General features: G+C 40.5%; 5 protein-coding genes across 8 annotated transcripts; 3 read left to right on the top strand and 2 right to left on the bottom strand.

Annotated features, from left to right (window-relative positions):
* Positions 1-2,515: 2,515 nt before the first annotated feature.
* Positions 2,516-9,777, top strand: LOC144522345 (interleukin-17 receptor A). Its single transcript, XM_078257347.1, is given in 13 exon segments — positions 2,516-2,771; positions 2,876-2,897; positions 3,190-3,333; positions 3,498-3,616; positions 3,703-3,823; positions 6,660-6,707; positions 6,812-6,969; positions 7,120-7,194; positions 7,299-7,368; positions 7,669-7,716; positions 7,810-7,905; positions 7,991-8,737; positions 8,740-9,777. Coding segments are annotated over 13 exon segments (1,986 nt in total). The 5' UTR covers positions 2,516-2,597; the 3' UTR covers positions 8,904-9,777.
* Positions 9,778-13,045: 3,268 nt separating this feature from the next.
* LOC144521555 (uncharacterized) lies at positions 13,046-18,964 on the top strand. Its single transcript, XM_078256109.1, has 18 exons — positions 13,046-13,124; positions 13,221-13,335; positions 13,431-13,605; positions 13,760-13,871; positions 14,249-14,355; positions 14,861-14,987; positions 15,105-15,225; positions 15,407-15,492; positions 15,662-15,783; positions 15,863-15,922; positions 16,008-16,071; positions 16,166-16,260; positions 16,662-16,790; positions 17,404-17,518; positions 17,605-17,742; positions 17,901-18,067; positions 18,154-18,236; positions 18,434-18,964. The coding sequence occupies exons 1-18, from the start codon at positions 13,046-13,048 to the stop codon at positions 18,627-18,629; spliced, it is 2,091 nt and encodes a 696-aa protein (XP_078112235.1). The 3' UTR covers positions 18,630-18,964.
* Positions 18,965-19,744: 780 nt separating this feature from the next.
* On the top strand, positions 19,745-30,662 carry cnot4a (CCR4-NOT transcription complex, subunit 4a). Of its 3 annotated transcripts, none has more exons than XM_078257346.1 (14): positions 19,745-19,983; positions 22,162-22,237; positions 22,590-22,812; positions 23,110-23,307; positions 23,634-23,720; positions 24,063-24,164; positions 24,392-24,517; positions 24,651-24,775; positions 24,868-25,074; positions 25,183-25,240; positions 25,352-25,607; positions 26,160-26,663; positions 26,915-27,148; positions 28,717-30,662. In XM_078257346.1, the coding sequence occupies exons 3-14, from the start codon at positions 22,639-22,641 to the stop codon at positions 29,046-29,048; spliced, it is 2,403 nt and encodes an 800-aa protein (XP_078113472.1). In that variant the 5' UTR covers positions 19,745-19,983; positions 22,162-22,237; positions 22,590-22,638; the 3' UTR covers positions 29,049-30,662. The 3 variants fall into 3 exon arrangements, with proteins under 3 accessions (XP_078113472.1, XP_078113470.1, XP_078113471.1); XM_078257344.1 differs by having other exon boundaries at positions 22,162-22,288; XM_078257345.1 differs by lacking the exon at positions 22,162-22,237.
* Positions 30,663-50,940: 20,278 nt separating this feature from the next.
* On the bottom strand, positions 50,941-52,416 carry LOC144521554 (potassium voltage-gated channel subfamily A member 1-like). Its single transcript, XM_078256108.1, has one exon. It carries the CDS (start codon positions 52,414-52,416, stop codon positions 50,941-50,943), a length of 1,476 nt encoding a protein of 491 aa, XP_078112234.1.
* Positions 52,417-56,434: 4,018 nt separating this feature from the next.
* Positions 56,435-58,881, bottom strand: LOC144521552 (shaker-related potassium channel tsha2-like). Of its 2 annotated transcripts, XM_078256107.1 has the most exons (2): positions 58,861-58,881; positions 56,435-57,865 (listed from the first exon to the last, which is right to left on the bottom strand). In XM_078256107.1, the coding sequence occupies exon 2, from the start codon at positions 57,863-57,865 to the stop codon at positions 56,435-56,437; it is 1,431 nt and encodes a 476-aa protein (XP_078112233.1). In that variant the 5' UTR covers positions 58,861-58,881. The 2 variants fall into 2 exon arrangements, with proteins under 2 accessions (XP_078112233.1, XP_078112232.1); XM_078256106.1 differs by lacking the exon at positions 58,861-58,881.
* Positions 58,882-60,976: the final 2,095 nt, after the last annotated feature.

Here is a 60,976-nt window from a genome sequence, read left to right as displayed (position 1 = left end):
ATTGCTGCATATTGGACAACATATATGCAGATACCAATAGAGACCGATATGTCTGTGATAGGCCAAAATCGCTAAATCGGCAGGGCTCTATTTAATACACTGATCTTGTAATCACAACATCCCAGGTTCAAGTCCGGCCGGGGACCCATTTTCTTGCACAGTACTAAACTGTAAATCTGTTCCCAGCCACCAAAGTGCAATTTATACTTTGTGAACAGGAAATGTAGGCCTACCTCTTGTAAATGTGGTCACTGCTGCCCTCTAGTGTGTAGAACTCTCTGTACAAAATGTCAGATTACAGTTTTTTTCGATTGCTAAACGACAGTGGGCACAACTGAAGCCCCATGTGCAAAACTCAAACTACAGTCTGCACTACCAACAGTCACCTGAGCTAAACAGTTCACCTGCAAAACTCATTCCAAGCAACACAACTCTTAATACACATCTCAAAACAGGCTCAGTGCAGCCAAACACTATGAACAATCCTCACTGAGATAACACACAGTCACTCAGAACACACTGAGAGTAAAAACACTAGCATCAAACACTAATACAGAAATTACAAACTTCTCATCTTTACAGTTTGAACAATTTGAGTGACTTCACTTTACTCAATAGTTTATTTAAAGAAAAGATATAGATTTTATAATATACCAATTGTACGTAAGGTAAACAAGAAGGAATGAAAAGCAGCAGTTTGCTTCAATATATTACAGTTTTTCTTGATTGCTTTGACACAGCAGTCAACTCAAACTCCACATTTTCAAAACAGTTAACACACAGGTCTAAATGACACATTTTGTTTGCAAAAGGCTCTAACCGTGTCAAAACATTTAAAATATGCAACAAAAACTATTTTTGCCTTCAAACAACGCAACTTGCAAACAAGTGTATGAGCTCTTCCAATCAACCATTACACAGTGGACAACAAAATGCAAAATACAGCACTCAGTGTGAATCAGTGCACCATTGCTTGTCACTGTAGCCTATTACTGTACGCAGCTTTCATGCCAGTGACATTTGTTGTCAAATTTGCCTTCTTGCAAAGAATTAGATCCAGAATCAGAAATGCTTTGATGCAAATTTTATTGATTCCATTGATTCTTATTTTCAAACTGTGGCTGAAAACTGAAATACTGTAAATATTACACATAATACATGTAAACCAAAATAATTTCTATTAGAGTATAAGAAATTAAGAAAATAAAAATAAAATATATTACAGTAAAGTATAAACATCTATTACTGTACAGTATAAGAAATAGCCACTATTGATACTCAGTCTCTTGTGTCTTGACGATGGGGCCACATGGCCTAACCCTGCAGACTGATTGCTAATTGAAGATTTGTGTGAAGGAGTGTCAAACAGGTGCTTCAGTGATTTCATACTGATGTAGGTAGTTTCTAATAGTTAGGAACAGATGCTTTCTCTTTGGTTACCATAGCTAAAACAATGGAGTTTGGACTGCTCGAATGACATCCGTGTTAACTGCTCTGCAAAGGGTGGGGGAAATGTTTCAATCCAATGAGAAAGGGTTAACACATTTGCAAGTGGTGTCTTCTGCTCTGCTGACAGTGATGATGAAAACCGAGTGGATCCCAGTTTCTTTAAGCAGGTCAAAGCAATCAAGAAAAACTGTATTTTGTCTCTAGTAATTTATGGAATTACTGGGGGGGAAAAAGCTAAAGGTACATAACAGTAACAAAGAATAGTGTGACTAATCCTGCCTCTCTCCAGCATCATGCGGCACGTTTTTTTCATCACATTGGATGTCTGCATTATCTCTAAATACAAATAAATGTGGTGTTTCCATTGCTTTCACCTCCATTACTTTCTGAAAAACAGTAAGAACGCAGTTTTACTATTTTAAAGATATAGTGTTTTTCACATTTTTGTATAGCTATGTATGTAACCTCAGACATCTTACCTGGACATATTGGTATCTTTGCTCTTTTACCTGTTTCTCTCAAACGGTACAGTGTATAATTGTTTCCTTCTTATTTGGTGTTTGTATACAAAAAAAGGCTTTCTGAGCTTTCTCTATATAAATTCCGTATATGTTCACTAACTAGTCTAAAACAAGACACCTGCTTAGGCTTTCAGCTAAAATTGCAATCAGCAGTGTTTGATAGGCACCAGACTGAAATCTATTGTTTTGAATGTGTGGTTAACAGTTTTGAAAGCAGTGTGTTAGCATTTGAACAAAGCGCTGTAAATCCAGAGTGTTGTGCACATTGTGGTTAAAGTCATGGGATAAGTGTGTAGAGTTTTGAAAACCGTGTTCAAGCAATGAAAAACGAACTAGAGATTGGTCCACATGAACTGCTGCTGTGCTGACTGTAGTTTGAGTTTTGCACGTGTCTCCAGTTGTGCCCACTGTCGTTTAGCAAACGAAAAAAACTGTAAGAGAGCAATATTTTCAGCTCATGCAATGTTCTGCAGGAGAAAGGAAACTGCAAACCCCATTTGATAAGAGCATCCTTTCTACATATTTAGATGACAGCGTCTGATAAACATGAAACAACTCACATTGGTTGAGTTTAGATCACAGTGTGCCTTCTCTGTGTTCGTTCAAGCAAACCAACCTTCTTTCTAAATGGAGTTGATTATTGTTCTCATTTACTTGATAGGTTTTAAATCTTTTCCACCTGTGTTGTGTAGCTACACCAGAATGATCCACGTTCCTTTTTTCTGTTTTTGTTTGCCTGCTGGACTCAGAGTGTCGTCTACTCTTAGGATTCTGGACAAGCGTCCGGACTGCAACCAACAGGTGAGGATTCAATCCATTAATAATTAATAAATTCAATGAAAGGTAACTGAGGGAAACTTGCAGTCCCAGATTCATCAAGTCAAACTTATCTTGTGTTTTTCCAGGGTCTTGACAACTGCAAAATTAGTAAGTATCTTATTTGTCAAATCAGTAGAATAAAGTTCAAACAGCCTACTTATATATAAAAAATCAACCAATATGTTGAGGGTGGCAATAGTTTGTGCAAATAGTTAAAATCTTTCCATTTTAATTCCAAAACTTAAATATAGATTTTGTGTTAAACTAAGCATGATGAAATGATTTGTGCAAGAAAATACATTTTTAATTTGGCATTCATGTAATTCAAATGTCCCCACACATAACTACACATAAGTTGAATATATTCACAACATTATATATACCATTCTCTAAATCTCAGATAACTGCTCAGACAAGTGCATGGTCGCACCTAGACTTCATGCTCCTAACGGCCCAGAATGGGATGGTGAGCATGTGGGAGTCTGGATGGACAAACACGGGCCTGTTTCTGTTATGAATGTGACATGGAAAATAAAGTCTGATGGTAAGTAATGCTAAAATTATGTATTTTAAAAGTATAGTATTGTTTATTGTAGCTCACATTTTAAAATGCATCAAATGCAAGTTGTAAACTAACCAGTCTTTAATCAAAGGTGAATTCAGACATTAGAGATAGCATTCATAATAAACATTCTCTTCTATTCACAGCAAATGTACTAGCCCTTACTGGATCAGAAATAAATATTCTGGATGAAAGTACAAATCAAAGTACGTGTGTGCAGTATTCTTACAAACTCAGCCGACAGCAGAATCCAAACTATAGTAAGGTAAGATTGTGACACACTTGTTTATTTATCCATTGATTTAACTGGTCAAGCAGTATAGACGTTACAGACATGTGTTTGTTTATCAGTGGACATTTTCCTTGGATGGAGTCGTGGTAGAGCCTGGGCATACGTATATGGTGTCACTTTTAAATCTGCCAGAACCTGATTTTGGGGACTACAGGTTTAGAAAGCAAATCACCATCCCAGGTAAGTTACCTCCAGATCCCTGAAATCTGCATGAAAAAGCAGGGAGGCATTTACAGTTTTTTCCAACTGTTTACACACGTTTTCAAAACTATGTCTCCTTTTTTCAAAACTCGACACACAATTCCCAAAACTGCACACACAAAATGCCTCACATATCCTTCAAAATGAAACGCTGCATTCAAAATACCATAAACACATCTCAAAATGAAGCATTTGCATCAAATGGCACAACTACAAAACAACAACAACAACAAACACTTTTTTCATAATAGTAAATTTTTGGATATACCATGTACACACTGTTGTTCTAAATCTAAAGCTCTTTTGTCTTTCATAGACCTATATCTACATTTACAATGTTCTAGAGTGAAAGTAATCTGCTGAGAGTGGTTGAAAAGTGCACTGTAAACAACAATGTAATGTTACATAAAGGTATTGTATGTACTTTGTGCAGATAGATGCATGCCTGTTCTCATTTCTGAAGGTTTGAAGTATGGAGGCCACTAATAAGCTACTCAAGATGGTCTTCTCTCATTGGTCAATCCGTGGTTGATCACATGATGAATAAGTGTGGCCCTGATCTCATCAGAGATGGCTCTCCTTTTTTCTCTCCTCCTCCTCCTCCTCCTCGTTGTTGTCGTCCCCTGTCTCTCCCTCCTCCTCCCATTGCTCACTGCCACCCATTGTTCAAAACAGGTAATTTGACCTTTGACCTCTGTATAGGCCTATACTAAAGCAGCGTTTGGTTAGTGTTCAGTTAAGCATAATGTGTTTGCACATGTGAGGAGTGTGTGTGTGTGTGTGCCCTGGTAAATAAGTGTAGAATTTTGATTGGTTGTGTTTGGAAAAGAAAAGCAAGTCACTTCCTGTTAGATTTTTGTGTCTTAGGTAGAGAATTGTGTGTAATGTTTTGAAAAAAGTGTTTTATGCAAATGAAAACTGAGTGAAAGACTGAGAAATATCTTATGGTTTTGGAGGTTTGGTGTGTAGTTTCTCACTTTGAGTGAGAGGTTTCAAAAAGCGTGTGACATGAAAAGATTTTGTGTGTAAGCAGTTGGAAAAAACTGTATTATCAATTATGCAAGTTTGCTGTACAAACAAGGTTATAGGGAATATTGATTCTGTGTTGTGTAACTACAATGTGGGCTTCTGACAGATGTCTCAGGTATCACGGTTAAAATAAACAATGTAAAAAGATTTGTGCTCTTGTATCAGGAAGTAGTAAGATTCAAGATTCAAAAAGCTTTATCGTCTAATATGTTGCCACGTTAGAACATTTTCTTTTGATTGAAGGCAGAGTGTGTGTGATGTGTCAGTGGCATGCATTTTGTACATGTATTGCATTGTGAATGAAGGATTTGTCGTATAATGACTTTTTAGCCAGAGGCACTCTGAACCTTCTTCCTGATGGTAATAGCTCAAAGCTATGGTGGAGGGGGTGGGAGGCATCCTGCATGATGAAGTTGGATTTTCTTTCCACTGCTTGTATATATAGATCAGATGTCTGTTTTTGTGGAATACCTATGATCTTAACGGCTTGCCTGGCTATCCTATCCAGCTTTCTCTTGCATTTGTTTGGTAGGAAGCATACCAAGATGTGATGTTGAAAGCAATGACAGACTCTATAAGTGACTGGTACACTCTGGATAGAATGTCCTGTCTCACTTCAAATCCTTTAAGCCTTCTGATGAGACACATGCACTGTTGGGACTTTTTGTAAATTGTGTCAAAATGCAGGGAGAAGGTGTGACGGTGGTCAATCAAAGTACCAAGGTACTTGAAACTTTCAACCTGTACCACTACTTGCCCTTCCAGTCTCAATGGTGTGGATAGTGGATGAGGAGTATCAAGCAGTTGGCCCCTATGGCAACACAGTTCCTTGGTCTTGGTGATGTTAAGCTCCAGTGAGCTTCTCTTGAACCAAAGTGCCATTGTGTTGACAAACTGCTTGTACATAAGTGGACAGGGAGTCGTCATCAGTGAATAAACCGTCCCAAAAAGGAATCCTTTTAATACATATTGTGACAATGGCGCTTAACAAAACTATAATTTTTCTTTTTCATTTATCACACTTTGTCAAGTGTAGAAAAAAAAATGTTGTTGCCTCTGAAGAGCTTCTTCATGTGTCTTGTCAGAGTGGGGCTGGGCCAAATAACGATATCAAAAAGTCAATTGTATTTTTTTTTTTTCTACATCATTTCTATCGCAATGTTGAAAAACCAGTGGCCAAACTGTTATGGCAATATTTACATCATTCGGGCAGCACTTTGAAGTTCTGATCCTTGCACAAAGCATTGCTTAAGCGAACCATAGAGCTGCTGTTTTGCTAACATGGTGTATACACAACATACAATACAATAGACTTTATGATGTAGTTTTTTCATGTAAACTATTTATTTATTGAATTGTCAGAAAACATGTTACAGTATATCATGAGAGATATATATAAAAAATTGTTTTGAAATATGAAATGACCTATATCAGATATTGGCCATAACGCCCAGACCTAGTTCATAATGATTACCACAATTCACTGAGTGATTTGATACATTACATGTCATTTAGCTGACGCTTTTATGCAAAGCGACTTACAATTACTATATATCAGCAGTCGCACACCTCTGGAGCAACTAGGGGTTAAGGGTCTGGCTCAGGGACACATTGGTTGATGTATCGCAGTGGGAATCGAATCCAGATCTCTCACACCGAAGGCATGTGTCATATCCACTGCGCCACCACCACCCTTCTCGTAACACATCTTCACAATACTTCTCGTAAATCCAATACAAAACCATCTTTAAAATGCTCTAATCATAATATTTACTGTCATGGCCAGGGTGCGGGGACAAGGAAATCAAAAAGGCCCAAATATGTCTGGAAAATGGTAAATATTACATTATTAACATCTGGTTTAACAGGTTTTAATGGACCGCTGTAAGTGCTCCAGGACCATCTAAGCATTGTACTCTGCATGTTTTGTTATTTCAGGAAGTCTATGGGATCCTCACATGACCACTGCTGTGACTCTTAATAAGGAACATAAAAGGTTTTCCATTGTTGTGGGTTTTGAGGCAGCACCATATTCTGAGAGATACCAAGTCTCCATCCGGAGTCATGGTTTCTATTACTCAACCAATGTCTTGAAGGTAATTACACTGAATACAACTACAACTCACTTATATTATCAATGATGACAAGAGATGTGTTGTGGGACTTCCATTGTATGATTTACAGCTTGTTTAGGATTAAATATTGAAGAGTGTGCACACATATCATTGTCATACCTTCCTCCATAGGAAAACAGATCATCACTGAATGTGACATTTGAGTTTGGTTGGTGGCAGCTCTCACAATGTGAAATATTTTTAATAGTGAGTTCAATTTTTATATTTAATATCCCATCCCTGACAGTTGATAAAGTGATCTTACGTGTAGAGATATAACATCAGCTCACCTTACTCTGCTTGTCTTTAAGATTCAGCCATTCTTTATTCGATGCAAGAATGACTGTAAGCACGAAAATAAAACAATCGATTTATGCCCAGGTAAGTACGATTTATGACATAAATATAGTATAATGTATTTTCAACAGCCATATGGCACAGAACATAAATCAGTGGTTCCCATCCTTTTTGGCTTGTGACCCCTTAAAATAAAGCAGGATTCACTTGCTGTCCCTTGTTGAAGGTGTCAGAAGCCTTTCAGTTTTGACCTCAGATTGTCTTATTTGAAAAAATGTTTGAGACCCAAAGAGGTAAAATAATCCCATAGTTTACAAAGAAGCAAAGATTAGAGAAAATACTAAAAGAAGGTTATTTATTTGTTCTTTTCTATCCCTTCGCAAGCCCTTCAGATTTATCTTGTGACCCACTGGAAGGGGTCCTGGCTCCCAGGTTGGGAATCACTGGCGTAATATTATTTGAATTTCTTTTTTGTATTTGTAGAGGTATTTAGCTAAATATATGCATTTGTTGTTTGTTTTTTAGATTATCCACCACGGACTTTCATTATAAAAGCAACTGTGGGGCTGCTTGTCATTGGTGGTTGTCTTGCTTGTTTACTGTGGAGTGCCTCTCAGAAAGGTTTGCCTTCTTGTAAATGCACAGTATTGAATAGAAAACGCAGCTTGAATTGATAATTAATCAACAGACTTCACTCTTCTCATAGATCCTGTGAACACAGCGCCATCTGCTGCCAACCAACAACCAGAAGGTTTTCAAGTTCAAGAGAGAAAAAAAGTCCTTGTCATCTACTCCCTCGATCACCCTTTATACAAAACCATTGTCCTGAAGCTGTGTGCCTTCCTGGTGACCAAATGTGGTACTGAAGTGGTCCTGGATCTGTTTGACTCCACAAGACTAGGAGTGTTGGGAAGCATCCAGTGGTTGGACTGGCACAGAGAACAAATAGAAAGCTCTTCAGATAAGATACTTATTCTCTGCTCACGAGGAGTGCAAGCCAAATGGAGAGCCATGTGTGGTGACAAACAGGTTTTTCTGAGAGAGGACGCCCGTTCACCTGTAGGTGACCTGCTCAGTCCAGCCCTTTTCCTCATGATTCCCCGTTTTATCCGATCTGCGTCATTTGAAAAGTACATAGTGGCTTACTTTGGTGATGTTTCTTCTGAAGAAGATGTTCCTTCACCTTTCAACATTACAGTAAGATACAAGCTGATGAAACAGTTTGAGGAGCTCTTTTTCAGAATCTTGGACACTGAGAAGCACGAGCCCGGCAAAGTAAATCACATTGAAGGGCTTTCAGAGGACGAGTACCATCATTGTCCCTCAGGTGGAGCCCTGCGGGATGCCATAGAGGCTTTTCATGCACACCAGCTGGAGAATCCACAGTGGTTTCAAGATGAATTACTGGAAAGCTCAAAGACCTCAGCTGAAATGTGTTATGATGCAGAAACCACAAACCTCATTACATATTCTGTACCCGACTCGACCCAAGTCATGTAAAGACACAAAGAAGCGATTTCAATGCAGACAAAACAGGACTTTACATGGCTGAAGAGTTTCAAATGTGCACCTCAGTTGAGTTCAACCCTCTTATAACAGAGAACATGCAGCCAGCTTGATAAGATTGCATTTTTGAGACATCAATGGAGATCCTCCCAACACTTTGATGAAACTTTCAAAAGCAGTCCATCAGTTATTCAATTTGATGTGATTCATGTTCTACAATCGTAGGAGCAACAGAAATCTGCTGAGAGAAATAACCGGTGGATACAAACGGATATTAAACTCATATCGGAGCAAGTAATCAACAGATATGTGGACAATGAATGTAGAAGAATTGGATGAATCTGTGTAACTTTTCTCCAACCAGTTATCAGATGTGAATAAAAAAAGAAAATATGTGGAGGTTTTGTGCAAATTTATCATGGTGATTTTTTTTAATATTTCATTTATTTTACCATGTATCTGCTTGTCTTCATATCAGTTCTGCAGTATTTTTGCATATTGTGTTAGTGTTGAATATCTCTTGATTTCACTCAGCCAAATGCAGAGTAGTTTAGACCACAGGGATCTGTGCTTTTGGTCTGTGTAAACAGACTTTGGGTCAAAGTTCAGCCTTCTGGGAAAAGTTTCTAGCATTTTGTTGCACTGGAGAAGGTAAGCAGTAAACCATGTTTGTGGGACGCGGTTTTGTATGATAATGAGCTGATTGAATGTAATGTGCTTTGGACATTAATATTGCAAAGTATTGGCGTTTGTTTTTTGATTAAACAATTGTACCACAGGTAGATGGTCTCCCTCCTACTGCAAAGATAGAGCTTGTGAGCAGAAATGAATATTTGTTGTCAACTCCTTTAGACTGATGAAGCTTTTCAGATATTTTCATTGTGATTTGAATTGTTTGTTGACGTGTCTGTGATCCTCTGTGTCATTGATGAGATATTAGATTAAATACAGTGTTCAATTTCAATAAACAAAATCAGTTGTAAAGTATTGACAAAAGTTTTTTTTTTGTCTCAGATAAGTTACTGACAATGTAGTACATTTCAGCCAACAATCTTTAGTGCAGAAATCATAAACTATGTATAAAGAATGGACACAGCATCGGTGACGTCACCCATTGGTTTTTAGACTGCTGTTTTGAAGCCATGTGGCGTTGGCCACTGCTGGAAATAAGATAGAATCCAGGTTTAAGGCACTTCCACATTGGCTTCACTTTTCAGGCAAGGAAGTTGCCGCTTGGCATAAATGTGGTATGGTAGGAAAAAAAGATAACGATACTGACCCCAGCTCTGGAATTTGTTTTTTTCGGTTTCTGAGAGTGGCCCCAAAGAGGGGGGATGGGGGTGGCAACTTGTCCCAATCAGTCCCAACTAACTGGAGCAAAGAAAATCCTCACAATGGTTGAGTTGGACTTGGAGTGACAGAGAACACACTGCAGGGTGTGATGCAACTGGGGAGCCTATTTGTTTTGTCGTTAAAGAAGGTGAGGTAATGTTCATTGGTTTGACATTGTGGGTTACTTCAACAGTTCTTTTTCTGAAGAGATTAGTCTACACATAATTTAAGTTAGACACACCGTATGGTTTACATCAAATAGTCTAAAGGAAGTAAATTTAGCAATAAAATCAATCCACCAGACATATGGTGATGTTTTGTAATTTAATGTGGATGTGGTGTACATTTTCATTCTCTTGATGCCCAGTCTCACTCTTAATCTTTTTAGACTAACACAGTCTCCTAAACTGTTGTTTAAGGCGAGACACGGCAGGCAAAAACTCAATTTTGAGATTTTGGGCTATTTGTCTTCAATAACATGTATGCTTTCAGAATTGTGTTGAAAAAAAGTCAAAAATACACATTTAGGTCTTTATTTTACTACACTTTGTCTGTTTGCGTCTGTAAATTTCTCCTACATTCAACAAAAGTTGGCGTTCTAAATCATCGCGTCTGCACCCTGTCATCACATATACCGTTGGAAAACTACCTCTCTCCTGTACAATGCTTTCGGATCCAAATATGGTCATTTCCTTTTTATCAGCAACCAATCGTGAAAGTAAAAGGGGGGATTTAACTCTAAATGCGCAATCTCATTGGCTGATGCCAATTTCTCAGGCTGTTCCCAAATCACCTCAGAGAAAACAACAACAGGTGTTATTAGCAAGAAGACACGGGGGATTACAAACTGAGACAGCAGATGATGAAATGCCTTCACATAGTACGTTGATGTTTAAACTGTCGTTCAGAAAACAGGAGTGTTCAGACAGTGGAGGTAATCAGACTGTCTCTCTCTCTCTCTCTGTCTCTCTCTCTCTCTGTGTCTCTCTCTCTCTGTCTCTGTCTCTCTCTCTCTCTGTAAGCAGTCTACAGAAATTCATAGCCTACATTTCATATATTAAATATGTAGGTGTCACATATATACTATTCTACTATAATTACTATACAATACTAAACAAATCTGTAATTTTGGGATCGTGGTTGTGAGTCCCTCAGGCTGTGGCAGGCAGATCCATGTTTAGCTGTAACTGGAGCTGCTGTCCCTACCAGCTTCTCTTCTGGTGTTAACTTTGGGAAGTTTTATTTTTTTGGCTATTTTTCCAAGGTGTAAATCTCTTAGTGAAGATAGTTTTTCCCAGTGGAGGAGGAAGTGTATCTCTGTCTGACCCAGTTGGTGGTCATTGAGCCTGTCTCTCTCTCTGACCTGTCTGACCCAGTTGGTGGTCACTGAGCCTGTATTTAGTCAGGATCCGTTTCTTCTTCGTATCTCTGACAGTGTGAAGATACTCTGTCGAATAACAATTTAGTCTACGTTGTTTGCTTTCTCCAATGTTCTAAATATTGGTCTTTTGAATGATTGATAAGAAGCTCATCCCTGTGTATCACCGGATGTCAAGCACATGCAGCATGGAGGCACTCAGAATGCCAACGCATGCCTCAACGCATGCCTATATGGGCCCGATGTCCAAAAACAGTCTTTGTGGTGAAAACCAGGGTGCAGCCAGTATGGCTATTTCTACATTCAGTGAGGGTGCCTCTGCCATGCTGTCTGTGATGGAGAAATTGTGGCTTCAGAGCACAGCCTGTCAATGCAATGAAGGATGACGACATGGTTAGGATCTCAAAAGCCGTAAAAGTGTAAGCACAGCCAAAAAGTGAAAAGACACCAGCAGGAGATGGAGGAGGGCCCTACATATGGTGCTGGCATGGATATGTAGACTGTAAACTAATTTGGGGGAACTAGGCTGTGTAATGGTTGTGTTATGTCAGTTTAAAGTTTGTGATGTAATGGTCTTCAGTTGAAGGCCATGTTGATGTGTTGTTTTGGATGTTATGATCAGTGATGGATGAAGCAATAATGAGTTTTGGATGTTAAACAGTGTGATACATGGATCTTACTTGGACCTAAAGGGATATGTGTCTGTAATTCATGGCTTTCAATAGAAATTAGTGGAATTTTGCTATAAAAATCTTTAAAGCCCGTTTTCTCAAAATGACTTTTCTCTCATACTCCAAGTCTGAAATCTCCACTTCAGTAGCATCTTTATACACCAAACTTTCCAGTCCTGTACCTAGTTATATTATGAAGACATTTACAGAGGGATTTGTAAATATATTATTCCTAGCCTGACTTATATAACATTTTATTCCAAAAAACATGGCGAAAATCGATTTTTTTAAGGCTATTGACAGTATATTCTGATTTACAGGATAACAAAAGTAGATATCCATAAATCCCTCTGTAATTTTTTCCCCATCTAATATGTGAACACAATGAAAAAAGAATTTTGAACTTGGCTTTATCCAATACTCAGATTTCGTTTTTTTTTTTTTAATTATATGCAAATTAGCGCATATTTAATTAGATAATGCCTAATTTGCATATTTAAACATTAAATTACAGAAAACCTGTAATACATTTTTTTCTCATATTAATGTAAGTAATCAACTGGGAGAGTTTCATGGTGATATCTGCTAGTTAAAAATGTTACCCTATTCACCTGTAGTGTCTCGCCTTAAACATAAAAATACTGAAGAAAATGACATCCCAAGTCCTAATATCAATGCAAATAACTACCAGTGCTTGCTCGAGGAGGAGGGGGAACCCTGTAGGGGAGACCGTAGCCTTTGGTACATCAGTCTGCAACAGTCAAAGAAACTTGAACGGCACGTTTATTGGGAGAAAAACATCAGCTGACACCATTGTTCTCGTTTTGATTTAAAAACTTCATGTTTTCAGGGTTTCCCTCAAACTCTGAACAGAATGTGGATGCTAAAGAGAGCCTCTGCACTCATGCTGAGAAGAGGGATCACAACTTATCAGAGCAGATTGTGCAAGAATGGTAAATGCATCCAAAAGTATAATGTAGGCTATGCACAGTTCATAACAGATTGATAATAATAAGGATGATTAATGTAAATGGCACTTCTTCTCTTAGACAGCCTCTTCAGAGTTCATCCATCTGTATCTCAGGCGCTGGCAGAAAACAAACCAGTGGTTGCACTTGAGAGTACTATTATCACACATGGCATGCCCTATCCACACAACCTGAGGTACTACCCTATTTTAAGTGTCAGTAAACTCTGATCCCAGCAGCTAAAAGTTGCTTTAATCCTTGATAATGAATGTCATTAATGTTTTAATGCAGCACAGCAAAGGAGGTGGAGGCAATAGTGAGAGCTGAAGGAGCCACCCCAGCCACGGTCGGAGTGATCGAGGGTGAAGTCCATGTTGGTCTGTCCTCAGAGGTGCTCGAGCACCTCGCCCGTTGCAAGAGCTCCCTGAAGGTGTCCCGTCGTGATCTGCCCTACGTCATCAGCAAAGTGAGACATATTTGTGTATTTGGATGTATGCACCAATCACCAAGGCACATTCTCATCTCAAAATAATCTGAACATGAATGCCGACCCGGTGGCATCCACTTTGATTACCTGAGTCTGTCACTTATGGTGGTGTTTTGTTATGTTCTTTTCTCAGGGGCTCTCTGGGGGAACAACAGTGTCAGCCACTATGATAGCAGCACACCGAGCTGGCATCCCTGTGTTTGTCACAGGGGGTATCGGAGGAGTTCACAGGGACGGAGAGAACAGTAAGTAGACTAATAAATACTTTACACATACTCACACTAACTTATAACATGAAAACAGACTCACTGACTGAATGGTTTTGGCTTCCTTTCACATGGAGACTGAACAATCGTGTCATCAGGTGAAATATATATATTTTATGTCAATCTGAATTTGATTACAAAGACAGTAAACAGAGATGAGGGTGCATATGGAGTCACAAATAGGACTCAGCGACATCCTGGTGACAGGATAGTTCACTCTGAGGAAGACCTCAATGTGTCACCAAGGAAACCAAAACTGTTGGGACAGTAAGTTTGTCTTCTTCGTATGTTACAGTAAGAAGAATAAGTTAGTGTCAAGCTGTGAAGACTTACTTATGTCATCATCATTCCTCCAGGTCTGGACATCAGTGCAGATCTGACAGAGCTCGGCAGGACTCCCATTGCAGTGGTCTCTGCTGGTGTTAAGTCTATTCTGGACATCGGTCGGACCCTGGAGTTCCTTGTAAGAATATTGAGATAATGTTGTCACTGTAAAAAAAAAAATCATTTGAGTGTGTACTTTAGTCAGCCAAATGTGTATTAGCAATCTTTTATGTATCATGTTCGCTTGTTGTGACTTTAGTTAAAATGTAATTTAACATACAGTAGATAGGGGGTGTTAGAAGATGCATACAATAAGACACGCTTTACATCACAAAGACTTAGACAGAGGTGCAAGGTGGGGTGGACATTGTGCAGAAAGTCCTTTCATTCTGTGTTTATTCATGTTTGTGTGTGTGTGTGAATGATGTAAATTTCCTTAAATAGAAATTAAAAAATATTAAACAATCAATATAATAAATAGAAGGAAAGAGAGAAGAAAGTGGATAAATAAATGCTGTGAGTGCAAAATGAATGAATTAAAATAAATAAAGCAGACAGATGTTGGGCGTAGCTGTGTTTAAAGGGCACTCACTGGGGACTGTTATTTATTTTTTATCTATTTCTGTTATTGTATCTTTTATTAGGAGACACAGGGTGTCTGTGTAGCCACTTATGGAGCGTCAAAGAATTTCCCAGCCTTCTTCTCTCCACAAAGTGGATTCACGTCTCCATACCAAGTCTGCAATCCTGAGGAAGCTGCAAAACTCATTGGTATATCAGCATTTTATATTCTTGACCTTTAACACACAGAGGTCAAGATTCAATATCTACCAACACTTGTTTTCTACTCAAACCTGTTATGAATGTGAATGTTTTTGCATCATTTAGCAAGCACTCTGTCACTGGGTCTCCAAAGTGGTGTACTGTTAGCGGTCCCCATCGCAGAGGAGCATGCAGCAACCGGTCAGCAGATAGAGGAAGCCATACAGGCCGCAGTAACAGAGGCAAGGTACAGAAAGACTCTGTGGCTTGTAATCTGTTGTCCTTACTTGAAATGCTAGTTCAATAACATCATAGGATTTTTGTTTTTGTCTGGATCTCTTTTATTGTCATGACAAAGCGAATCAAATGGACTGTTTATCTCAGCTGGAAAAATTATCACTTTCTGTTCTCTTTTTTTATTTACTCAGTGCTAAAGGTATAACAGGAAGAGACGTGACACCGTTCATTCTTCAAAAGGTCAATGAGCTGACTGAAGGAAAGTCCCTTCAAGCCAGTATCCTTCTGAAAATCTGAATCATTGAGATCTCAAGCAGAGATCATATCAAATTCTTTGGAAAGGAAAAGGCACAGAGAAGATTGATAAAGTTGTTTTCTCATAGGCCAGACAATGTTACAGTGCAGTATATTACAACTAAAATCTCCTTAGCCTGTTATGTTCTCAGACATTGCTCTCATTCATAACAATGCTAAAGTTGGCAGTCAGATAGCCTGTGCACTGTCAAAACAAATGACTGAAAGAAAGTTAAAAGAAAAGACTTATCATCATGGAAAACACTCAGATATTGTGAGTATAAACACTTCTGATTGCCTTGTTTAGTCAAAGATTGGCACAATACAGTACCAACAAGGCTGTTCTTTTACAGGTTGTCATCGGAGGAATAAATGTTGATTTTATTGCTAAAGGGAAGACGAAAACACTTCATGTAAGTATAATTTATCCACACTACTGCAGGCCATGTAAGGTCATATTATGTAGATTACTTCTGAGAAAAAACTTGTCTCTTTCAGTTTGGACAGACCAACCCAGGAAGTGTCTGTCAGTCATTTGGTGGTGTAGGACGGAACATTGCTGGTGTGTTTTTATCTGATTATGTACATGCACACGTTGTTATCAGTACTTCAAATCTGATTGTCTCACACTCACTTCTTCTGTGCTTTCATCTCAGACTCTCTGAGTCGATTAGGCATTAGCCTCCTGTTCATCTCAGCTACTGGAGCTGATTCACACAGCGAAGCAGTGTTGAACTATTGTAAACATATGGTATGTTGTTAGGATAATTAACTTATCAAAGAATAGACAGAAACCACTGAAGTTATATCAAAGTTCATTTTTACTTGCGAACAACAAGGAGCAATTTACAGCACTACTCATAGTACAGAAAATGTCTAACGGGAATCCCTCTACATCGGCTTATTTATACAATCATAATACAGAGTTGATGTCGTCAGTTGTTATCTGGTCAGAGTCGATGGCGTCTCCCTTATCTGGTCAGAGAGTGCATGTTCATTCCTCAGCATCACACCATGCTCAGACAAGATAGTCACAATTTTTCTAACATGTGAACATCAACAGTTGTTTCTTACATAAACAAGGTTATAATCTCTTTTACTCAAATATGTAAATGTGTGACATTCTTGACTTTTTTTTCTTATTTCTGTAAGAACACAAGTGGTGTGGCCAGGCTAGAAGAGCAAAGCACAGCAACTTACTGTGCTGTTATCACTGAGAGTGGAGAACTGAGTCTTGGATTGGGAGACATGGACATTCATCAGCAGATCACAGAGCAATATGTAAGAATTACTGGCAAAGTTATTAATTTTTAAAGCCCAGGATTTGTGTTCCAATACCATTTTCAGAACCAAATTCACTATTTAAAGATATAGTCCTGAAAGTTTTTCTCACATCAAACCCAAATCTTGATACTATTTATGGTTGGTATTGATTCTGCTGTAGCTATTAAATGTACATTACAACTAACTCTCACATTAGTGGTGACATCCACCATTCCCCCAGCTGGAATGGACATAAAATGACACATGCATGTAGGCCTACTGGACCAAATTCAAAAGACAAGAGCTGCCATGCAGCCATCGCAAATAATGTGCGTGCATACTCATATGTCACATAATGACGTAATGCCTTTATCATTCGTCCCCAATGATCACGTTTCAGGCTCAAGACAAATGGGGATCACCTTTTAGTGTTTCAGCTCCAACAAAAAGTATTTTTTCAAGTAACAATGCCAAATATTTTCCAGTTGCACCTTCTCAAATGTGTACATTTGCTGTTTCTATATTTGACCATTCCCGGACATTCTTGTTGCACCACTTGTTTTGAAAGGTGCTAGAGAAATATAAGTCCTTACTTAATTTCTTCATTCTATCTTTGAATATCTTTTTGTAGGTGTCACAGTTTGAGAAGCAGCTTTCATCAGCCACTCTTGTGTGTCTCGACGGAAACATTCCCGTCTCCACCATCGACTATGTTTGCTCTATTGCAAAAAAACACAACATAAATGGTAAGCATGGGGAGATAGTCACTATGAACCATTGTGGTCAGAAGGTTTCATTGATTTTGATACAATACAATCAATGTGTGTCACAGTTTGGTATGAGCCAACGGATTCAGAAAAGGCTTGTAAGCCTTTCCTGTCAGATGCCTGGAAGTCTCTGTCCTATTCATCTCCAAACCTGGCAGAGTTGTGCACCATGAACCAAACACTGGGTATCCCAACACCTGAAGGTAAACTGTATTCCTTAATGAGCATTTTGTGGTTCAACTGTTTTTTACCCCATTGTGCTCTCAAACACATATTCTCAATTCCCCAGTTAGAGTTTTTGTGAAAAATGAAAATAGTGTGACCTTCATTGAGGATGTGGTTTTGACTTGTGGGGTGGCAGTGCTGCCGTGCTCTCTGGAGGAGGTGCTGAGTGTTGCTGTGGCTCTCTCACGCCCCCTACTGGAGCATCTCCACTGCCTGGTGGTGACTCTGGGGGCTAATGGAGTGCTGGTGTGCGGAGAGCATGATGCAGGCTCGGTCAACCTGCAGCCAAGAAAACAGAAGAGGGTAGGGGCAACTTATATTTAAACTGATAATGATGATGAAGATTATAGCAGTGAAAGTGAAGATGTTTTCTGCATCGGTGTTTGCAGAGGAGGCAGCTTTGTGCTGTCCACTACCCAGCACTGACTGTGACAGCAGAGGAGACAGTGAATGTGTCTGGAGCAGGAGATAGGTGCTAAAATTTTACTTGACCTACTTTCTCTTCCTTATAGTTATTTAAATTCAAAACTTCCTATTCAGTTTCGTCCACTTTTCCTTTTCATTGACCTCTTTCTCTTCCTGTCGCTGTCACACTTTCTCTTACTTATAAAATATTTGTGACTCAACAACATTCAAACAAAAAGACACTCATCTCCGCTCTGTCTACAGTCTGGCAGGTGCTTTAATGGCTGGGATTCTCCAGCGGCGAGACACAGACAGCTGTGTTCGGATGGGGCTCCTGGCTGCACGGTTGTCCCTGACATCACCGCACCCCATCGCCCCCATACTCTCCTTAGACTCTGTTGATCCCAACAAAGTCCAGACTCACTGGCCTCACTGGCCCAGCTTCATGTGGATAGCTTAAACATATTTTCAAATAATTTTGAAGCATTGCTGAACAAATCTGTGAAGATTGGTTGTATTATGCATTGGTTTGTTTATTTTATCATTTTTAGCCTTAATATTTGTGATTGGATTCTTGAAAAAAAAGCATGTAAAAAAGTGAGTGAGTAAATGAATGTAAGCAGATGACATGGTTTTACTAAAATCATTTAATCCAAATTTTATTTCATAATGAAATCAATGTCCATAATAATTGATAAATAAATTAACTACCTTTTCTTAAACTTTGCTTGAGTTGATGATTGCAACTCCTTGATTGCAAGATGTTTTGATTTCTCATAATAAAAGAAGGTTATAACAGCAGATGGAGGAAGTACTCGGGTCCTTTTCTAGTAAAATACTGCATTACAAAATTATATAGGCTAATGTTGCTGCTTGTCAAGGTGGGGCTCAATTTAACTACTTATTGTTTCTTATTGCTACTTATTAATTACTAAACAATATTTCCCACTGACATGCAGTGGAGTAAGTGCATAGTCACTATTTATCACTAAAGGAGGTAACACGATGGAGATTGAGCCCATATGACCCACTGATGAAAGTATTGCAATATTTATATATTTGCAGTATTAGTAGTAGTGTATTATTATATGAACTGCGTCTCTGGCGTGACATCTCCTGGGGAAAAAATCCTGTATAGCAGTTTTTCTCCATTGTACACACACACACACACACACACACACACACACAAAATTGAACTATGCACGCAATTCTGAAAACCTGAAGCATATGTATCAACAACAAGACTCTGCTCTGGACCATAGAAAAATAAATAGATGCATTCTACTCCAGACTGCTATTAACTCTCAGCACATTCCATTGTTTACACTCAAATAGACATTCTAAATCAACTAGGACTGAAATCTTACGGCCTGCCACATTAGGTTAAATACAAGTATCTCAAATATTTACTTAAGTACGATACATTTTGATATTTTATTTTAAATGCACCATTACACGTCGTCTGTAAGTAATGTATCCCTGGTCCTAGCTTATAGTCGCCGAAAACTCCTTTTCCCACAAAGCATCTGTCTATCTGCGCAGACTCAGTCGCACTGAACACTTGCCCCACTCCCTCCTCCCTACTTTAATGCTAGCTAAGATGGTGGTTAGAGCGTAAATTGTCTCCACAATACCAAGAAAAGAAAGGGGCAAACCATCTTTATAGCCTTTTAATCACAACAGAACAACACAACTACGGTTATCTTAAGTGACCGGTTATAGAAATTTTGACATTTCAGATACATTAGCTCGCAGTCCCCGCCCAATTTGGTGTGACTCCCTCGGAGTGGAATCCTAAGCTAAATACGGACAGGGTAAGTAACGCTAACGTTAGCAAGTTTGCTAGTTGGGCTAGCCAGCTTCCATCCTCCCTTAATAAATAAAGGGCAGTTGTGTCTGTCACGATTTCACAGACTGACAGTAGAGTATTCTTGAGTTTATTTGATCACTGTCCTGGTAATCTCATTCTCGTGAAAACAATGTCAGTTGTTTATACTGACAACAACTTGCTCCCAGTTCAGCGTTAGCTTGTGTAGGCCGCATCGTAAGCTTGGCTCCTAAACCCCGTACATTTTGATGATAATGTAGCATGCTAGCTACACCGATGCTAGCGGTTAGCATAAAGCAAGCTGTCAGTTAATGTGAGAGAAGGCGTACCGTTGTGGCATAGCTACGTATTTTAAAACGTTTAATGTCAATATCAAGTTAATATTGACCTCAGTATGTTTTGTGATTTCACTTGCAATTGCTCCTGGATACTTGCTATTAGTTAGACCGGCTGCTAGTGTTAGCTTAGCCTAACGTTAGTCAACTAACATCTGTCATAATGTACGATCCAGTAGATAGAGCAGCTAAAGTTACCAGCCTGGCTAACTAGGTATCCTGGCTTCATACACGACTTTACCAATCAGCTGATATCTGTAACGTTATGTAAATCTCTAAAACGGTGACCCTCCTGTACGCGTTAAGTATAATTTAAGTACTTGCAATCTCGGCATTTCTCTGTAATCGTTTAATTCAACTTAACACTGTCAGGTTTTATCAACGAATTCGTCTTATGGCAACAGTGTTGTCACGTAGAAAGAAAGCAGGCCGGAGTTAAACTGCTAACAACAGAAGATTTCATTTGTAAATAAACGCAGTTTGTTCCATTTCCCTTTTAGCGTAAATCATGACGATGTGTATACTACTGTCAACCCCTGAAAGATGCCACAACATCCGCATTATCGCTGATGATGACAGCTGTTTATATATATATATATATATAATATATATATATAAAAAAAAAATACAGTCTAATACAATTAGTTGGTCTCTCCTAATATGTTCAATAAAGGGCCGCCAGATCTTAAGATACTTAGGCTGGGCATTGGAGCGAGTATACTGAATTTTTTCGAGGTATAAGCAAAAAAACATGTAATTCAGCCATTTTTTTTAAAGCAAGGAGGAGAAACTGAATTCCATTCTCTCAGGATGGCTCTTTTTGCAATGACCATACCAAACATGAGGGCTTATTGTAATGCGGGGGGAAGAGTGAAAGAGTAGTTGGAGCAACCCAATATCGCGGAGAGACTGTCAGGGATTAGCTGCCTGCTGTATATGTTGCTGTAAAAAATTGTATCCCAGAAACTCCTGAGCTTGGGACAAGACCAGAAAAGATGACCTAGGCTCCCGTCACCCCATTTACGCCTATTCCAGGTAGCAGAGAAAGAAGCACAGATTCAGCTCAGTTAGGTCTTGGATAAGTGCAGCTGATGGATGACTTTAAACTGAATGAGTTGAAGTCTAGCGTTGATAGAACATGTTTTTTATTCTAGCTAACCCTTTTGTCAACAAAGATGACAATGTTTTTTTTAAGATTTTTTTTGGGGGGCATTTTAGGCCTTTATTTCCACAGGACAGATGAAGACATGAAAGGGGAGAGAGAGGGGGAATGATATGCAGCAAAGGGCCGCGGGTCGGGGTCGAACCCGCGGCCGCTGCGTCGAGGAGTAAACCTCTATATATGACAAGATGACAATGTTTTTGACTCTTTTTCTAAAATACAAGTCTGTTGTCCTTTTATTATGTACATCTAGCTTAAACTAATGCACTCTAACACAAATTCCAGCAATAACTCAAACCGTGTTCAGAGGTGTTTAAGAGATGTGTTGATTCAACTTTATGATCATTTTTGGAGGCTGTAGTTTGCAACTCATCAGTTTCCCTGAACCCAAGGTGACTACTTCAAATTTTTTGTTGTGTCTGACCAACAGTCAATAACTCGAAAGATAATCAATTTACTGTCAAACGGGAAAAACACCAAATATTCCCATTTCAGAATGTCGAAACCAGTACATTTGTGAGACTGTTTTTTAAAATGTGTCTTTAATTCCTGTCAGTCTTCTAATTGTTTCAGTTCCAAAATGTACCGAAAGCAGTTTACGATATTTAATCTACCCTCAATGATATAAATACAGTAGATGACACATTAAAAACCTCTCTGCCTACAGCACAATGCAGCTCACCAGCACCACAAACCACAGCCTCCAAAAGGACAATACACTTGAGTCAACTCCTCCCTAAAAGGTTTATTGAAAAAATGAACATTATATTCATCATCATCATCATCATCATCAAGTAAGATGTATTGCATTAGATTGCAGTATTTTGTTAGGTGGACCTAAAAAAAACTGGCAACTGAGTGGAGTGTGTCCTTTTCTGCTAAATAAGTAAAACTCTGCATAAAAAATATTTATGTAAATACATTTTGATGTGCCCAGCCTCAGTTTGATATTGTGACCTTGGTAGTCAGAAATGAAGTTTCAGAGGCTGTACCATGCCACTATAAAGTGTGTGGGGAGAAACAAGTTCAGTTGATATTATTTTTTAATGATGTCAGGATGGAGCTCTAAAACGTAGCCTTTGTGTGTTTTCTTAGCCCTGTGCTCTGTGACCCGCCTCAACACTCACCTTCGCCGCGCCATAGGATGTCCAACAGCCCTGAAATGAAGGACGACCCCATGGAGTGCCCTCTGTGCATGGAGCCGCTGGAGATTGATGACGTCAACTTCTTCCCCTGCACTTGCGGCTATCAGATCTGCCGCTTCTGTTGGCATCGTATTCGCACAGACGAGAACGGCCTGTGCCCCGCCTGCAGAAAGGTGAGATGGACACGATAGCAGAGAAACTCCTCACAACTAGGGGGGCGATTTCTCCATCTTGACAAACAGAAGGGATGTTGGTGATGTTGAGTGTCCAAATAAGAATACAGGGTTAAATAAACTTTGATCCCCCTTCTAAAGTAGCCTGTTAGTTAAAACATCAGCTCATCATCATTTACAATGTACAGCTTCAGCAGTTTGAACTATTCACAACTAAAGCCCTCCGTTACCCACTGTCCTTTACAAAGCCAAATGGTGGATAATACTATCATAATTCTTTTGTGTTTTATTTTGTAGCCGTACCCAGAGGACCCTGCTGTGTACAAGCCTCTGTCACAGGAGGAGATCCAAAGGATAAAGAACGAAAAGAAGCAGAAACAGAATGAGAAGAAGCAGAAGGTGACAGAAAACCGAAAGCATCTGGCCAGTGTCAGAGTGGTCCAGAGAAACCTGGTGTTTGTGGTGGGGCTCTCACAGCGACTCGCCGACCCAGAGGTGAGTGTAGCGTCTACGCCAGAAAGCTCAGTGGCGTATGCTACCTGTGACATTGGAGCGCTGGAACTGTTTTAGCCTGATGTGAATAAGGCTGTGACTAACTGAAGGCACAAGCTCCTAGATTTATTTTGGACTTTTCTGACGGATGAAAATCATAAATTACTTTTGATAGGGATTTATTCTAAGGCACATTTTAAAGTTCTTACACTAAAACCTCTCTCTGAAGCCTCAAGTGTTAAGTTCATGAATATTATGTATAAGAGTTCACAGTTCACCCAAAACGTTGTGACAATTGATATAAATATGTTTTTATATTGTGCCCACAGGTCCTAAAACGACCAGAATATTTTGGGAGGTTTGGGAAAATCCATAAAGTGGTGATCAACAATAGCACATCCTACGCAGGTTCACAGGTGAGAGTTTTGGATGAAAGGAGGACAGGATGTCTTTGCAATTAATATATTTATAAACATTATCAGAACGTAATCTATTAAATTGTTCTAATAGAAGAACCATTTATCTCTTAACAGGCAACCATGTGAAACCTTGTGTTGTTTACAATTTTACAAATGCCAAGATTTGTTTTTCTTTTGAGTTACATCTATTATTTTCTCATCAAAATTGCAATGTAAGCAATCCATAATGGAAATAATTGTTTATTGCTGCCCTAGAACAACACTGTAAACTGTAAGATGTAAACCGCTACAGTAGATGTGTTTGACTTGTATGTTTATTTTAATTTTGTGGTTCTTCAGGGGCCCAGTGCCAGCGCTTATGTCACTTACATCCGCTCTGAAGATGCTTTAAGAGCAATACAGTGTGTGAACAATGTGGTTGTTGATGGAAGAACTCTCAAGGTGAGAAGTTGACAACTGCTGTTCTTGTATGTGTCTATGATTAGTTAAGTTGTATTTGCATAAAACCCACGTGATAACTTTTATTCTATATTTTCTTCCTGTCTGTAAAACCGAAACATCCTTTTTCTAAAACAACCTGCAATGTAAAGTAGTAGGATTAAACTAAAAGTGCTTGAAAGAATAGTCCTTAACTATCATTTTCTTCACTTTCTGTCTCTCTGTAACAGGCTTCTTTAGGCACAACAAAGTACTGCAGTTACTTTCTTAAAAGTATGCAGTGTCCCAAACCTGATTGTATGTATCTACATGAGCTGGGGGATGAAGCAGCTAGCTTTACTAAAGAGGAGATGCAGGTGAGATAGTTGTTTCTCTTTCTGAAATATAAATGAAATTGTCGCTCTTTGCTTTGTGTGTTGATCGGGGTTCATGCTTTGTGTATTAACAAAAGGATTAATGTTGACTCATGTTGTGTCCATTTCCTTTTAGGCGGGCAAACATCAAGAGTACGAGCAGAAACTCCTCCAAGACCTCTATAAAATTAACCCTAGCTTTCTACAACCTCCAACATGTGGAACAGAGAAGTTAAAGAGTAAATCCAACTCCACACAGAGGTTGGTGTTTTTATTTGTTTTCTTTTGTTCTTCCTTGTATTACTTCCACTTGTGCCAAACCAGCTAAGCTACGATTTTTCTGCTCCTTACAGAACCAACGGTAGCAACGGTAAAGATGGGTGGCCGACGCTGTCAGGACACAACAAACTGGCCAACGGGCTTTCAGAGGACCGCAAGTCTCCTCCGCTGCTAGACTATCTAGACCAAGAAGTTCTTACTTCAGATGGGCTAGAAACAGACCTGGGTCCTGGTCAGCATACTGTGCTGTCTCCTTTCTCCTCTAACTGTGACAGTAACAGGTACTAAACACTACTGTACTATAGCACCAACGTATCCTTAAAGAAAAATTTTTATTTCTTTTTCTGTAAGCATTTTAATGTTAATATGTATCTACATTCTATCTTCAGTCCCAGTGACAAACCTCCAGATTCAATTGGTATGGTGAATGGAGAGACTTTACAACAGGTGAAAAGACCTCAATGTTTTATTTCAGTTGCATGTAAGTGAAGGTGAATCAGGGCTGAGGACAATCTCACAAGTGGTTTCCCTTCTTCTCTCCCCTCTCTCTTCTTCCAGATGCCCACCAGTGACTCCCCTTCTCCCCCCCCGGGTTTAACCAAGCCCAGCTTGGTGGTGCCTATCAGCGTGTCAGACCTCACAGCCCGTTCACCCTTCGAGGGAGCGGCAGCTGAGTCCCAGTCGCTCTTTTCAGACAACAGTAACTTTAGACACCCTAACCCTCTCCCCGCTGGCCTGCCTCCCTTCCCCAGCTCCCCCCGCAGCAATTCTGACTGGCCCATGACCCCTGAACCACAGAGCCTCTTCACATCAGGTACAATGGAGATTTACTTACACATTTTGCATGTCTTCAGTGCTTGATTGGTTGTGCTTTTTGTCTAATAGTTCAAATAGTGGTTGACCTGCAAACCCACATTGTTTTTATAACACTGTGGCCACTGTGTAGCGTTGTACACCAAAACATTGATTGTAATAGTGGTGTCTCGCTAATTTAGTTTCTTTCTGCTGTTGCATTTCGCTGGATATTACAATCATCTTTAGAAAGAACAATCAGAGAGACAGTTTGAGTGTTTATTTAAATCAACTATATAATAATACATTTATTTGTATAGCACGTGTGTTGATGTTACAAAGTGCTTTACAGGGAAAAGAAAAAAGCAAATACAAATCAACAATGAGATAATCAAACACAGCAGAATGAAATCAAAGTTGAAAGGTGATGACAATTTATAATTGCAAGAATGGAAAGGTAAAACCATAAGAAACAAAGGCCCTTGTCAAAAAAAAACCCTCCTATGGCTAGTCGACTAAGAGTTTCTCACATGGAGGACAACTCCAGTAACGTATCTTTCTTCTTTCCTCACAGACACAATACCAGTGTCTTCTTCCACAGACTGGCAGGCGGCCTTTGGCTTCGGCTCGTCCAGCAAACAGCAGGACGACGATCTGGGCTTCGATCCTTTCGACGTCACTCGCAAGGCCTTGGCCGACCTGATAGAGAAGGAGCTGTCAGTGCAGGATCAGAGCCCCTTATCCCCGGGGCTCCTCTCCCATGGTGGGAGCAACCATGGTCCCGGCCTGCCTCCTCTCAACCCTAACCTCAGCTCCTCCCACCACTTCCCCAGCGGCCTGCCGCGCCTCCCCCAGCTCCACCACAGAGCTATCTACAGCTCCTTCAGTTTTCCCGGCAGTCAGAACAGCCAGGCCAATCAGCAGCAGCCATCCGCCAGACACCCCTGGATGGGCGTACCGACACGAAATAACCTCACACACTTGAACCACTCAGCCAGTGCTGCCTCACACAGTAATTTCCTGGACCTGAATCTGCCCCCTCAGCACAATACAGGGCTGGGAGGGATCCCCATCTCAGGTACCAGACACCTGCATCACTGTGGCACCTTTCTGTGTGTTGTGGAAGCAGTGCATGTTAAAACAGAGAGCAGATGTGTTGCACAGTGATGTTATTTAATATCTCAACGTATGTACACTGCCACATAGCATTGTGATACTTGTTTTGATTAGCGTTTTATTGACCTTGGTAGATGCAATTCTGCAGCTGATCACTAGTCTGTGATCAAAACACCTGAGGAACTGACGTACCTGTTTTCTTCTCTCCTGCAGAAAACAGTGGCTCTATAGATGGCTTAAATGTGAAAGAGTGGCAGGATGGCCTGAGAGCTCTCCTGCCCAACATCAATATCAACTTCGGGGGCCTCCCAAACTCCTCTTCCTCTTCATCCTCCTCATCCTCCAACAGTGTTAACCACATCGGTGGGCCGTTGGGGCCAGCAGGCCTCTCACACAGCCTGAGCTGGGACGGCACAGCCAGTTGGATGGACCCTGCTATCATCACAGGTAGAAATTGTTACTTAAATGGTTAAGCAATTAGTTAGGTGATCGAGAAAATCGATCAGCAATCTTTTTGATTTTCAATAAATTGCTTAATTCATTTATAAAGCATAAGTGCCAAACTTTTGCTTGTGTTTAATACCATTTTCAATTAAATTAGAGCTGCAACAATTTTCGTTTTCTATTATTCTCCTGCTTTCTCAATTAATCGTTTGGTCTATAAAGATTTAAGAAAATTTGTGAAAAATGGCCATCATTTCTTAAAGGACAATTCCGGCGCAAAACAAACCTAGGGGTTATTAACAGACGTGTACCCACTCTGTCGCTCTCTGGGACATGTTTTCATGCTAATCGAATGAGTTTGGAGCTTTAACGAGGCTACCGCGGCCCGCTGGTTAGCTTGAAATGCTAGTGTTTGGGGCATGAGGACACTCAAATTAAATCGCTATTTAATACCACTAAAAAGGCTCGAAATATCACCACACTTTAATGTTGGCATAATGAGGGTCCCTAAATGTGAACCGAAGCATTGACAACGTTGTAAGTGTACAGATAGTTTATTAAAAAGATAGATTATAAAGACAGTCGCGTTCATGTTTACTTGCGGGATCCATCTTGGAAACCAGTCATGACTAGTCGAACGCTGTGCAATGTGGAATTCCCATACTGTTGTCCACTTTGCACGGCGTTCGGTCCGCGGTAGCCTCGTTAAAGCTCCAAACTCATTCGATTAGCATGAAAACATGTCCCAGAGAGCGACAGAGTGGGTACACATCTGTTAATAACCCCTCGGTTCGTTTTGCGCCGGAATTGTCCTTTAAAGCCCTTTTTAAAGTTGGACATTCAGTATACTCAAATGTAAGACAAAGAGAAACTGATTGTCACACTGGAGGAGCTGGAATCATCAAATGTTTGACATCAGTGAAGAATGACTTAAACAATTAGTCAATTCTTTAAAATAGTTGTTAATCCTAATTAATAAATACAATGTTGTGTTTTGGACTTGATCGAACAAAACAAATAATTATAAAATGTCACTCTGGACTCTGGGTAGTTGTGATGAATATTTTCCCAATATTTTCTGACCCTTTTTATTGACTTTTATAGAACAATAAATCAAAACAAAATGGAGAGGAATTAAAAATAATTACTAGTTGCAGCTTAATTTACATAACAAAACGGCTTAGTGATTAATTAATGAGGATATTAGGAAGCTGATAGAGAAGGTGTTTTACCAGAAACATCATCCAATACAAAAGCAAAAATAATATCCACATCATTTCTGATGTTCTCCTCGTTGCTGCATTACATAAATGCAGTTTCTGCAAATAATGCTCCTTCAATCAAAGTACATAGTTTGATTCATTTTCTGTTGATTGAATATGTGAATCTCATCAAGATAAATATTGATTAATAGTATTTAACTGTTGTGACAATCACAGTTGTTTTTAATGATAATGTTTTTAACGACACAAAGTAACTTTTAGTACCAGGAGGCCTATTGTGAAACATGTTTATTTGTCCACCCTGCGTTTGTCATTACTCATCTGTTCTGTGACACCCCCCACCCCCAGGCATCCCGGCCTCAGCAGGCAACAGTTTAGACTGTCTCCAGGACGACAACCCACCCCACTGGCTCAAGTCCCTGCAGGCGCTCACAGAGATGGACGGCCCGGCCAGCTCAGCGGTGCCCACTCCTCCCCAGCCCCTCCACAGCGGCCTTCTCGACGCCCACCTCCCCCTCCACCACAGAGCCGCCGGCGGCTGGGCTCCCTACCTGCCCCCTCCCACAGCCAACCCCGCCAGCCAGTTCCACTCCCCTCCCCCAGGCTTCCAGACAGCCTTCAGACCCCCGGGACAGCCCGCCACAGAGCTGCTACAGAGTGCCGCTGTGGACCGCCACTGAACACAGACTACAGCAGACACCCATCCATTCCCCCACTACCACTCTATACCCACTCATCCTGTACCCCGCTCCCCCCTCCCCTCAATGCAATACACACCAGTCTGCAGAGTATGAAAAATTATTAACAAAGTAACAAACATGCTTTCTTCTTTTTCTCTTCCTCCTTCCTTTTTGTCTAATCCGAAGGCCTATTTGTTTTGTTTGTGGCACACAAGTTATCGGTACCCTTCATCTGCTACTATCACCACTCCTTAGAACTAGTTCTGGGCGTAATGTGGGATTCATCTGTGTTCTCACTGTTAGCGGAGAGCACAAGAAACAGAATAGCATTGAGCCCCCAGTGGTGACAGTAAGTAATAACTCCACAACTGGCGAAGAAACAAATTAGCTGAAGGGAGATCTTTTTTAAAAGTAACTAATGATTAAGCATGAACAACATTGTGTTTTTGAAAGTTGAAGTCACGATTAGTTTTGTCGAGGAATGAAGCAAGCTGTGAATCTGCTCTTGAAGCTTTGCCCCAAAGACCCTCATCCTCCCCACTTTAACAAGAGACTGTGAAGCGGTTAACCCTTACAGCTAAGTTGTGACTATGGCGAGCTGAGAGAGAGAGAGTGAAAAAGGGGTTGGCACTTAGCTTTTTTTGAGAGTGGTTTTAAAAAAAAAAAGAAGGGGGGGTGCGGGGGGCTGAGATTTGGTTATTAGCGAGTGAATGCAGATGACCCAGGGGAGTTGAGGGCACAGGCTATGCATGGGCTCCCTGTTAGGTAGGGACACAGATGGCCTGCTTGAGAGGCCGCTTGGCCCACATTCCCTTTAGTGGAGGGCTCCCTGGACTGGCCCCGTCCTGCTGGAGGGAAAATTTTGCTGAACCTCTGTATCAGAGGGTAGAGCACTGCCTAACCGCGCGGCGCCAGGGCTTTGGGAGATTGTGGCCAACATCCTGAGAACTAGGGTTAGACTCTTACTCACAGTGCCACTGTGTGGTACCTACAGTAGCTAGCCCTAACACGGACAGCCACCAAGTAGATACGACAATGACTGGATGGATGAGGATATGTCAAAAAACTAAAGAGGGTAGCAACAGGGTTAAAAGGTCCCTTTGTTCGACCCACGAGGGCTTAAACGAGGCCTTAACATGGACAGAAGAGAGAAAGGAGCTCAAGTGAGTGGAGGGGGAGTCTAGCATCAGTGATTGCTAAAAAATATGCAATATTGCATATGACTTGAACCACTGTATGTGATTGCGTGTCCCAAAGGAAGGTGCTGCAAGACAATACCAAGTACTGTAGTAGTGATTTAAGGGGCTCTCAGCCTTTAGGGTTTGAGATCGACCTCCAACCACCGCCTTTATTCTTTTTGAAGTCTTAATTCTGATCCATGTTCGCTCTGTCTTTCTCTCTCTCTTACCCATCCCACCCCTCCTGCTGTTCCCTATTTAACAGTATTTCACAAAAATGAACAAACTCATCCAGGAGAAACCAACACAGAGTCATACAGTGGGTTTTAACATGATGTTGCGCGAAAAAACAAAACAAAATTGAGGCGCTTAAAGGAAGTGAACTGTCCTCTGCAGGTCTGGAAAAATGAACCTTAAATAAAACTGAAAACTCAGAGCTGGTGTTTTGTCTGCTGTTGTGTTCTCAACACCCTAATTCAAACATGTGCACTTATGAATATTTAAACATTAAAGTACTCACCACCATACTGTGTATAACTCCTCAGGAAGGTCACTTTAAATCACTCTTGCGTGTCGTTCCAATGTCTTCCACTAGGTGGCAGATCACTTTGTCAGTGATGAAGCTCTGCAGTCAAACGTCAGTTGAGCACACACAAGGTTACACAAAAGGACTCTGTTACTACAGTTTTTTCACATATACCATGGTTATTATCACTAAATAATTTTAACATTTCGGTAACACTTTACTTGAAGGTATCTACATAACCCTGTGTATGTTACACAACTAACCCTAACTTGTCATGACAAAAACCGCATGACACTAAAAGAAGCATTATGTCAAACGTTTATGACACGTTCATGACAGTGTCATGTCACTCTTATGTAGATACCTTTAAGTATAGTGTAACCAACATTTCTAAGCATTTACTAGGCACAGACGATTAAATACAACTATAATGCAGATAAGAATGAGGCATTATATTCTTTAGTGCCATGTTTGTCTTTTCAGTGGGAGCAGAGCATGTGTGCATATCGCAGCCTTTCAGTTTGTAGCTCTGCTCTCTCCCCGGCCAATGCAGCAGTAGATACCTGCAGCAGACACTGCTTTTTTCCGTCCTGTAGGTCTTCTGACAGACACAGGGAGGAGCACTGTCGATACTCAAACAGTGGCTTCACTATTTTTGCTGTTAATCGGAATCAGGTGACTCAATATACACATGATTTAAAATGTAATTATTTTGGTTTTTGCAGTCCCCAGGAAGCAAGCCCAAAGTTATTCCTGTTTAGAGATGCAATTTAAGATGATTTTCAAATAAACCTTGAGGTTATATTTCTGATTAATAATTTAGTCAAGTCTGAGACTGTGCCAGACCAAATTGAAACTGCCAACAATTATAACTTATCCTGTGAAGAAACATGTTATATCAAGATAATATCTCCACCTATGGGTGCCCAGCTGTTGACAAATACATTAATAAACACTTAAACTGCTTACAACTACATTGTAGTGTGTTATAAACATTTATTAAAAGTTTATATACTGATTATAAATGCTTAATAGGGGTGCTTAAGGTGGTGTTAACTAAAAAACAATGATATAAAAGAGCAAATCCTCGCATTGGAGAAGCTGCAACCAAACATTTTTGGGCCTGCCTTCACTATTTTTGCTTATCAACCACTGAGACCAGGATCATTTTTGGAATATTCTTGCTGACTTTTTTTTTTTTTTTCAATTTAACAAAGTGTAAAGCTGCCAGGAACCCAAAATACAAGAAAAACGACACAAGTTTATACTTCTTTATATACATATTATTATAGAACAGTTTTAGGTTATACAAATATTGTTTAAGTATTTATAAACACAATACAGCAGACAAATCTAAGAAATAAAACTATGAACCAGTATACTTATATACACTATATCCCAAATCATTTTGGGACTTTTTCAGCAGAAGTATGTATGCCTGTTAATCATTGAAAATATTAACAATTCACAGTTTTAATTTTTTTTTATTTTTATTTCAGACATAAATGATACTGTGTTAAAAACTCCACATTAGCACTTTCAACTCAGCATGTCTCAACATTATATATAAATAAATATGTTACTATGAATAAAACATGTTCGCTGATAAATAGACTCCAAACAATTATTCAATTCTTAAAATAATCAAAAAAATAGTTTTTAATTTTTTCTGTTGATCGACTAATCAGTTAATTGTTAAAGGTCCTATGACATGCTGCTTTTTGGATGCTTTTATATAGACCTTAGTGGTCCCCTAAGTCTCTTTCTCAAAATTCAGCCTTGGTGCAGAATTACAGCCACTAGAGCCAGTCCCACAATGAGCTTTACTTAGGATGTGCCATTTCTGTGTCTGTAGCTTTAAATGCTATTGAGGAGGAGAGAGGGGGGGCAAGGTGGAGGGTGGGGGTGTGGCCTTGACCAACTGCCATGCTTCGCTTGTTTGTAAGCCATGATGTCGCTCTCTTTCTCATGGGCGGGCCAAATTCTCTGGGCGGGCAAAGCAGAGAAAGGGTAGGTAACCTTTCCCCTTATGATGTCATAAAGGGAAGATTCCAGATCGGCCCATCTGAGCTTTCATTTTCTCAAAGGCAGAGCAGGATACCCAGAGCTTGATTTACATCTATCGTCATTTCTAGCCACTGGTGTACCATAGGCAGGCTAGGGGAACTCACATCAATGTTAAAAAAAATAATAAAGTGAAAGTGAAATTTTCATGCTATGGGACCTTTAATGGTTTCTTTGGTTCTGGTGTAACTGGGCATGTGGGTAAAACAGACACCCCGGAACGGCTGGAGCAGCGCCTTCTGGTTTCAGCCCTTCTAGTGTTTAGGTCCTCTAGTTTGAGCCCCCTCTTTTTTAAGCCCCCTCTAGTTTCAGGCCCTGTTGTTTCAGGCTCCAGGTGCTGAGGGAGAAGGAGAAAGGTGAGTGTGAATAATGCAAGCAGGCAGCAGATTCAGAAGCTGTGACAATGAGTCAGCAGCAACACAGATGGTGAGGAAAGCTCTGCTGAGAGTGTTCCCGGTCAACACACACTCATGCAGACACTGCACTGAAACATAATGGAGGTGTCTTTGTGATGATGCATACCTGACAAGAATAGCATCTGTTTATTTTCTACAGCTACAGAAAATAACTCATGTTTGGGCCTTATTTTTTTTTTGCTCCAGTGCAAAAAGACCGGCACAGAATTTGCCTAAAAGCGTTCCAGACTTAATTATTAAGTGCTCTGTGACTGACAGTGTTGCCGAAAACGAATAATTACTTTATTGATTTGCATGCTGAAACTGCGTATTCATGCTCATTGTCTTAAGGGGAAGGGGAGGATTGGGGAGTGAGGATGAATGATTAAGCAAAAGAGGTTAGAGGTAATTCATTTAGATGAATCACCTTTTAGTTGCATATTGCAGTGTTGTAGTGTTGTTAATTTGAAAGCACCAGAATTGGGATTTTTACATCACTGGGACTTCAAATTCCAGCCTGTGTGTGCCTGTAAATGTCTAACTGAGGTTTTGCAAATAAATGTGTGCAAACAGCATTTAACTATGGCCAGGTGTTTCATCAGGACCAGCAGGAAAAGCCCTGATTTTTCACTCTGTCCTCTGCGGGGGTTCAGTCTGTTAAACTGCTGAAATCTCGCTTTCCTTGAGGACTGCAGCTATGAGGGCATGTAGAGAGGGCATAGTAGCTGCAGTGGCTGGCGGTAAGAGAGAGCTGCCTGTGCTGAGAGGCATCGATGGATTAGGAGACAATATACAATAACACGTTGTTTGTAGTTTTTTGCCTCTCTTTCAGTAACATTTTACAGGTGAATCAGAACTCTCAGGTGCTACTATTGTATCTGTACTTAAGTATTTTGTTCAAACTGGAGGTGAAGAAAGGCTACGTTAAGCTTTCTGGTACAACACATCCACACTGACACTCCTCTGCACAGATATCATACTGAATACTGCAGCATAGGCTACTATATTTTCCTAAGTGAGTGTATGAAAATTATTTCGGGAGGGGGGTGAACACACAAAGTACAGCTGCGCACGGGATCATCAAAAATATTACGAATTATCCTGAGGGGAACATGAATGTCTGTACCAACTATTAATGCAATCCATCCAATATTTGTCAAGACATTTCACTAAAAAACACAAATATCAACCTCATGGTGGCGCAAGAGGAAAAGCTGTATTGACTTTGTGATCACAAAAGTCAATTGGATTCATCCTCTGGGGGACATGAATGTTGCTACAATTGTATGCCAGTCCATCCAGTACTTGTTGAGATATTTAAGTCTGGACCAAAGTGGTGGACTGATCGTTGTTGCATCCTTGGAGCCACATTACTAGCATGGCTCAGTACTTTTAACTATGCTCTGTGACTTTACAACAAGTAATGTTTACAACAAGTAATGTTAACAGTCACTTCAAACAAAGGCAGAGAGGCCTAAGGCCCCCTGACCTTTTGGGCTCCTGGGCCTCTGCCTGATACAATTCATCCATTAAGATCTGTACAGCTGTTTTGCTTTGTCTTACCTATAGACTGTAAAAAAAAAAAAAAACCTTCATGTGTGTCACAACCTGAACTTACATTTAGAGGTTATGTGGTTTTCATATGACATTATGATGGTCGATGATATGTATAAATAATTTCCTGATCCTGGTCTGGCTGCCTGCATGGGAAACCTGTACGGACGGCTCTCATCAGAAAGCACTCTCTCTATTTGTCAGCCTTTGACAGGCTCTCTCTCGTGCACTGCAAGAAATGACCATTTTGACAGGTTACAGTATGTAGTCTTATATAAAGCTATTAAAACTACAGCTGAACGTTTCGTCATTTAATTGATTAGTTGGTCAACAGAAAATGTATCTGCAACTATTTTGTCTATTATCTAAGTCATATTTAAAGAAAAAAATTAGTATTCTGTAGTTTCATCTTCTACAGTTTGAGAATGTTACCACCTTTTATCCTCTTGCGCTCTTTTTAAGTTTTCTTATGTTTTATAAACCCAACTATTCAATCAATAACTAATTGATTAATCAATAAAATAATCAGTGGTTTAATGCATAATAAAATATGTTAGTTAAGTTAGTTGTAGCCTTAATTAAAACACTGAAAACCATTATTTACAAATGCTAGTAGGAGTAAATAATTCCACTTCTTTGCAGGGCTTTACGTTTACATTTTCTTGTGAGAACAAAATAAATAAAGAAAAAGGCAGATACTATAATTGACATAATCACATTTTTTCATCTTAGTTGTCTTTTTCTTGCTTTCCAAAAAAAAATAAAGTTAGAGAGACTCAGAAGATTAAATGACTCAATAAGCTGGATATTTTTTGCAGTGTGCACACAAGCCTTTACTGTAAACTCCACCAGCAGTCCAGTTAGTGTGTCATGGCCAGGAAAACCGACTCTCTGCTGTATGGGGGTCTGTATGTTGTGCAACATGGACAGTGGTTCATGTCCAACAATGTCTCTGTGTCCCCTCCTGTAACTTCAGGGAAAAGACACATTGAATGCATGTTTTATTTTCCTCTTTTGGCTTTTTCTCTTAAAGACATGACAGCTATTTATGGGTCATCAATATTTGACCTGAACATCAAAATGCCTCAATACCGAATATAAGGTTAAGATCTGTTTTCAAAAGAGGTTTAAGAAGTGATAACAAATCAATAGAGTACAGTAATGTGTTGCAGGAGATGAATGACTTTCAGACTGTAGTTGAGACGTCCAGTTAAATGAATGAGACTAATAAATGGGCTACGAGGCAGAGATGGTAGTGGAGGCGTCTTAGTCCATTGACTTAAAGCAGTGGTTCCTAAACTTTTTCACACCAAGGACCCCTAAACTAACACAAATTAGACCATGGGCCCCCATTTGTCCCAGGGTCCCCCATCTGATAGGATTTTTAGATGTTTTATTACAGAAAGTGCATGAAACCCATCATCAAAAAAAGTCTTACATCCTGTCATTGTGTTACTTATGGATGGCATCTAAAGATTTAGCGTAACTTTTATTCTTGTAGTTTATACCTGTCTTATTCTATTTTAGCTGTTTTTATATTCTCTTTAAATAATGTTTTTACTAGTTCTTTTAATGTTTTGTGTAAAGCACTTTGAATTGCCTTGTTGCTGATATGTGCTATGTAAATAAGGCTGCCTTGCCTTATAGGGAAAATAGATTATTTGGAACCCCCTCAAGGACTCCTGGGGGTCCCCGTCCCCCACTTTGGGAACCTCTGACTTAAAGGATAAGTTCAAAATTTGGGGAAATATGTTTTCTTGCCAAGAGTTAGATGAGAAGATTCATACCACAAATATAAGATGGAGCCATAGCAGGTCTGGTTATTTAAGCTTAGCTTAAGGTGACCAGATTTCAGAGACGGGAACACTGAGACGGGGCCCTGGGGGCGTCACTAGACCTAGAGCTGCACTGGGGCACAAGCCCCCCTAGGGGCATGCTACCCTGTAAGAAAAGGTTGTCTATTTTAACGTTTAAATGCATCAATCTGGTGCACTTTGAAAAGAAATCCAGATGTTAGACTTGATTATTCTTATCTATGGATGGAAATATTTGTGCTGTAGCCTGAACTATTTTGCACTTCAGAATTTTAACCATGCACACACAGGTGGAATAGTTTTTTCTTCATATTTTTGCATTAATGTCACTAGGAAGCATACCAGTAGAAATATGTATTCATACGTATATAAGTAAGTGGGATTGTCTGGAATCTGGCAATATAATAACCATTATGGTGGGATACACTGGCTAAGCAATTTACAAAAATGTCTGTGCTGACATAAATAGTTTACATGAGAATACATTATAATTTTGGCCCAAAGTTGGAGACCATGTATAATTTTTTTTTACAATTTCAAAACCGGATTACCCGGGAACCGCTTGTTGTACCGATGCATGTGTTGAGTGAAGAGTTTGTGAGATATTTCACAGAGAGTAATGGTATGCAGAGATTTATGCAGAACGCAAATATGATAACATTTCATGTAAGTTCAATGTTAATTTCCTCGCAAACCTGGCACTAATATCATTGGAAAGCTTAGATTCTGGTTGAGGTGGTTGTGCCAGACTCACACCTTTGGCTGAGTCTCTATCTGTCAGAGGGAGAGCAGGTGTGCGGTTGTGAAGAAGTTGGTAATTTCATGGCGCAGATTAACACTTGCATGCACTATATCCGTGTCACGTTCTCATTAGGGGCTGAGCCCCCCTAAAGGTCTGATCCTAGAATCGCCCCTGCTGCTACTTCATAAGTACTCCACTACACCTCAGAGGGAAATGTTGTCATGTTTACTGCACTACATTTATCTGACAGCTTTTGCTTTATTGCTTCACGCTGGGCTTGTTTCTGCAACAGCTCATTGAGTATCGGATACAATTAAAACTATTGAGATAATATTTTCCTTTTACATTGGTCCAGTATTAAACAAGATCGTTGCAGTCGGCAACGGCTCAATGTAATATAATAGGACAATTGTCCAGCTTGTATTTACGTTCATAAAAGTGCTCGTTTTGCCGTAGATAGGCTCAGATTAATATTCTAAGTGCCTGACAACATTATGGAAAGGATTTCTAAGGAGGTCGACCTTTCTGTTAAAGGTAAGATCCTTTTTTTTAAACATAAAAAGTCAGCGAAACCCACCAGACTCCATGTAAATAAACAGTAATTTTAGCATCATAAAATGGGCATTCTAAAACATCTCTGAGCTCTGAGCAGCGCTTGCTCTGGCTGTCAGCCTGCGCGTGTAGGGTGCACGACTATACGTTTGGTCAATGTTTTCTTTCTTTCATTCCAATTTTGGGTCTGTCAGTTACAGTGAAAAGTGAAATTTCCGGGGACAGCTCCAGCCAGGGATAGGTCACCGAAACCCGGGGACTGTCCCCGGAAACCGGGGACGTCTGGTCACCCTAGCTTAGCTTGAAGACTGAAACATGGGGAAACAGCTAGCCTGGCTCTGTCCAAAGATAACAAAAGCAGCCGTACCAGCACCTCTAAAGATCAATAATTAACACATTATATATTGTTTATTTAATCCATACAAAAACTACATTGAAGCTGTTCATAGAGAGCTAGGCTAGCTGTCTCCCCTTGTTTCCAGTCTTTATAAACAAACATGAGTGGTATTAATCTTTCCATATACAGAAACTCTTGCCAAGAAATACAAATTTCCCAAAATGTCAAACTATTCCTTTAAAAGATCATAACCCTGACAGTATCAATAACTAAACACCCTTTACAGTGACCTTTGGTGCTGCTTCAGACTCCACTCAGCATGTGTGCCTCGGCACAGCCCTTGTGCTTCATGGTGATATCCTTTTGTGGTTTTGTATTTTCCAGCCTCCTTAGCGCTGTGCTGTGATGTAATTGAAGCGGGAAGGTCACAGCACCAGTTTTCGTTGATGTTAAGTTTTGAATTTTCTCCCCCAGACAAGTACGCTGACACTGCACACTGGGCAAGAGGAGCAGGTAAACTGAGATCCATATCGCCTGATACCACAAGGACACATCCAGACAGTTTCTACCCAAGCTGGAGAGATGGCTGGAAAGAAAATGTCCATTAACAAGTAATTAAGTGTCAGTACTTTAATCTTAAACTAACTGAACAAATCTGCCATTAGGGTGAGATAGTTCTGCTTTTTTAGCTATGCTAGTGGCGGGACTCCAGAGATGCGGGTCGATCGATTTACCTCTTTGGCTGACTGGAATATCTTAACAACTATTGGATGCATTGCTGTGACATTTTGTACAAACTTTACTGGTCCCCAGAGGATGAATCCTGATGACTTTGTTGATCCACTGACTTTTCCTCTAGCTCCTCCATGTGGTTGACATTTGTGTTTTTTAGTGTGTCTCAACAGCTATTGGATGGATGGCAATGCAATTTTGGTTGAGATATTCATGTTTCCCTCAGGATGAATTGTAATTACTTTGGTCATTACTTAAACATTAGTTGAAACTTTTAATTTGTCCAATATTTTGGTTTATGACCAAAAATCTGCAAAACTAATGGCAATTTCATCAACCTCAGCTGTAGTTTGTTTAGTGCTAATTAACTAATGTTAGCTTTCTAACACTAAGATGCTGAACATGGTAAACATACCTACTTAACATATTAGCATTGTCATTATGAACATGGTACCATACTGATGTTAGCATTGAGGCCCAGCTGTGCCAAAGTAAAGCCTCACAGAGCTAGTAGCATGGCTGTAGACTCTTATTCCAGCACTGCTTCTTTTCATGGATGAGTGGATGAATAGATGGACTCATCAGTTTATAGATTGATTGTTTTATGGGCACACTGAGGGACGACGGACAATCAGACATATTGATGCATCTTTATAGTTAATGTACTCCGTCATGCATTATTCCTAGAACACGGTGTGATGGCAGACACCACCACATGTGTGAGTGTGTCTACGTCAATGGAAATTGGATAAACCGATAAAAGGATGAGTGGGTAATTCTTGATGAACTCATTCCTCCTGATTGTCACACCTTCACTGGATTGTATCATCTCCTACGTAGCATTACATTACATTACATTATATATGATGATCTATATATGATATAGGGCTGTCAGTGGCCCGAGGTAAAGAGATACATTTAACTGGCCTGAGTTTCACAGAGACCATTTGTGGACTTCCACAAGAATGAGGATATTATGGACGTGCCCTTAATTATTAAACAAGTGTGTCAGCAGCTCGGCCTGATGGAAGTAATGCAAAGAGGAAGTGGGCCAGAGAGAGGACCTCTGGGATTGGGGTAAGAGAGGCTGGTGGGCTTGGACCTGGGGGTGGGGTAGTGTTAGGCCCAAGGGCTTTGGCTCAAGCATGGGAGATCCAATAATGCTGTCAAAGCTATTTTGCACATTGTTGCCATTCAGAACCTACTGTATATGAGGCTGTTAGAGGCGGACCACTGTGCATTTAGTTTTACACAGCGATAAAGCCAACACCAGTGGACACTTGTGATTTGATATAGAGTGATCATATGGTACTGTTATGGGGCCACAATGAAAAGGCCCTTGAGAAACGTTTTGGATGATGTCAACAGGAATGGCATGGCATTTTTGTACAAGGGATATGGGATGAGAGTCTGTCTTCAAAGAAATCGATCAGGGAATAACAAGTGAGCCAGAGGCCTGACTCAGGCAAATCGGCCATCCTGTGTGTGTGTGTGTGTGTGTGTGTGTGTGTGTGTGTGTGTGTGTGTGACAGCGAGGGAGGGCACATGCAGCCACAGTACATTTGCATGAAGGCATGGTTGTAAACACTTATTCCTTGATAAGAACACATTTTCCTAACAGCTGACGAACGTTGGGTTCAGGCAGTTGTAAGATAGAGCGTAGAAGAAGAAGGAGGAGTACGGAGGAGGAGGAGGGCGTTAATCTCGATGGAGGCCTACTGCACCACTGAACGACAGCAACTCAATTAGTTCTACATGCTGATCAGGGATTACCAAGACAGAGGCTTATACCACAGTTTCAATTACATGTTTCTCATTTGCAAGTGGAGGCTGACACCTGGGTGCATGTGTTGACCTGAAACGTCCAATAAACACCAACCAGGAAGTGTATAAAGTTAACTTTTTAGAAAAAAAGTCTGTTGATATTCTGTATTTTTCTTGACAACAAATCCATTAAAAGAACAAAATCATCAATTAAGTGATCCTGTTTAATCGTTGATGTGACATATTACCATAAACACGAGCACTGTTAATCCTGCATACATCATCATGTTGCTGTAAATATTCAGAGCACCAAATCCGCAGCTGAAAATAATCCCCAACAAATGCACAATGTACCCATTTTAGTATTGTATGCTAAAATCTACAGTGCTCAGCTGTTTTAGGAAAATATTCAGTCTTTTATGGAGATTAAACTACAGATTTGTAACTCTTTTTATTACATCCTCAGTAGGAACCAGTGTGTCACGCCCCGGTGACAGTCTGGTGTGTGTATGAATTTGTTTTGTTTTATTTCCTCATTTTGTTATGCCTGCAGTGTGGTTGGTGTGTTTTGTTTTCTGTTTGTCACCTTCATTCTCCACAGTGTGTGGACACGCCCACTCCTGCTGTTCTCTCCCCACACCTGACCAACTCCTCTTCAGCGCACCTGCAACTCATCTGCTCATCATCCGCCTATAAAGACCAGTCTGACTTTCCTCTCCCTGCTGGATCGTTGCTTACCACCAGTATGCGATTTCATCAGCCTACGTTAATTATTGCCAGTCTAGTTCTCATTGTGTATCTAATCTGTCTGTTCTGTGTTCCTAGAAATACTCACCTTCAGAATCTTCTGCCAGCTCAGCCTTCCCTCGGACCCAGCACCTCCTCTGCCAACCCAGCTTTCTCCAGACCCAGTACCTTTACTGCCTGCTCAGCCATCATCGGACCCATCACCTCAACTGCCAGTCCCAGCCTGCTTCGGACCCAGAACCCCCCACTGCCAACTTACTCTCACTGTCTAATAAACAGATTATTTTGTGCCAACTCCAGTCTGCGTCTGAGTTCTGTCCCCAAGCCTGACGCAGTGGGCTTGTGTCTCAAAAAGTATTGAAAGATGGACTACACCATTTCTTGGTTTTGTGGAATTTGTTGACAATAAAAAACAGAATATCACCAGATTAAAAAAGAGAAAGTTCTCTGTGCTTCTGCAGACCACAACAATCCGGTGCAACCAAGGCAGGACAAAAACCGGTATAAAGTAACAAAAAATAGCCGGTGCAACACAGATGTCTTCTTCCTTGATGGTTTTATTACTTAAGGTGCAAAACAGTGACTAACGTTTTGATGTAGAGTTACATCTTCATCAGAGTCCTTGGAGAGAATGGGCAATGAAGCCCTTAATAAGGATCAACAGGTGCGTAAGGGGGCGTGTTAGCTGCCTGAAGATACACCCATCTCAACCAAGGTGTTACACTCAATCAGTCATTAAAAGGCGAATGCCCACACACAGTTCAAAAGTGATTAAAAAAAACAAAAAACAAGGTTCTAAAGTGCTGAGTGTATGTATCCAGAACGCTTCCCTGCATAGAAGTTTATTAATGATATCACCATTGGCCTGCTTATAATGCCTCGCCATGGCGAGGCATTATAAGCAGGCCAATCATGGCTCCCCTGCATCGCTGAGGTTTTGGGGAATTGAGAAAATCATACCCCCATCCAGGGGTGGTGATATAATTAATAAACTTCTATGCAGGGAAGCGTTCTGGATACATACACTCAGCACTTTAGAACATCTAGGTTTAAATGAAGAATTTAATTTAACTTGCTTTCTCTAAAGTCAAAATATGTTAAAGTATAGTATGTAAGATGAATATACTTTTATTTCCATTGTATTGTGAACATTTTATATTTGCTACGTATCAACATTGTTACTTATCAACATTGTTTTTTTTAACACCTTGGTTGAGATGCGTGTATCTTCAGGCAGCTAACGCGCTTGCCAAATCTTCTCTGCCAATGCCAAACGGCTTATTCTGCCATTGACTCGTTTGGTGTTTGGTGTTTGGATGATTCTGCCTATGGCAGATGGATCGTAGGGTCAAAGTGTGGAGAAGACGCGGAGAACGCTATGCTGATTGCTGCACTGATAGAGTAAGACCTTTTGGTGGAGGCAGTGTGATGGTGTGGGGCGGCATCTCCCTCACTGGAAAAACGAGGCTTGTCATCATTGGAGGCAGTCTCAATGCAGAGAGATATAGAGATGAGATTCTGCAACTAGTGGCAATCCCATATCTCCAAAGTCTGGGACCAAACTCTATCCTCCAAAATGACAACGCTCGCCCCCACAGGGGGCGGGGGTTATCAGAGACTACCTCCAGAATGTGGGAGTGGAGAGGATGGAATGGCCTGCCAGCAGTCCTGACCTTAACCCCATTGAACACTTGTGGGATCAGCTTGGGCGTGCTGTTCGTGCCAGAGTGACCAACACAACCACGTTGACTTGCGACAAATGCTGGTTGAAGAATGGGATGCCATCCCACAGCAGTGTGTGACCAGGCTGGTGACCAGCATGAGGAGGAGGTGCCAGGCTGTTGTGGCTGTGTATGGTTCTTCCACACGCTACTGAGGCTCCTGTTTGTGAAATGAATAAATTGTTAAATTGCCAATATGTCTTGTTTCTTCAAACTTCAATCATTCAATCCACCAAACACCAAACGAGTCAATGGCAGAATAAGCTGTCTGGCATTGGCAGAGAAGATTTGGCACATTTTTCATGGCTGCAACCCACATACTCAGCGCTGCTGCTCATCCCACAAATGCATGTTCCTTACAAATAGGGCACAATTTGAAAGGAACTAAACAGGCTTTCCAACGGTATAAGATTAATTGCCAAAAATCATTGTTACCACAGAAAAAAAATCAAACATAAAACTTTATATTAAATTCTAGTGGAGATCCCAAAGGTTTCAGAGATACCAAATAACAGGTTGACTATTAGGAAAAATGATTCTAAAATGATGCACAATATATTTACAATATTCCTTTTGATGGAGTGGTGTGTCTTAGGTTTTAATGTCCACGGAGAGTTGGCCAGTACAGAATATACTGTGTATGTGAAAGTATCACAGAATATGGAATAAGACAAGCTGTAAACCTTACAGTCTAAGCTGTTAACACAACACTGACATATTATGTTGCTATGCAAAAAGTTGCCGGCTTATACATCCAGCAGTTACAGAGAAACATTAGCATTCAGTTGTAGTCGTGTTTCTGGTCACCTGGCAAATCAAAGTCCAATAATCACTCTCCTGTTAGCTCTATTTGGTCTCCACTAACTCCAGATGGAAATATCTGGCTCTTTAGCTGCTCCATTATGTTCTCCAGCTAGTCGCTAACTGTGTCTGCTGTTTGGTGCTGGGCAGGTAGCATACAGTGGATTTAAATCAGAGCTTGTTTTTTTCTTTTCTTTTTACTGAAAACAGCTGCCTGCTGCTGCTGGGGACAGGGTTGGTGACAGCAGTGAGACTGAACCAAAACAGTAAAGTTGAAACCAAAACAATGAACTGAAAGACGATTAAATGCTTTTCAGAGCTAAATCAGTTGGTAATTCTTTGTTGGTTTGTCTTTTACATTACACATAGTCATTTATGCCTTTGCTGATATGGGAATATTGATTAGACAAATGGTAATGGAGGACATGGAAAAAGTAAAAATGAGCATGTAGAAACATAGTTTTCTGACAGTAATGGTTGGATGTTTGAATCCCTATGTGTGTGAGCACGTAACTAGGTGAAAGATAAGATAAGGAAGAGAGAGAGAAAACTAAGAAAAGCAGGTGTGATTTCCTCTACTATGACTGAGCTCCTCTTTTGTACTATGCTCTGTCCTATTACAGTCCAGTGGAGCTTCACGGCACTCAGGAGAGAGCAAGAGAGAGAGAGAGAGACAGACAGGGAGAGAGAAAAAGTGTGTGTATGCAAGAAGAGTGGGACCAGCGCCAGCTTACCCCACCCTTACTGCTGCTGCCTGCAGAGTGAGGAGTGCTGCATTTCCTGAGGGCAATGCAGAGGACAAGGAAGCAGAAGAGGCTCACTTCTGTTAAGGTCACCAAACAGCAAGCACAGAGCCGGGCTGCAGACAACAGAGAGCCTGCGGCGGACAGAGAAACTGAGAGGGACAGAGACACAGAGAGACACAGATGGACAGATAGAGAGAGAGACGATGAGCTGCAGCATTCAGTGTGATGCCTCCGCTGTCCAATGTTCTCCACAAAGATTCCGCTTCACGCCATCACAGGACAGAAGTGGGAATTAATCATTTTCACACCCCAAAAATTGCGCCCATTTCTTTCAGTTTCATCGCTTTATATGATTGGATGTGTTTGTTTGTTCACTGTTTTAGGGTTACTGCCCTCGACAGCTGCATGTATTTAACACTGTATATGATGTAATATGATATAATAAATCATTTCATAAATCACCCTTTTAGAAACAATATGTTTAAGAATATGCTTGAAAAGGTTAGATTTTAAGTAGATGGATTATAAAAACTTAACTCAGCATTTAAAATCTACTCTGAAACAACTATTTTTATACTCAACTATTCAATTACTTTTAAAGCAAAAATACTAAACATTCCCTTGTACAAGCTTCTTAAATGTGATATTCACAGCAGTTATTTGTCTTATGTGATAGTACACTGAATATCTTTAGGTTTTAGACCAAACAAGCAGTTTGAAGACCTCACCTTGGGCTTTAGGTATTGTGATGGGCATGTTTCACTATTTTTATAGATCATTAATGAAATAATTGTAAGTTGCAGCTGTAATAACTTTAAATCCCCTCAGAGTCACGCTCTGATGGATTTAAGAATGTGGAAGAAGCAGAGAATGGAGGGGAGCTCTTAAGGCCCCTGAGGTGTGTAACAACTCACAGGTAATGACAAAGGTAAGTGGGCCTCCCCTGGGACAGGAGGATTAGTGTGTAACCATTACCTTAGCCCCGTGAATCACTGCTAATGGCTTCAGTCAGAGGGTATTGTAATACAATGGTAGGACACGTTTAGATTGAGACCTCGAGCTCTCGCAGACTGCAGCATATTTATGCAGGTGGCTTGATTTATGTAGGTTTTTTGTGCAGGTCCGTAGTGCAGATATACACACCCATCCTGAGCCGAAATGAGAATACACCAGCAGATCCTTAAAAATTTATTGAAGTTAATGTAAGATGAAATTATAAGTGATATAAGAAAAAACAAAAACAAATAACCCTTGCATAGATCACAGACCATGCCTTTGTCATCATCTGACAAACTGAACACATTGTAGCATAATCCTTGGTAAACACAACATGACAATGAAGGCTAGATTAGATAACACAATCAGAGTTTGGTTTGCTTGTGGATGAAAAGAAGAGCAGAATAATTCAACAGTCCTTTTTGCACTTTGCTCCAATGCTTCCCTACAAGCGATTAAGTGTGCATTCTTGACAGGAAAGACAAACTCATAGCCATCACACTTCGAACACAAACAAGATCTTCTCATCAATATTCACCTTTGGCAAGTGAGGTACACAGCATCCCAACATTTGATCCTGTTAAGTGCCTCCTCAGCAGGCAGAAAGCAGTCCAACATCAACACCTTTAGCAAACAAGAATGCCTTAAAACCATTGTAGTACAGAGGAGGGTGTGTGGCACAGGCCCTGTTTAGACATGATGGGCACGTTTCCAAAAACACAGTATCACTACAGTCTAGACTGAGATAATGGGAAAGATGTCACTTGAAAAAGCGTTTCAGTCCTAGAATAGAGATAAAGTTTGAGAAACTAGCCCTTAATGCCTCACCTCACATTCAGAGCCTAGCGAGCACAATCTGAAAATCACAAACACACTGCGCACGGCTCGGATACCCAACGCAGTCTTAGTGATGAGGTCAGCACTAAGGTGCTTTTTGAGAAATCCAGCGGAGCAGAGGACACATTTCACAACAACTTCTGAACAGGGCCTTACAAGAAGCCTTGGTGCAGATGAAAGCAAGGGTTTCTTTTTTTAAATGATGCAACTGTATTATAGTTGATCCATAGTTTGAAAGGCAAAACTCATGCAGTCTTCCATCGACCATGCAGTTTTTTGCGATTAGTAGGTTTCTGTAGAGATACATTGTAGCATTGTAGATTGGAAGAATGTGAACATGGTGTTTGAATGAATCCTGTTTTTTTTTGTTTTTTTACTTAAAACCAAAAAGACAAACCACACTGTTTTTTTTTCATAATAGTACACTTCTTGTCCATATCAATTCATTTATAGCAATTGATCATAATACAGTAGTTTCCTTATCATGGCTTGCCAGAGGAACATATTGTCTTTGATATTTCAGTATATGGCATGTTCTACCTAAATCAGTCATGTTACAGTGCCACCAAAAAAAATAAAAATAAAAACACATTTTTAAAAAAAATCATGCGTAATTGCAGTATATAGTGGTTACTTTTCTCTCTTATTGTAGCTAAATTGCATTTTGTTCTCATGACATTTCATGTTTTTTCTTATAGTTTAATTATGTTAATGTCGTCATTTTTTTAGATCTTCTCACTTGTGTTTGTTTGCAGAAGCATTAACATCTAACAGTAAGCTAAACAAATTAATATGTAAAAAAAAATGTAGGCACCTTCTCTGACTTTCTGCCACACAGCTGATCAGTCTAGTGAACTAACGATAGAGCCATAGATCCTCTCTAAGTGCATTATGGGCTGTTCCTTTGGGGCTGTGTTATAGGTTCAACTGAACCCTTTAGCATGCTTTGATTCTGACTGCAAAACAACTCCAGTCTGACCTGGGTGGTAAATGGGGACTGCCACTATTGCAAAGCCTATATTTGGACTTTTCACAGGTTTCTTTCAATAAAATGTCAGCCTCTATATTTGACTCTACTGACCTTACAAAATCACAGAACAGAGGGTAAGAGATTGGTACATAAACAGCCCTGTTGTGAGTTATCTGTCAAGTGATCGCAGTTTCTCCGACATTCAAAATAGATTTATTTTCCTATTTTTTACAAAAAGCATTTAAGAAACAGGTTATCTGTCTTTCTATTGCTGTTAAGAATGCATGTTTCTGTTGGGTTCTGTTGGGTAATTGAATGCATAGCACCATCCAAACATGCCCTCGCAGCACTGCTAATGTGAGGAGTATCATTTGTATTTTCTTCACCTCACTTACAGCTGTGTCCTGCAGTGCATGTTACACACACCACTACTTTCAAGCATCAGTCGTACAAGAAACTCATTAACAAAGCGAACAATTTCCTGATAGCTGCATTAATGAGACTACTAGAATTTCCTTGTATCTATATATAGCGTTATAATATATGGTATTGGGTATTATTGATGTCCTTCTGTATGAGAAACCCTAATTGAAGATCCCTAACACAAATGTGTATCTTTTTTGCTCTCATGAGAAGTTACTGACATCTAGCAAGGCTCTTGAATTTTTACCTCGCCTGAGGCAGACACTCTTCAGTGGTACAGTACAAAGATCATCCAAATAAAATGACAGATAGTGCCCAAAACTAACCAACCAGCCACCAATAACAAAACAGTAACAAGAATTAGAGAATGAAAAAAGTCTTGTCCAAAATAAAATGTGATGGTAACAAGACAACAATGGTACTCCTGTACTAGCACCACAAAGGATAGCCATTGCACCACCAGAAACAACTATATGACATTCAAGTAGCACTGCAGTGTAGCTTCTTTTTTACAGGACCTTGTCAGGAGAGTGCTAAATTAATAAAAAGAGCGTACCGTACATTACAAAATCTTACTATTATTTGGGTGATTTCATCTCAATACTAAGTGTATTGATGTACAGTAGCTGGAGATTTTCAAGTAGTCATTACAATTTGTCCAATATGCAGTTAGTCTGTCTGGAACAATATGCCAAGAAACATTAGACTACGTATGATCAAGGGTAAAAAAGAAGAAAAAGAATCTCACTATCAAAAAATCTTTTCAAGCAACAGAACAAAATGATTGTGCAAAAAAACAGGCTGCACTTTGCTGTGCATCATAATGCCCAAAGATATTAGGATGACGGATTTAAAAACTATAACAAATGTTTACACCGTATTATACACGTGTGTGTGTGTGTGTGTGTGTGTGTGTGTGTGTGTGTGTGTGTGTGTGTGTTGAAACACATTCAAGCGGCACAACAGTAACTTTAGATACCATTGTTTCAAAGAAACCAACATATAACAGTCAATCTCATCCCGTTAGGGGAGTCAAGCAATCTCTACAAATGAATGTTCTGATTGTGCGTAGCTTTAAGTGAACAAAAGGAGCGGCGTTAGTGGTACACTATTTGTCCTAAGTGCTTGTGTAAAGGCTATACTTTGGGACTCTCACATTCAATGTTGCATGACTGCAGTTTACACTTAAGGTTCCATTTTGCATTATGGTATAGGAAGCCCTGCATTGAAGCTTGCAGCTCTGCAGCAAGTTTGCAATGACCTCACTGAGGTAGAGACCCTGAAAGGATGCATGGTGCACAAACAAAAACAATAGACATAAATACAATATGTTTAAAATGGAGATTCCCTTTTGAATTGGATTGGTAAACATGCAGAGTACAATACATTGCTGCTTAAGGGCATAATTAAGTGCATGACAGCATGAAAACTGGGTTGTGCATAACAGCCATGGATCATCTTTTGTTTGTTTTTTGACCACAATCACCTGCTGTTTTAACCTTGTTCATCTGGCATCATTAACATCATGACCAACAGTGTATCAACACTAGAACACAAGGTAAACCATCTCTGCTCAACCTCACAAATCCCACTGTGCACAGAGGCACTTTCACTGGTCCTGTTGGTGAAAGGGATAAAGGCACTAGCAAATAATGTCTGAATAATTCTCTGGAATATGAAGTGTAATTTGGTATTGATCCTTTTTTTACTGGATTCCAAACCAATATGTACTCAAATGTGACGTGGAAATGGAAGCATGACTAATGATATGTTAACTTTTCTTGTTAAAAGAAGGTCCATGCACTGCACTATTGACATAATACTGTAATTGGTGCTTATTATAATTATATGCATTTTTGATAATATTTATTTGGTATCTTTGACTACTTGTAAATTAGAAACTCTGCATCCTCGAGGTGGGTTTGGATATATTTGATCGCAATTCGGAAACATCCAGAATTTGATTTCCTTAGCTTCCCTGACAATAGGGCACTGCAGAGTGCCTGAATTGCAACAAGCTGAATACTCATGTCATGCATTAAATATACCAGGTTACAAAAGTACCTTCGTCGATAGACCATAATGCAGGTAACTTTTTTCATGCTAAGATCTCATTTATGTACTGTTCCCTTAAGATTGAACATTCGATTTCTATACTTCTAAATTATTAGCATTTCAAATTAAAAACTCATCCAGTGCACTCGTATGAAAACAGATGAGAAGAGGGGGATGGAGCCAGGTATCCGAAAGAACATCCTTTCCATTATGTGAGATATGTCTTGTGCATGCTGATATCAAAATGGAAAGTCTCTAATCATGCTCATGTGAAGCTCACTTTAACATTGTGCTGTGTTGCATCTAAAGGGCATGGCATTGAATCACTTGGTGATATCATAATTACAGCATCTGCTGGAAAACAGCAGCATTGCGGATGTCCGTGAAGCGAGTAGATCACCATCTGTTTACATCCAAACAAGAAAGATCAGTCTTCCTCCCATAAGGTGCTTTGCTGAATAGTAGATCTCATTTGTAGGGAGAGAGGAGAGAGGAGCGAGGAGGAGGGAGCAGGGGTCACCTAACTTCTTGGTGCTTACCACTTGGCTGCAGGTGCTTGCATGTCTCTGCAGACTTTTCTGGTGCATTGTGCAACTTGCTGAAATGTTATCTGTACTCCATGCATAAGATTTTAATGTCACACCTTCATCTGATAGGACAGTGTGTTCTCCTCCAGGGAGCCGTGTATATGCGTAATAGTTGATGTTTTCTTTTTGATGTACCTTTATATTTGTAGGATCAGAAGAATTAATTATTCTATCTACCTGTCATATACTCTAAGAGCTTTGATTTTTCTGTTTCCTTTCTATAAAGCTGAGCATAGTTGTAGGCCTAATGCCATAGAGCGCTTTGGGGAGGTAAATGAAGCATTCCTAACTGATGGTCTACTCCACATATGACAGTCCCATAGAGATCCCAAAGTTACTAACTAAACATGTCTAAACATCTGTAAGCAGCTTGCTTTTATTTACACAGTTTTGGTTGGCTATAGTGCAATTGCCAGTTCTGAGGTTTGCCTCCCTAAAGTTGTCGATGCTATTGTTTATGTCTCCATCAATCTCCATGTACTCTGACTTGCTGACAGTGGATGAACTACGGCGGCTGGAGTTGGTTTCAGAGGGGATGTTGGGATTGCTGACATTGAGCAGCTGGGCCTGCTCTTCTCCCTCGGTCTCCCTGTGGTAGAAGTAGTTGAAGTTGGACACAATGACAGGCACAGGGAGTGCAATTGTCAACACTCCAGCGATGGCGCACAGAGATCCTACAATCTTGCCTCCTATACTGATGGGGACCATGTCCCCATAGCCCACAGTTGTCATAGACACAACAGCCCACCAAAATGCATCCGGGATGCTGCCAAAGCAGGATCCTTCCTCCTCTGCCTCAGCAAAGTAGACAGCGCTGGAGAACAAGATGACTCCAATGAACAGAAAGAAGATCAGCAATCCAAGCTCTCGCATGCTGGCCTTGAGGGTCTGCCCCAAAATCTGCAGTCCTTTGGAGTGTCGTGACAGCTTGAAGATCCTAAACACCCTGACCAGACGGATTACCCTGAGTATGGCCAGAGATGTTGCCTGCTCCCCCACCCCCTCTTTTTCTGGGTCTTCGGCCAGCTCGGTGCCGAGTGTAATGAAGTAAGGGATGATAGCCACTATGTCGATCATGTTCATCATGTTCTTGAAGAAGGCCGGTTTGCTGGGGCACGCCAGAAAGCGTACAATCAACTCAAAGGAGAACCAGATTATACAGAGTGTCTCAATAAGGAAGAAGGGGTCAGTGAGGATATTTGGCTTATAATAAACAGTAGTGTTCCCAACTGCTATCATTCGACCCCTTGGGTCTTCTTTCAGCTGTGGTAAAGTCTCTAAACAAAATATGACTATTGAAATCAGGATTACCATCACAGACACTATGGCAATCCCTCTCGCAGGGCCTGAGCTTTCCGGGTGCTCGAAGAGAAGCCAAATTTGACGCTGGAACTCCTTCTCAGGTAAAGGACGCTCTTCCTCCCTGATGAAACCCTCGTCCTCACGAAACTTCTCCATCGCATCCACTCCCAGCTCGTAAAATTTTATTTCTTCTGAGAACATATCCAAAGGGACATTCACTGGTCTTCTCAGCCGACCGCCAGACTGATAGTAATAGAGGATGGCATCAAAGCTGGGGCGGTTTCTGTCGAAGAAGTACTCATTTCTCAGAGGGTCAAAGTACCGCATCCGCTTTTTCGGGTTGCCAAGCAACGTCTCTGGAAACTGGGAGAGAGTTTTCAACTGTGTCTCAAACCGAAGCCCGGCTATGTTGATGACCACCCTCTCGCAGCATTCATGGTCATTGTGGTCTGGGGGGTAGGTGTCCTGAGGGTGGCCCGGGACAGCCGAGGTATCGTCCATGTTATCTCCTGCTACCACAGTCATTTTGGGAGGAGGTGGAGGGGGATGAGTAGGAGGAGTTTTGTTGGGATCCCGGTTAGTCTGACTGAGCAGGCATTCAGGTTTGGGGCAAATTTTCCACTCCTCAGCTTCCCACACCCCTTAAATTGTTGGAGACGTCCCCAGATATGAGAGGGCTGGTTGGCTGCTTTGCCTTAGTGCGGCTCCACTGCGGCTCTCGCTGACTTGACCATTGCTGCTATCCAGTGCATCTGCTGCTGTTGTTACTGCTGCCTCTGTCACTTAGAGAGAGAGAGAGAGAGAGAGAGAGACAGAGAGAGAGAGAGAGAGAGAGAGAGAGAGAGAGAGAGAGAGAGAGAGAGAGAGAAAATAATGGGATCAAACTGCCAAGATATTGCTGGCTCAGCATTTTTTGCAGTTATTTATTTATTTACTTCTCTCAACCTGCAATTAGTGCTGTTAACCAGTAGTAAAGCAAAAAAAAAAAACACTACCAAAATGATGAATTTGTATGACATTTCTATAATATAGACACTTATAACCTTTCAGATTTTCTTCCACTACACAGTATTTTCTACATTCTTATATAGGTGATTCTATAGGTATTTTTTATCCTGTTTTTTTCTGATACACTCGTATGATATTTCTATACGGATGTTCATTTAAGTTTAACACAAATGCTGTGATTCTATGTCTTAAACGATGTATCCTACGCTATTCTAAGCATCCTGAATAACATCTTCTGGCATAACATCTGATACTTATATCACACCAACTGATGTTTTTACATGCTTACATCAGGCCTACTGCAGGGCAAAAAAATGCATCTGCAAGATTGAAAAACAATACAGTAGTTGTCTATTATCTCTGCATCAACAGCTGTTGAGAAGAAAATTATCTAACCGATATCATTATTGTATAAGTCAGCAGTTTCGAGGCTTACGTGGGCTGATCTTGAAAGGTCTTGAATGCTCTTATCCTCGAGTAAAATCATCCAACGGCAGGGCAGCAGTGGGCGTCATGTGGCAACTTTACATTGCACCTACCAAAAAAAAAAAGCCTAGAGCCTTACTGTGCTCATCGCCATCCTAACTGTGTCCGCCACAAAGTGCCTTACGATGTCTTTAGACGATAAAGCAAGATAAGATAAGACAAAATGAAAATCAGGTGAGTCTAACAAGGAAAGACAGAGATGAAAAATGAGCGAAAAGAGAGAAAGGCAAAGCTGCAGCGTCGGTAGTTGCTTGAGCGGCGGCACGGTGGTATGGACAGCTTACAGTAGCCTATACCGCAGGAAAAAAATCTTGCGCTGCAATTCAGGGGGGCGATACATTAAGGGGCAATAAGCGAGCCCTTGGCATTTCCAGACAACACTGCATCAGCAGAAATCTGCTGCTTTTTGCGACAGGATGACGGGCAGAATGTGTTTCAGCGCGGCTCGGAGAGCAGAATAAAAGAAACCAAAACGGATAGTTGAGGGCGAGTCAAGTGCAGCAGCCAGGTCCAAATGGTTTATCCACAATGTTAAGCAAGTTTTGCTGTGCATTTCACATGCAAGTGCAGGGGAGGTGAGGAAAAGAGAGGAGGGGAGGGGAGAGGAGAGGGAAGGAAAGGCAGCAGGAGAATGAGGAGGAGGAGGAGTTGGAGGGGTTTCGACGCAATGCAGACCGGCTCTACTAAAGCACGCCGCCAGAAGTTCTCCACACACCACAAAAACAAGAGCGCTTGTGTGCCAGCACTGGCGCAATCAGACTGCAAAGGACAGCATGTAACAAAACCTCTAAATCCACACTGGGTAACATCTGAGATGTTTAATAATTTATAAAACTAGCCTATCATCAATCCATCAAATGGTGAGAGATTAATCTTTTCATTCCATCACTCCCGGATTTAAGGATTCCACGGTTAGACGTGTCAATATCTGAGTTAAATGTGAGACCAAAATTATTTTACTAGTGAGCAATAAGAAGGATACAAATCGTCAACAATGTGTTTGCAGATCTCATAGCTATGGAACATCACATCAGGGGTTCTTGCATCCAGGATGCATCTCAATATCTGATCATTTATGATACTGACTAAGTTATAACACTCGTCGCTACAAATGGCTCCAGAAGTCACAACAGATCTGAGACAAATGCAGGAATGTTTGGCTCTACAGAGGATAAGTTTCAGCACCATGGACAGCGCAGATGATTGATACACCTCACAGAAAACTACAATTCCCAAAACAAACACCAGCATCACTACGATACAGTATCGTAAAGAATAAATATATTTAGTAATTGCTGACTTTGAGGGCCTGTATGTAGGTGGATGGTTTTCCGGGGCCTTAAAATACATTGAGGGGTAGAGCTGACTTTCTACAACCACAACAACACAAAATCATGTAATCAGACCTATGTTTAATCTGTTAAAATGTGCCTCCAGCCAAATAAATCCCCATACAATCACTATGACATTTTATTAAGTTAATTGGTTTTGTGGCAGGACAGCTGGTTCTGCGCCTTTTTAATCATTCAGCACCAAAAGTGATAAAATGTGTTGAATTAATTAAGGGCATGGATTTGTATTTTTCTTTACACCAATGACTTGCTGTTTGCCTTCTGTGAGTCTGATCTGTATACTGAGAGTGAAAAATAACGAGCGGTAGTATATTTTCTGAGTCAAAATTTATTTATAAAAATGATTAAGTTAAGTTCACATACATGTTTAAATTAGAAAAATAAATATTTAATTACATTTAAAATTCATAATGCATTCGTGCCATGCAGACATTGCATTGTAATGGCTGGGGCTGTGGTGTTGTGTACAGCGAGCTGTAATGCAATCCGAATGTTTTTAACAGCCCAGAGGCAAGTTGCGACTCCAACTTTGCATTAAAAGCTGCATAAGAAAAGGGACAATTCAGAATTACAAAACGCAGGCTTTTTATACAAATAAAGCGTGGTCATTAATAAAGCCTGCACAAAAGAATGTTGTTTTTTCTAATGATGATACACACAATGTCCATTAAGGCAGACTGAACATTTTCAAAGCGTTTCCTCCATGAGGTCTCTGTAGGCTATCCAATACTTTGGAGAAGAAGAGAATCCCATGCTTGTATTTTGCTGCGACTGTGAAGGAGTAACAAGCTTCAGATAATCGTCTGCCTCCTGCAAGTAAGCAGAAAACAACCCACTATGTTAAAAGTGAGAGAAGCAGTCAGGCTTCTGCTGAGCAATCATCGATACAGAGTCAAAGAGCATGATCTCTGGGGCTTATGCATACATCAGTCGGGCCAGCTGTAACAGTGCAAAGATACTCAAACTCACATGAAGCCTGAGCAGAAGTGTTATCTGCAGGAATATTTATCATCCACAGAGTGGCGCTCAGAGCTCACTTGTTGTGATCACTTTCATATAGACGCATATTACAAGCTCCAAAGAAAAATGAAGTCGGCAATGATTTCTATCTCTCATTGTAAGATTTGTTAGCTTCTCCATGCAGAGCTGGTCGCCTGGTGCGTCACGAGTTCTCCTCTTCTACTTTATTTAAAGCCTAGGTACTTTGAGAAGAGGCTACGTGATTTTCGCAACAGTCTAAAGACATAGTTTGGTTCGTGCGTAAACAAAAAAAAAAAAGAAATAAAAAAAGAAATAAAAAACATACACTCAACTGAGGAATTAAAAATAAGAAAACATCTCCAAATTTATTTTTCTTTGGTTATTTCAATTTCCCTTCATAGATTGAATTACTGCTGATGGCTTTTCAAATACCCCATGCGTACCCCAGAGGTTCCCAAATGTTTTCATGTGAGGGCTCGCTTTGGTGCACAGATCCCCACGTATTGATTTGCACCCCCTTCAAATCCATTGCCATCTAGTGAATTAAAGTAAGGTGAACTTAAGACAATCCTTAAGACAATCCTCATCTTTATCTGAGGCTCCACGTTTGGGAACCACAGCTTGCGTAAAACAACTGCAGCATCCGACATGGAGCCTAAATTGTAAGCAAGTCCACTGGAAGACAACTCACCAGAAATAAAATCGTCTTGCAACGTTTATACGTCTGACAGTCTCCCTGTGTATGTCTCCACTGGGGTTACGTTTGGATATGTCAAAGTTTCCAAGTCGTCGCTTTCCTGAAAGGACTCTGTTTTGGAAAGCGACAGGTTACTTTTGTTTGAATCACATTCACCTAAGGAGGGCTGCTGCTGCCCGCATGTCACATGTACGTACTGAACATTTTCCTCATCCTCGTTCTCTCTGTGGTAGAAATAATTGAAATTTGACACTATGACAGGGACAGGTAAAGCTATGGTTAGCACTCCGGCGATGGCGCACAAAGATCCAACGAATTTCCCCCCGATGGTGGAGGGGCACATGTCTCCATATCCAACTGTGGTCATTGTCACCACAGCCCACCAAAATGCATCAGGTATACTTGAGAATCCAGATTCGGGGTCTTCTGCTTCTGCAAAATAAACAGAACTGGAGAATAAAACAACTCCAATAATCAGGAAGAATATGAGCAGTCCCAGCTCCCTGAGGCTTGCATGAAGCGTTTGGCCGAGAATCTGGAGGCCTTTGGAGTGTCTGGAAAGTTTAAAAATCCTGAAAACACGGACCAGACGGATGACCCTCAGTATGGCCAATGACGCAGCCTGCTGACTGCTGCCCTGATGCTCTGCCAGATCAAGGCCCAGGGTGATAAAATAAGGAGCTATAGCCACAACATCGATCAGGTTCATTATGTTTTTAAAAAAAGCTGCTTTACTGGGACAGGAGAGAAACCTCATGGTGAATTCAAAGGAGAACCACACAATGCAAAGTGTCTCCACCATGAAAAACGGATCTGTAAACGGACTGGGCGCTGCGTGAGCACTTCCATTGGCGTGATTGTCGGGCACTGCGGGGACTTCTCTAAACTCGGGTAAAGTCTCCAAGCAGAATATAATTATGGATATTAAAATAACCATAACTGACACAATGGCATTTATCCGAGCAGGTCCTGAACTCTCTGGATACTCAAACAGGAGCCATAGCTGGCGTAGATACACGTTGTTTGGCAGCGGGCGGTCCTCTTCCCTCGATAAGCCCTCATCTTCTCGGAAAACTTCTATGACTTCTTCATCGAATTCATAAAACTTCAGTTCTTCCAGGAAAATATCCACAGGTACACTTACGGGCCTCCGAAGCCGCCCTCCTGACTGGTAATAATAGAGGACGGCATCAAAGCTCGGCCTGTTCCTGTCAAAGAAGTATTCATTTCTCAGCGGGTCAAAGAAACGCATCCGTTTACGCGGATCTCCCAAAAGCGTGCTCGGGAAGCGGGAGAGGGTCTTTAACTGCGTCTCAAAGCGCAGACCTGAGATGTTGATGACCACCCTCTCGCTGCACTCCTGGTCCGCGGGTTCCAAGTCAGCAGCATCTTGCAACAAAGGAGTTACGACCACAGTGTCGTCGTGGTTCTCCTGGGACACCACAGTCATGTTTCACCCCTCCGAGGGTAAATCCGTCACTCACCTCCTTGGTGGCTTCCTCTTGCCCTTTTGCCTTTGCGTCCTCCCAACCCGCTTTCTCATGCAGCCGCCCGAGACAATGTCCCCTTTTTGCTCCCCAACAATTTTGTTTGTTGATATCCAAAATCGTTGATTTACACAGTCCTTTTGTCAGATTAGTGCCTCTGAACTGTCAACTTTCAATGGTGCATACAGATCTCCACTTGCATAAGCTATACCGATGGCTATCATATTCATACCATTTTAAACTCCAAAGCCCTCCCCAAGTTGGAAGAGCAGATGACACTTGCTGCTGCTGCTGCTGCTGCTGTCCTTCTCATACTCATTCACTTCACTGTAGCAGTGATTTCCATGCAAAGGGGTAGCCTTACAAAATCTTTTTAATTGTAAGTGAATGCCTTTTTAAAATATCCCACATCAAAGTCCTCAGTCGTTTTTTTATTCAGAGCAAGGTCCAATAACTTTTTCAGATCCAGAGTCGACTCAGAAATGAAGTCTCTCACCCTGGCTGCAGGTCCCTCATTCATGAAATCACGGGGCTATTCTAGTCACAAGGGGAACCTCCAGAACCCGTCCTGTGTCTACCTGGGGTCACAGCCCACAGTTTTAGAAACCAGGAGTACATACAAAAGTAACAAACAGTTTTTTTCTGCGGCTATTAAATGTCTCTTGAAATAAACCAAATGAAATAACCTAAATATTTTGAAACATGGGGCTTCGTATAACCCGTAGACTATATAACCAGGACCCAGCTAGTGGAAACTGCTGGCTTAACTGACACTTGAGTAGGCCAGACAGGATAGCATCTTCAGGAAGCCGCAGCAGAAATAACATTCACCATTCATAGCGTTTAAAGGGCTCAATTGTACAACTTCAAACACAGGGAGCCCCAGAAAACAAGTGACCCTGGCCACTGAGATACTGAGGTGTAAAAAAAACCCAAATGCAAGTACTTCTAATCTTATTAGTTCCTTATCAGACCCTGCAAATCCTCTGAAGTCAGCATAAGAACTGAGTGTATTATCCAACACAAGTTTAGGGTCAACTTTCTTTCATGTTAAAGTTTAATAATTCTATTACTCTTGGATATTAAATGATAAAAGGTTTAGAATATGTGGCCAGGGTGTGCAGAGTGAAGTTATGTGTACTGCAGCATTGTAGTATTTGTAATATCTATTTATAGCTCAGTTTTTTTCCACTTTCATTGCCTTCATAAAGCTGCATCAGGTATGTCAGTCACTGCAGTTGTAGACAGGATCGGAGCACATTAATAGCCCAAGGGCGCTAATCAGTGTTACTAAAACCAACCTGGATGGTTTGCATTATTCTGTTGATGCGGTCAATCTTTCAGCAGGTATAACATGCCACCACAAACATTTATGTCAGAGAGGTTTTTATTTGTTTTCAGGTTAATAAGCACTGGACCTTAGAGGAGCACAGCTTTTTTTGGCCTTTCCATTCACTAAAGAAAGAGTTGGATGTCAGAGTCAAATGTCAGAGTCAGGACACAGTGCCGCCTGCTACTAATGTGTTAGCATATAGCGTTCACCAAATGACTGTCTGGGTCAAGCCAAGGTGTCAGGGAGTCAGGCCTTGACCGTAACCAAGGAAACAAACAATAACAAACAAGCTGAGAAATGGACAGGTGACTCTTGTATATCGGTCAGACAAAAAATTAAATACTCAAAGGATTTATCAATCTTTCAAGATCCACAGTAACCTCCCTGTGTCACCTTTATTTATAATTGTTCAAAATTCATTGGTGGTGCATTTCATCTTTTTGGGATCAAAAATCTTATTTTAGCACATTATTCATATTAACTCTTGATTATTTAATAACAGTATTAAATAACAGTATTAACAGTATACTCCATGCATGTTCCTGGTGGGTCCTCCAGTACTGCCTTCGATAAAAATCCATACATTTAGATATGCAGATAGAAATGCATGTACAGTATGTGCATACTTTACAGTGACTGCATGTAATGAGACGTAGCCTGGGAGACACATGCCATAAAGCCTGCAGAGTGCATGAATGCTGACAGCGAGGAACCTCCAGTCATTATTAATGGCTCGACCTATGAATGCAGGAGACTCCCATGGAAACAAGATACTGTAGATTCACTCACTCCAAGAAAACTGCTTTCTCATCATTCTTCAGAGAAATCAATTTCTCTGAATGGTTGAAAATCAGTGATCTCGATTGACGTTTATATCATCATCATTTATTAATTGTGACAGTATGATGATAAATACAATAAACAATCTCTAATTGCCACAATAGCATGAGAAAAAAATCTTTATGACTAAAAAAGTATTTGACTCTTGAAGTTTGTGAATTATGTCAATATCATAATTATTTATAACAAGAAAATTGCTTAAATAATGCATCGTTTTAGCCATGCTCAGATATTCTGAAACGCATAAACTTTATTTCTATTAAAGCCAATGTATATTAGCACTTTGATTGATTGCACTTCTTCCTGTAAAGACTGTCTTTTTCTAAATATAGACAGAATGAGGTTCCTTCCTAACCCAATACAGACGTGAGGTAATCACAGTAGCAACTTGTGTCAGTGACTCCCCTTGGCCTTCCTCCTCTCAAAACCCCAGGCCAAGTATTTACAAAGTGTGTGTGTGTGTGTGTGTGTGTGTGTGTGTGTGTGTGTGTGTGTGTGTGTGTGTGTGTGTGTGTGTGTGTGTGTGTGTGTGTGGGCTTGTTTAACTATATTCGTGGGGTCCAAAAACTGGGAGTCCAGTATACTTGTGGGGTCCCGACAGCTATGTGGGGCCAAAATGCTGGACCCCACAAGTTTAAAGGGCTGCTTGAGGGTTAAGACTTGGTTGTAGGATTAGGGATAGAATTAGGTTATGGTTAGGGTGAGGTTAAGTGTTCAGGTTAAGCATTTAGTTGTGATGGTTACGGTTAGGGTAAGGGGCTAGGGAATGCATTATGTCAATGATGGATCCCCACAAAGATAGTGCCACAAACCTGTGTGTGTGTGTGTGTGTGTGTGTTTCTGTAAGCGCGTATCCGGAGTCGCTATTAGTACAATTGGTAAATGAACACATGTGTGTATA

Source organism: Sander vitreus, chromosome 8 (assembly GCF_031162955.1).
Source record: "Sander vitreus isolate 19-12246 chromosome 8, sanVit1, whole genome shotgun sequence".
Taxonomy (NCBI): Eukaryota; Metazoa; Chordata; class Actinopteri; order Perciformes; family Percidae; genus Sander; species Sander vitreus.
This window is presented reverse-complemented; position numbering and strand designations above follow the sequence as displayed.

What these genes read in the sequence shown, in the direction of transcription:
- cnot4a (XM_078257344.1), top strand. Translation starts at nt 22,251, where the DNA reads ATGAACATTATATTCATCATCATCATCATCATCATCAA. An exon ending in TTGATGGAAGAACTCTCAAG is followed by an intron (nt 24,165 to 24,391) that starts GTGAGAAGTTGA and finishes TCTCTGTAACAG; the next exon opens with GCTTCTTTAGGCACAACAAA. An exon ending in AAATCCAACTCCACACAGAG is followed by an intron (nt 24,776 to 24,867) that starts GTTGGTGTTTTT and finishes TGCTCCTTACAG; the next exon opens with AACCAACGGTAGCAACGGTA.
- LOC144521552 (XM_078256107.1), bottom strand. Translation starts at nt 57,865, where the DNA reads ATGACTGTGGTGTCCCAGGAGAACCACGACGACACTGTGGTCGTAACT.
- LOC144521554 (XM_078256108.1), bottom strand. Translation starts at nt 52,416, where the DNA reads ATGACTGTGGTAGCAGGAGATAACATGGACGATACCTCGGCTGTCCCG.
- LOC144521555 (XM_078256109.1), top strand. Translation starts at nt 13,046, where the DNA reads ATGTGGATGCTAAAGAGAGCCTCTGCACTCATGCTGAGAAGAGGGATC. An exon ending in ATGGAAAACACTCAGATATT is followed by an intron (nt 15,784 to 15,862) that starts GTGAGTATAAAC and finishes GTTCTTTTACAG; the next exon opens with GTTGTCATCGGAGGAATAAA. An exon ending in GGGTATCCCAACACCTGAAG is followed by an intron (nt 17,743 to 17,900) that starts GTAAACTGTATT and finishes GTGGGGTGGCAG; the next exon opens with TGCTGCCGTGCTCTCTGGAG.